Source organism: Ischnura elegans, chromosome X (genome assembly GCF_921293095.1).
Source record: "Ischnura elegans chromosome X, ioIscEleg1.1, whole genome shotgun sequence".
NCBI classification, from domain to species: domain Eukaryota; kingdom Metazoa; phylum Arthropoda; class Insecta; order Odonata; family Coenagrionidae; genus Ischnura; species Ischnura elegans.
The window spans coordinates 13,404,638-13,464,840 of NC_060259.1; the positions used below are offsets into that span (position 1 = coordinate 13,404,638).

At 39.1% G+C, this 60,203-nt stretch overlaps 1 protein-coding gene across 1 annotated transcript; it reads left to right on the forward strand.

Moving 5' to 3' along the window:
• The first annotated feature begins 6,666 nt into the window (after window positions 1-6,666).
• On the forward strand, window positions 6,667-54,203 carry LOC124171596 (pyrokinin-1 receptor-like). Its single transcript, XM_046550771.1, has 3 exons — window positions 6,667-7,882; window positions 45,583-45,803; window positions 53,673-54,203. Exons 1-3 carry the CDS (start codon window positions 6,991-6,993, stop codon window positions 53,877-53,879), a joined length of 1,320 nt encoding a protein of 439 aa, XP_046406727.1. The 5' UTR covers window positions 6,667-6,990; the 3' UTR covers window positions 53,880-54,203.
• Window positions 54,204-60,203: the final 6,000 nt, after the last annotated feature.

The window sequence follows — 60,203 nt, forward strand, 5'->3', positions numbered from 1 at the left end:
TTATAGTACTTGTCATTTTCGTTGTCCAACATTAACTCTTCATTTGTTTGACTCTGTACTGCCAGTGAAACTTCATTGTCTGTTTTGTCTGTCGCTGCTGCCGGTTCACTTGGCTGTACTACTTTCACTTCGGAAACTAACAAATCCACTTGAATATCACTCCCCGGGTCATCCTCCGCCACGGAATATTCTGAACATGTGATTTTTTTTAAGTTTTCGATAGTTCTCCCAGATTCTCCATCAGCATTGGAAGAATAACTTGGCTGTAAACCATGACCATAAAAAGTGGTTATCTTTGGCAAATTTTGAGCAACTTTTTCCCTCTGCCTATCGTATTTTTCTTTTCTGTATTCATTTCCTGATTTTCTTTTTTTCTTTGGCCTTTCTCCTTCCATTGTGCCCTAAAAAAGAAATGTATGTACGCGAAAATTTCCTCAATAATCGCTTTAAAGAAATATGTCTAGTTTTGTGGATCAGTCCACCATTAATTATTGACGGTGACATGAATGTGGGAGTGAAGGTCTAAGGCCAAATATCGGCAATACATAATTATTGAAGTTTCTTGTGTAGTCAGAAGTAATCTTACAACAAATTAATGGATATTATCAAAATAAAGTAAATCAAAATATAGAGATGGGTCGAAAAGCAGATTTCTCAAACTCGAATATCGAATTCGAATATTAAATCATTGCTCGAATACCTCGAATTTCGAATATCTCGAATACTAAACGAAGAATGCGAGAATTTTTGACTCAGTTGCCTATGCAGCAGGAAACCCTAGATTTTGGGGAGTAATTTTAATTTCCTTTTAAGGATTCGAACAGGAATTAAGCTGATTAATAGAATATTTTAATTTTATGGAAACAATTGGGCATACAGTTCATTCAACTAACATCTCTTTCAAATATTCTAAGGGGACACACCACCTCGCGAAAAAAGATTTCATGCCGTCTAGGCATTTACACTGCAACGATGGATTTCTGTCGGATGTAAACATTCTTATCTACCAAACGCCATTTCAGCGGTACGCCCATTTGATACTCGGCTTCATCCAACTCCTTATTTTCAACAGGTAGGTCGCTTTACTCCCTCTCCTGCTGTCAAGTGCTAGCGGACAATCTGAGGTGTTTTGCAAAATACACGCGTTTTTCCACCGGATTTTCTTAAATTATTTTCAGTCCATCTTTGGAAGTTCTAAGGAGATAAAAAGATGAATTCGAATTGCAATCAGGGAGAAACCAAATATCCTGAGAAAATATCCCTTTGTATGTGACTGTAACAATAGAATTTATAGCACAACTCATAAATTTTAACTTGAAATATGTTTTCGGAATAAAATACCGCATCAACTTCCGAGAAGCTCTGCTGCTCATATCGACTCTCGCCAGAATGCTAAGTCTCCGTAGTATTTTGACATTTATTTCCTCGCGTAAAATGCTTAACCCCTCAACGCCGCCATGCGTACCCAGTACGCACCCTTTAAATTTCGTATGCCGCCGTCATGGGACCCAGTACGCTTCCTGACCTACTGTAGGTATGTAATATTTTTTCTCCGCCAGATATTTTATTTTTAATTAAAACTAATTACTCTATCTTTTGAAGAAATGTTTTTCCTCTTCAATAATATACATAGCGACTTTATGCCTTCAGGATTTTTTTAAATGTTTGGATGAAATTTCGTTTTAAACTAGCGCGTTGACGAATTCGATCCAAAAACTCAACGCCTTCCTTCAACTGTACTATCTTGAAAACTGCCGCCTATTCTGCTTGCGAGGCGTCAAGAAGGGTCAGCTAATTTAGATTGATATACGGTATCTTCTAAGCTCACTGCCTTCTCTCCGTCTTCTCATTGTGTGTCGTCTCCTCGAGCCCCAAGTGTGTTTGGTCCGCATCGTTAGTGCTAAACGTCCTAAGCGAAGGGGCCATGTGCTTCGCTCGGAATTTATTTTTTTTTCTGGACAGTAATCAACAAAGATAAGATTCCTTCTAAACAGTCAGCATATTCCAGGACCCCTTCGAGATATTTTCTCGTCTCTTGATGGAGCTTCGAAACCACACGTGACACGTGCTTCAGTCCACTAGAGTCATTCATGCTGTGTGGTTTTCTTTCAGGCAGTGTGTTGAAATTCTCATAGAGTGTACTTCCTGTGGGTGGTATTGTTATTTATAATTGGGGATCCTTCGAAATGGGAATAGTATTGAAAGGCAAAAAAGAGACTCGGAAGTCTGTTTGTGCGTTAGCTTAAAATAAATTCATTGGTGGGGTGAATTTCAAGGACCTGTTATTGCATTCTTACCTAATGGAAAGAAAAGGCCATTAAAAGTGGTGTATGAAGTTATTTAGGAAATTATTGAATGCCGCAGTCCTAAATTCATACGTTGTTCACAGGAAAAACACGTATAAAAAATTGGCACTTATCATTTCGCGTGCAATTGGTCGAGGTAATATTTTTGAAATATCCAACTTCATAAGGACTGTTTGGATAGGCCCGTCATTCTTACACAATTTAGTACCAAGACTCACAGAAATGCATTTCTTAAGGAAAATTCCTACAGCTGGGAATAAATCAAAGTCCCAAAGGAGGTGTGCAGTTTGTGCCTAATATGGGAAATGAAGAGACAGCGTGTACTGGTGTGAAAAAATGCAGTGGGCTTATGTTTGGATTGCTTCAAATCATGTCGCAGAAAGCAGATTTTCTAAGATGATATCATTTGAATATTCACATATTGACGTTTGAAACATTAGCACGTGATTACCTATATGAAATGATACGGTAATAAGAGAATAAAGTCAGATAAATGGGCGAAGTGATAAATTTTCAAGTAGGCGAAACGGGTAAACCTATCACAAGTATCCAAACTGTTATGAAATTTTCAACCCCAAATAACTAAAATAAATCATGTAATTGTGTTTTGAAAATGAATGGAATGTTAGAAGTCTCACGGCTTATTCGAAACCAAATTTAAATCTTTCAAAACAGAATATTTATCCAATAGTTCAAAGAAGGAGATACATAGAATAATAAATATTTATTCAAGTCGCTCGAAAAATTGATATATATATATATAGTAGCGCATTATACGACGCAAGATCACAAACATTTTCAACGATACTGGTCGTATATCATAAAAGATATAAATTATTGAATGATAATATGCGAAAAAGGCGGTCATTTAAATATCATCCGGTGGCTGGAATGGGATTTAATTAAATTTCTAGTATTTGAGATATTCGAGTATTCGCGGATACTATTCGCACATCTCTATCAAAATATCTTATTTGACTCACCAACTTGGCTGCGGCGGCACGTCCGCACTTCAGCCTTCGGCGCTCGGCGTGGACTATTCACAATGGAGAACTGATCGTGGCAGTGGTCGGAGTAGTACTGGTCCTCTGTCGCCCGGGAGGCCGAGCTAGGGTGTTGCCTATTTTTTTTTTTTCTCGGATTTTTTATTCCTACCTCTTAAAATATGCTCTGGGGTGCAGAATGGATATCCTAAAAATATCAGCTCAATTGTTTAACATTTAGAGGTCGCTCAAAGAGCATAAATGCAATAACATTAAATTTTCCCGATTTTTTTAAATAACATCATTTTCAGGGGTAACGCACGATTTTGCAGATCTTTAGAAAACACTCTTAGTGCTAACTTAGTATCTTTTGAAGCGGATATCCTGGTCGCCTCTTTATTTTCAAAGAGCACTTTATCCACATCATTTTGAATAACTTCCAGAGCACTTACCGCGGCAATATCAAACAACCGATCCAATTTTTCATTCAATTCCATGTCATTCGTTAGCTGTTGCATAGGTCGCCGCCAAAAATAATTATTGAATTATTACAGCTCACTGCACAGTGCCTCTATTTTACATATTCCACGTATTTCTTGAATAATTTGAATTCTCGACATAATACTCCTGAATGGAACCACGAACCTCATCGTCATCGTATTTTGCACACACTCCCTGTTTCAGGGTTAGAAGTTAGAAGTGGTGGTGATAGAACACCTGCAGCACTTCGCAAATCAAAGGCAACTTATTTTTCGCGAAACAAGCGGCTATAGCTGCTTAGACACCGATTAGGAACATTTCAATATATTTGCGCGCGATAAACGACACTGTTTTTATCAACAGCGTCTCGACTCCGAAAATTAACTCAACGCCATTCAAAATCCAAGTGCGATTAGGCTAAAGGGGGCGTGAAACACGCAAACTCGGGTAAGAAAACATACACATAGTTGTCTCTAAACATCATTCTCCATGGTTCCATCTATTCTGCCTACTCTCAACGAAAGTCTCATGAATTTATTACAATGTAAAACAATACAGGCAACTCCTCCCTTCTTCCACCGACTCTCGTTAGGGAAGGCGCGAGGGGGGAGTATGTGAGGCAGTGAGGGAGGGGAGGCAGTGAGGACTTATCAGTTGACCGTGATGCGGCCTGCGAGCGACCAGCTCGCCGTCAGGGGTGTGACGCGCTGCTGTAGCTCGCGGAAAAGTATTGTATCCCTGGAAAACTGTTGAGCGGACGTTAAAATGGAGCGAATTTTGTTCCTAAATATCTGCAAAATCGTGCGTTACCCCTGAAAATGATGTTACTTCAAAAAATCGGGAAAATTTAACGTTATTGCATTTATGCTCTTTGAGCGACCTCTAAATGTTAAACAATGGAGCTGAAATTTTTAGGATATCCATTCTGCACCCCAGAGCATATTTTAAGAGGTAGAAATTAAAAATCAGAGAAAATATAAAAAAATAGGCAACACCCTACCGAGCAATCCCTAATAGCCGCTGGAAAAACTCGAAGAACAATCGCCTCTCGTTTGGCGCCATGTCGTCTGCATCATAGATCTGCATTCAGCGCCGCCACAGCTGTCAACGTTGTCTCGTAACGCGCAAACCTTAGCAATGGCGCAGCGTGTCATTGCAATCATAGCATGTCGCTGTCGTCTTAGTTACTGTATTATGAGTATAAGTTGTTTTTGTATACAAGTGTTGGGTTTTTAATTGACTGGAGCACCTTTTAGAAAAGATGTACTTGCGCCTTGCGGGCGCAGGAACGCATTTTTCTAAGGGCGCACCCTTAGACCACGTTGGTCAAAGGGCGCACCGGCCCACGGGCCGATGGGCCGGCGGGCCAGTCCGGGCCTGGTTAACTACGTGCGCGAGTGAATGTCACGTACTCAGGGCGTGTGGGGGAGTCCATTTGCCTTGGCCATCGTCTTCCGCGAGAATTCTATGGTAGCCAAAGACATCATGCGGATTTGAACACGTGACCCTTCGTGCCCAATGGTCTACTTACTATGCATATTTCTCCCAGTAAAATACATGTTATGTATAGGTAATGAATTCGATTATTTTGTCCAAGATATTTATAAGTAACGTATTAAAACTTAAAGGCAAACAAGTGTTACTATAGCTTATATAAATATATATATTTTATCGTAAAGTCATCTTCAATGGCTGGTACACATAAAATAATCGATTTCTCGGCTTTATTCAATGGTAAGTTCAACTGTAACAGGCGAGGCATGGTGGAAAAGATGATGCATTGAAGTAAATACAAATTTCTTTTACTATCCAATTTTCAATGGCGACAATTTTTTCGTTACAAGGCGTTTCGACGCATGGCATCATTATCAGGTCAATTAAATAGAAATTATTTACAGCTTACAAATTATCGCCATTTGGATGTGGATGGCACGAAGAAGTTTTACTTTCGTCAATGAATGCGATGGTTCGTCGAAGAGTGAATGTGGCGCATAGGCGAGGGAAATGAGGAGTGGAGGGGGTGAGTCAGCTCGAGTGCAGACATCTTGCGATGAAAGGCCAGTCCAGTTGACGGAAGGACTCTTAGTTCAAATCTCGGTTCACACCCTTGGAAGCTCCCCATCGAAATGGTGCTGGAAAATGGATGCCCACCCTGAACGTAACAACTTTGCTCGCCTTTGCCTTAGTTGTGGGTGAGCCCTTCCTTCCACCATATACCCGAACCAACCTAAGTGAAAGTCATACGTATCGCTCAGGTGAAAGCATGAATAAAGAAACTTGGTATGCCTCACCAACGTTTGTGGAATTTAGCTCCTCGTCTTAACCATTAATGCCAAAATCGTAGATTGAGTTGCTGCTGTGTGTAAATAAATAGTGTATGGCCCAATTTTTGCGGTAAAATAAATACTGGCCAGTCTTATAACAATTTGCCGCTAGGAGTGACCCTGAAAAATATTTGTGCACTCACAGGTAACACAGGAAACAATGATTATATTTACATCTACTTAAAAATACACGTTTTATAATTTATGTGCGCTTAAATATTTGTTTGCAGCTCTGAATATGGAAATTTTTAATTCCAAAGATTATTGATGTGTAAATTAATTCTTAATGTATTTAACTGTAGTTAGTCGCCGCCACCTGTCTATACCAACCTCCAGGTTTGATGACTTCAGTGAGTGAGTGTATTCCATACTCGATACTTTATTACCCTTGCACATGAAAATAAGAGGTCTATGCAGTTGACATCGAATCACATAAACAACACAGTCGCCTCGGCCTCCTAATTCTCCATCGCGTCACCAGCGAGCGCCTCGGCGGTCGAGCGGAGACGGTTGCAATTACTTCCCCCGCCCACTAGGCCGCCTCGCTGGTGGCAGTGTTCACAAGCGGCCGTCGGGAGAATGGCGGGGATTCCCGCGCCTTTTGGAGCCGACCGTGAGTGTCTTTCGACTGTTTAGTTCGCCTCCGTCCGCGCACCTCGCCATTTCAACACATCGGCCGGGAGCGGAGCGGCGAAAAATTCGTTTTTCCACCGACGCGGTCTGTGAGACTATATTTCGAGGAACATTGGCAGCAGCGAGGACTAACAATGGAAATGCCGGCTCCGTGAGCATTACGAGCTATCAACAGTGAAGATTTTCCGTCGTCAGCACACCTGCGCCAAATTTCCTTCGCGTGTCCGTGTGACGCGGGAGGCTGGGAGACGGGACAGCCGACTTATGAGCCTCGCTCCATTCGAGCAGTGTTGTTGTCCTCTTATTCTCCTTACCTTCCTGCCGCAGCCGGTGAATCGGAGGCGCGGGTACGCTCTTAGTCGTGGTCCAGCAGGTGCGCTTCCTGAAGACGGCGTCCGTGGCTCCCGGTGGCGTAGTCGGGTGAGCCCCATGGCGGCCCTCGCGGAGGCCGCGCCGCGCCGAAACCCGCTCACCGTCGTCGTGCCCATCTCGGCCATCTACCTCGCCATCTTCGTCACGGGCGTGCTCGGCAACGTGATCACGTGCCTCGTGATACGGAGGAACAAGTCCATGCACACGGCCACCAACTACTACCTCTTCAGCCTCTCCATCTCCGACCTGCTTCTCCTCGTCACGGGCCTGCCCCCGGAGATGTACTACATCTGGTCGAGGAACCGCTACGCGCTGGGCGAGGCGTTCTGCATCATCCGGGGCCTGGCCGCCGAAACTTCGGCCAACGCCACCGTGCTCACCATCACGGCGTTCACGGTGGAGCGCTACATGGCCATTTGCCACCCACTGTACGCGCAAACGCTCTCCAAGCTGTCCCGCGCCGCGCGCCTCGTGATGCTCATCTGGCTGCTCGCGCTCGTGTTCGCCGTTCCCACGGCCGCGCAGGTCGGCGTGCTCGTCGAACGGGACTCTTCCACGTGCACCATCAAGCACTCTTTGTACGCGCACTACTTCTGCCTGCTCTCCGTCGTCTTCTTCCTCATCCCCATGTGCGTGATCGCGGTGCTGTACGCACTCATCGGCTTGAAGCTGCGCCGCGCGGGCGGCATGGAGCTGGTGGCCGCCGGTCAGCCTTCGGTGCAGCGAGGACGCCGCGGACGGGCCTCCAGCCAGAGGTCCACCAAGAGAGTCGTGAAGATGCTGGGTGAGCCGCGAATATATGTTTAATATAGTCGCAAATATAGTTTTATCTTTGGGGGCAAGACAATGTAGTATTCGGTGAAGTGCTTAAAAAAAGGACACGCCATGACATTGTGTCCGTTAAATCGGCGGAAAACTAGAGCGGGGGTCAAAAATCCGGACCGTCTACATTCTGTACTTTCAGCCGGAAAAAATACGTTAAATTATGCACCTATGTAGTTATGTTAAATGATAATAAAACGCTACTAATATTAAAATTGCAAAAAAATAAATGAAAATAAAAAATCGCCACGTGAGAAATAAACAAAAATGTATGGTTTTATTCACGTACTCTAATTTTTGGCAAGATTACTAATACCAGTTACTGTTTTTACGGACTTAAGAATTTACGTTTTTAATGCAACAAAACTTTAACGGCAATTTTTGGTTCTGTTCGAACACCTGGAGTATCCGTTCTGGGTCTGGTAACAATTGATCCGGATAGTCGATGCTTTGTGGTTAAAATTGAGGAGGTAAGGGTGGGCTGGTAGATGGATGGGAAGCATCACTGCATACCGCATGCATAACCTCGCTTATGATTCATCAGAATAATTCAGATAATGGTGATTAATTTATGCTTAAATTTATACTGGATTTTCCTCGATTGGGGGCCCCCTCCTTATATTTACTCCAGGCTCAGTCTGAGGCTGGAAGATTATATTGCCAATTGACGGTGACTACTACTTGGGGAATAAGGAAATAGTTATTATTTGACAACGTAGTAACATCGTCAGAAACACCTGGCGATGCTACTGCGCAATCAGCCCGGGTCATAAGCATTGAATTTTGCCACCCAAATGGCATTTTTTCCTTAAAATGTTTATTACCCCTGTGTAATTATTTGGTTCTCTGTCAGAATCGTGAATAAGACCTGCGTTCGTGCTGTTTTCTGGCAAGCACATACCGAGTTGACACCGAAGCGGCACACTGTTGATGATAGAAATTGAATATTCGGAGTCGTACCGAACCAGTGTTAATGAAATTTTAATGGCTCATATGTATTCTTTACTCATGATCAACATACGCCGTATGACCTTCAAGTGGATGCATTTTGAGGCGCAAGATACCTTTCCAGGAGTTGTTAAATAACCCTTTTTCATTCAAGTAATTCGGACGTCATTTGTGCCCACATGGGCCACCACCCACAGTCTAGGGCAGCCCAGCATGACCTTCACCACTGCTTTTACCGCCGCCGCCGCGGATACCACTGGTTATTGCCAGCATGTGACCCGTTGGTCCTCTCCATCTTTCCTTTCCCTCTGCACCAACTGGAAGAAAATCCTACGAACGCTCCGACTCCCCACCAATACGATCCCTGCGCTGATCCAATCTCACCTGGATATTGGGAGAGACACTAACACCTACTTAAGTGATAACGAATCAAAATAGAAATTAATTAAAATTCATAGAAATAAACTGCAAGGAAAGAAGGAATACAAGCTTATAAAAGTATTTACACGTTTAAATGCTCACAAAGTCTCCTCCATACCGAAAATGCTATAAGTCCTTGACGTACGGTGTAAAAGCGGAACGCCCTGCAAATTCCGTGCCTTTAAATTAATAAAAAGGGATATTAGTTGGCTTATTTTTAGACATGCTGAATTTCGCAAAGCGCCAAGCTAGCTATTGAACCACTCCTGGTGCCACCCAATATTTTATTCACCCGATGCTCCGACCCCAAGATCAGTTTAGAGCTCGTCCCGGACTAAGTCATGCGAATTCCACACAATCAGGATAGGGCGGCCTTTTTTCCTCAACATCACGATACTCTCTGCTTTAAGGGTGTCAACAAGCTTCACCCTGATTTGAACCCAGCTCGCTTTCAATGTTGATGAAGGTACTATTGGACTGCATCGCATGCAAAAATGAGTGCTCAAGGTTGCTGAACGGTAAAAAGAGCTATAAAACTTCAGTTTTACAAGGAAAATGATAAAAAAATAGCAAATAAAATATTATTACATAGATTTCATAAAATCCTTAAGCCGTTATTCATAAACGCTAAATTCAATAGAAATGTCGGGTGGACCATCTTTCATGATACCACTTGTTGATATAATGGCAGCGCGAACGGTATCCTCCGAGCGCTTTCAAGTTGAAGCCTTGGACTCACGGCAGCCTTCGCAAAAATACTTCATAGAAATGAAAATTGCACGCGAGGCAAACGGAACGCGAGCAAATCGGAATCAGCAAAGAACACCCATCAGACGTATCGGGTGATCTGGAAGCACATCAGCCTCGTTGGCATCTGATTGTCGCTCTTTTTGTTATAAGCATGAGCTTTCAACATGAATTATAACATTCGCACCAGATGAGCTGCCAGTGTCTCCGGAGTAATGCAAGACTGAAAAGTATGCTCACCAAGGCACGAATGAAGACTGCACACTGCACCGGCTCCCTTCAAGTGTTTTATTGGGACAAAAATATTTGATGCGGAAGTAGGAAACTACTTTACAAAGAATTACAATGAGAGATGTAATTCATTGAAAAATTGCCAAAACTTGTGCCCAGGAAAACGCAAGCATTTCATGGCTTCACTATCATGTAAATGCACGAGTAGAAAAATCAATTGGGTCCCGCTAAGCCTTTGTAATTATCTTGTCAGCCGGTCAGCATCGTCATATTATTCAAATAGCATTTTTTTCTCATTATTTTAAAATAAAACGTGCTAGAAAACTTATTTCAGTGTAAGAAACATTTGAAATGCTGCAATACTGAAAATTACAGCATAATTTACAGGCTGCCTCAGCAAAATAATATTCCAATTCATAATGGATTGAAGCATTAAAACGACTATTTTCAGGATTTAAACATTCTAAAATATTGTCTTTTTTTACTATATTTTTGGAATGAAGCGAAGGTGGAATCGCATCATCAATGAACATGTCCGCTCTTCACGCGAAGGAAAACAGAATGTGTGTCTCTTTTTACGCTAATAGCGACTTTAAAGCACAATGACCAACGCTTGAATAAATTACTATGTGGCTCAATGCGTGGTGCATATTATAATATTTTTTTAAAGATGGTAGGTACTCGGAGTAAATTGAGAGAACATTTCGTAAGTGATGATGACTTAAAGTGGGGACTTCTCACACTCTCGTGAAATATTTGAAAATTCTTTACATTTATGTGCCACAAAAACCACAAAATTCGTCTTCTATATTCAGGGATGTTATAATTACCAATAAATTAAAAGTAAAGTGCACGCCTCATTGGAGTCACTGGCAGTGAGGCGTGCTTTTTGAGGACTTCGTTGCAGTTCGCCCTTTAAATTCGCTTGAGGAAGACGTATTTAGCTTCTCAAGGCTCTTTGAAGGCAGAGTACGAAATTGAGGGATGAGCACGAAAATATCACAAAATATCAATCAGGTCATGGTCTTAAATCTATATATACAACACGTTGACCATCATTCTAAGATTCTGTGAATCATAAATATTTTGCATCGATAAAAAGTCTGCACCTTTATTTCCCACAGATATTTCTTAATGCCATGTTTCTATAGTTATACCGTTCGTCTGTGTAATTGCATTGTATCTAAAGTTACCGGAAACATTTTTGTAATTTAAAAAATTCAGGCGTTTCTACGACTTCATCTAAACTGCCTTTGCTGGCGGGCTATAAAATTCAAAACAATTATATTTTTATCTATATTAACCATGTAAGGCAATGCTAATCAGTGATTAATTGTTACATCATGTGATACTTTTACATCATGGCAATGGTTGCAGAGATGGCAATGGATCATTGCAAAAATGATCATTGAAAGATTAAAAAAAGGGAGGCGAAATATGGGCATAATTAATTTCCTTTATTAATTGGGTTAATGATCACCCTCTCTTCGGAAGTACTCGGTGAAAGTAAAAAAGCAATATGTCTTTTGGAGTTATACAGAGAGGGAAACGTTTAAAGAGTGAGAAGATTGTACAAGGTCATCAGTTCTTCTGTCGACACTCCGAGAGTGACTCGGTCAAAAGCAGAGAATTTACGGCCGACCGACGCATCGTACGTATCTCAACAGATGAGCACAGCAACAAACAGATTGCCATGCTGATTTTACCACCATGCGTTCAGTCGTCCAAACCGAAGGTCGATTGGGATAGACGAGGATAGAGCTCACCACCGTCTAAGCCGTTGGCGTATGATTTGCTCGCATCCAGGGTGGAGGGGAAGTTTATTTCCGTGGGTCACTTTTTTGATATTTTTGGGGGAGTCTGTAGGCTTCACCCGGGATTGGAGACCTAGGACCCGCCGCACAGAAGCCAAGTGCTCTACCCACTTCTCTACCACGCTTCCCAATACTGTTTCACTGACTATTGAATTGTTCCCAACGACACAGCTCCGATGCTTTGAGCAAAGAGTGCATTATCTTTTCCTATGGGTTTAGCATTTACCGTGGTACAGTCCAGAAATTTTGGTACTAATAAAAACATTCTAACACCGCAGTTAATTATCCTGTACTTTATTTTGTGTTGTTTCATTTTTTACTACTATGTTTAGTAGAATTTACCAGGATCCTGGATTTTCTAACTAGAGTTATTTTTCGTGTACTTGACAGCTTTCTTAGGTTGGTAACATTTTCCATCTTCTATTCAATTTGCTCTCGATGAGCCAATGAATCAAAGCTGTCGCTCTATTGTAGCGCCGAATATTGGACGTATTTATCGTTGAATAGCCTACAGTTTCCACGGTGGAACTCAAATAATTCAAACCCACTCGACTAAGGAATTCAAATTTTCTTAAACTACGCTACATCGTGGCACTTAGAATCCAAACTAGTCAAACACCATAATCTATGTTGACAATCAACTTTTTGTGGAGTTGATCTGTCGATCAGTCCTAGCCCTAGAAAATATATCCTCATGATTTTAATCGTACATATTTTCGTCTTTTTTTCGAGGTCACTAATCAAATAATCTCTATTATAGAGTGTATTCTTCCACATGGAATATTATGTAGATTTTTGCGCAATTTTTATTGATTGAAATTAATTGTATGGCAGGTGAAATAGGACGAGATTGTGGAAAAAATGACTTGTTTTGATTCTAAGATGACTTGAATGGATTCTAAGATAGTTGATAAACATAGTAAAGCTGAGCAGAACAGGGGGCAGCACAGGGCTTGACGCTAAGAGCGGATCAATCGAAATAATGGCGAATCGTCTAATATAAAAACGGGAGTAAGACGAGAAGATGGTCTCTTCCAATTCTACTCAATGCGAAAGTGGACGAAGCATTAGAATAAGTAGCGGAGATGGATCTTTGGCATCGAAATAGGAGCCACAATAAATGTTTTAGCTTTTGATACAGCGAAACTATACTCGCAGAGGGATGTAGGAGATTTAGTAACCTTGACAAATGCGTGGGTGACGGAAACAGTAAAGATAAATGACACCAAATTAAACTACACAAAATTCTCTGGACGATAAAATGGAAACAAATTTCCCCTGCAGACAGGTGGATACGATTTTTTAAAAATTGGACCATTTGAAATACCCAATAGTGTTTAAGCGGATGACGTCACGTAAGAACTAGAAAACAAAACCGTTTAAAACCACCCTAACAAATATCCATATCCTCGCAACAGAATACTTCATTCTGTATTCTTGTCGAGATACGACTAAATAAGTTTCAATTTTTCCAATTTTTCCGCAAATTTCAATTGATTTCCAGATGCTGCCACTCGCGTCGCTGACGGCATAGCGATTCAAATTTCACGGGGATTATTATGTGAATACGTGAAAATATAATATATGAAATTCATTACTTTTCAATGCCATATCATGCAATTGCAAACACTGTAATGCACCAAGTTCTGAGACGAAATGGATTGGTCCACACTCATCACCGCACTGCGGACTTAAATTATTCGTAAAGTTTAACGTAAACGATTTAAATACGTCCTAAGAGACAATATAAAGCCTAGAGCTTGTACGGGGCGAATTGGGGCCTTTTCAATTCAATTCAATTGATGTATTATCGTGGGCCATTTGGCCCATGAGATAATTTACAGGTTTACAACAATTCAGTAAAATTCATTTAACAAATGTTAAAAAAAAGCACTACATCAAGACTCAGTAAATGCAAAAAATAGAGAAAAAATAAAACTAAAAACAAAAACAAAATATAAACCTATACATGCATATACATACAATTGCATCCCGAATGAGGATACCCGGGTATCTAGCCACACAGCATTTTCAGACATTTTAAATACATTTGGAACAGTATCACAATTTATTCAAAGAAAAATATTCAGGTGCAACAGAAAATCGTATGACAAATAGAAAATTATATCATGAATACATAATATATTCTCCCCTCATCATATCAGTACTCAATCACGTCGGCAAAGCTAGTTATACTGGGAATTGCCATGAACTATCATTAAATAACTTATATACTTTATTCTTAAATACATGTATTGATTGCAAATTTCTTATTTCTACCGGCAGTGAGTTCCATATTCTAGCCGCTGTAACCATGAATGATTTATTGAGGTGAGATGTTCTATGATGGGGGATATGAATGTCAAAGCTGTGATTTCTAGTGGGTATGAAATGAATATTTCTTTTCCAAATAAATCTTTTGTACAGATAATGCGGGTTACCAGAAGAAAGTATTATGTATGTGAGGGAGGTGAGATGATAAAGGCGACGTTGTTTGAATTTCATCCAGTTTAGGCGGGCATGCGAGCTACTGATCCGATCCCACTTTCTGAGGTCAAAAATAAACCGTATTGTCGAGTTGATTGTCACTTGTTATTTGTTGCTGTTTTCTTCGTCTATATTTGTAAGCAGGGAAGAGCAGTATTCCAGGTGTGGAAGGATTAGTGTTTGTATGTGCAAGGATGGTGCGTATTTTTGGGGGTATAATCTTTTTTGATCTATACAGCTGGTGCAATATACCTAGGGTTTTCTGTTTAGTACTTTGTACTTGTTGCTTCCAATCAAGATGTTTATCAAATGTTACACCAAGGTTTTTTATTGCTTCTTAATATGGTACGGTGTAGTTTCCGATTTGAATGTTAGGCAGAGATAAAATGTCTATTTGAGCATGCAAGAATCTTTGCCCAGTTATTATGGACTTTGTTTTACACTCATTTAATCGTAGGTGGTTTTTCAATGTCCAGGATGCGTCTTCAATGTCTTCAATGTCTTTCAACGTCTTCATTGATCAGAGCAATTGTAGATGCTAAGTCTGGAATTGACGAGTGGCAATATATCTGGAAATCATCAGCGTAGAGATGGTATTTACAGTGTTTTATGACTTCGGGGAGATCATTTATGAATAGCGAGAAAAGAAGAGGGCTAAGGACTGATCCCTGAACTACGCCTCTGGAATTACATATCCAGTTAGTATGTGTATTGTTCGGTCCAACCACTGATTGGCTTCGGTTACTGAGGTAGGATCGAAACCAATTTACTGAACTACTTGAGAAGTTATATTTCGTCAGTTTATGAAGAAGCAGTTCATGATCTACCATATCAAATGCCTTTGAGAAGTCGAATAGTACCAGGACTGTGACTTCTCGAGTTTCCATTTCTTATATCTTCCGTAATGTTCAATAGTGCAGTTTGAGTACTGTGCCCTGTTCGGAAGCCGGATTGTAAAGAATCTAATATGTGGTTATCAATGACAAACCTATTGATTTGTTCAAATACCACACGTTCTAGAATCTTAGCAAAAGCGCAAATGATTCCTATTGGTCTATAGTCTGTCGCATTGGTAGGTTCAGAAAATTTTGGGATTGGACGTATAATGGAATGTTTCCATAAAGTTGGATATTGCGCTGTTTGCAGAGAGGCATCGAAAATATTTAGAAGCGCAGGAAGTATCACCGGAAGAGCCATCTTTATTGCGGAAATATTTATTCCGCCATGACCTTTTGCACTTGTCGTGATGTTTTTGCATGCTCTCGTGACAGATAAGGAAGAAATGTAGGAGAAATAGAGTTTAGTTGAGTTTCCTCCTGGAAAAGACAGGTGCGAAAGAAAGAAATGCTGATACACGACTCAGTTGGAGTTTTGTTGATATGGTAAAATACTTACTAATAGTATTATCAACCCAGGTTGACATCATAACATAATAGTGTAGAATACATTGTATAGCATATCTTTAATCTTGGAAATAGAGAAAGCGTAAAATCAAGGAGGTAATTTATCCGAACTTGCTTAATAGGAGATGTTGCGCATGATGTGAAAAGAAAGAGGAGTTTGAATGATGAAGAATGCGATCGATGAGAACCCATCAGCTGACAATGGCAACAACTATCTTTTTCATCCAACTCTCTATCTCTATCAATGACTCTATCACTATCCAACTTGTCTAACAATATCCAGCGGCAGATGGGCCTCTAAGTAAGTGAACTTCCAACATGAGGAATTCTCTCCGTAGAGGGTATTTTGAGAGCACTTATGTCCCTAACCACTTCCTGCCACCCCTTACACCATGCCCCTCATTTTTCAATCTCCCATACGCAGCCGGGAATCGAACGGGGTGCCTGACAGTTGGAATTCATTGCTATATCTACTCCGCCACCTCCTCTCGCTTTTAATATCTTTATTTTCTAATCTCCTCTACACGGCCGGGAATCGAGCATAGGACCTCTCGGTGAGATTCCGACGATTCACCCACTAACTTACCCGACCCTCCACTACCAACCCTCAATTCAATTCCCTTGGCGTTGTAGCCTTATTTCCACGGCCGGGAATCGAACCCGGGAAGGCGATTAGTTGATTGAGGATGGCTGATGTTAATAACATTATTTCGGCGTGATCCTATAAATGTGGGGACTTTATACTCCACTTCTATAAGGAAAGAATATTTTTAGCGCGCCAGTATGTAAGTATTCACTCTACAGTATACTTCCAACGACTATTTCAATATACATAGAATAGTTTACATCGCAGAATTTCTGCGATGGTCTTCTGCTGTATCTCATTAGAGGTTTACTTCCGGTTCTTACCCAAATTTGGACACCTGAAATTTATTAACATCCTTATTGGCATGCTTCTTGCAATACACGTGTGAAATGCAGGAAGATGTATTCCGCGGCGCATATTGAATAGTAAAATTTCATAGGTGAATGAACAAAAACAATACGAGCATAAGCAAATGAATAATAAATAGTAAATAAATGATGTAATATCGTCAGTCGCATCATTATGATTTTATTCTTAAATTGAATATGATCGAGGTCGAGTTTATGATTCATTACAAAATTATAATATTGGTTCTCAAGATCAAATCAATCTGCTTTCACCTTATTATCTTTCATTCTGGACATACATTTAAACTATCATTAAAGAGTAATGCAGTTTTTCTACGAAAAAACTGTATCACATATGTTGCCATTTCTCGACATCACTGCTAAGTGTCGCATTACATTCTCCCTCGCCGGACACTAATATGTAAATTCCCTTCACATTGGTTTGTCTCTGCGCAGGCAGTACAAAACGGCACAACAAATTAGACTAAGGTGTTAAAGAAGCGAAACATTACTAGTTAATATTTCGTCAAGAATCGAAACAGGCGAAACCATTTCTTTGAGGCATGGCAGACCTAGGGCCTACCTACCGTGGTAGTTCATCCAAGTACTTCGTCATCTTCTGCTTCAAATGGACGTTTGCGAGGCGCTAAGCCAAATGCATTTGAATGCCAGCACTTATGTATACAGGCATTCAATGAATACCTGGATTGGAAAACGATCACTTAAACGAATTCACGAATACCAATATGTGTTTGAATACCTAGGTGAATGCACGAATTCCCGAAAGGGTGGTGAGTTGAGGTGGACAGATCCGGAGGCGAATGACTCGCTCGAGTACCTCGATGAATGCATGTCGAGTCCCTGGCAACGAGGAAATGCGACATAAGACAGCACTAGGCCGAAAAAACGAATAGGCAAAGCCCAGCTCACCGAGATTGGCGTGGTTAAATTTAATTTCTGGAATTTTGAGTATTCGCTCTGGATTTGGAATTCCCGAGACAGCGAACAACCGATTCCGTTTAATGAGGACTTACGTAGTTCAATAAGAGCAAGCATATTCTCGCAGCCGCCCTTGTAGTTGTCGAGAAAATCGAGTGCTCTTAGGGTCACTCCTGAAGAACTGCTTGTCTCAGGCTGAGCATATTCGTTCCCCCTTCTCTCCGGCCGTGTTTCTATCCGTGAACTACCCGGGAACTTTTCTGGAAATGCGAGTAGCATGTGGATACTCTAATACCCCTATTCAAATGCATTCGCCACATCCTTGTACTGCACTCACGGAGTACTCAATTCACGGAGTTTCACGCTGGATCAAGGTTTCTATATCTATCCAAATATAACGTCACGAAGCTTTCTGTGAGTAACTGAGGATGAATATTATGACCTCAGTACTTTCTCCATGACGTTTTTGCGGTTACAACAGTCATCCCGGCTCTTATATGATTTTCTGTGCTCTGCACTTCCATTTGGCGTTAGACCTCTTCTATCAAAAACGATTCGCTGCCCCTCACTCGCCACTCGCCACACCGTGCTCGTCATTTATTTTCAATCGGGTCGGCTGACGGTGACGTAGGAATCAAACTTAGCCAATGATCTCTTTCCAGTCGGATGCAAAATTGAAAGCAATCCAACTGGTTTTCTTTTTCTTTTCCATCCTGACCTTTGGCGCACGCGCAGAACTCGTCACAGGACATGAATGGAAAAAGGAACGTAAATAACGACCGCAGCTCTTTGGTGGCGTCCAGTCCATACCACCGCTGAGTGACCGACCGCGTCACGGACTCGCAGGGTTTCCCAAATGTTTAGAACTCCAGGACCCCTAGAGGTGAGTGAGAGCCACTTGGCACCGAAAATTGACGTCGAAACAACAATAAAAACTAATTAGTGTAAAAGGCCATGCAACCAAAATGAATTTCACACGCATAATTTAAGTCAAATAATTACCAAATGTGCTAGGGTTTATTTTACCTTGCATACCAAGGATTATAACTGCAGTTATCAGAGTCTGCACGCCATGACTGAGTAGTTCCTACTCTAGTCCAATCAAATACATAAAGGATCAACATATTATTATTTCATTTCATTACCAAGGGAGGAAGAAGAGCAAGTAATCTAATGTTCAATTTTTTGAGGCAAGATTTGGCAGAAAATGCTGATTCACCGGCCTCGGTTAGGCGGGATTAAGTCCTCGCCTGCCAAACCGAAGGTCGCGGGTTCGAGTCCCGCCTGGGTAGGTTGCCCCCACCCTGGGAATGGCTGTGTGTGTTAGTCGTTGTTTCATGTTATTTCCTCCGATGTAAAAGGCCTTAAAAGAGCTGTTTTCGGGGCAATGAAAATAAATAAATAACTAGTGAAAGAAAACGTCTCAATAAGGTCCACATTATTTATTCTTGTACTTCGACTCGTACATACCTACTGTGACATCATCAGGTGCTGCGCATCATCGCTGCAGAGTGGTGACGCACTGATGTCGACACGAGTCGTAAAAAAGTGGAAAACACCAAGTTGCTGCCATTAAATGCTATGGGATAATATTGTCGTATTCCTTGCTGCGCCAGTCAGAGGCTAATTTTTTTCATGGAGTCTTGTGAGAGTCAAGCGAAAAAATGCCTTTAGATTCCACGGTGATTGGCGGTTTCTAGCGAATAATTGTACACCAATCCCTTATTTACCAAATTCCCAAGAGAGAAGATAGAAAATGTCTGAGAATAGCTATTAAAAATAATAAATTGATTATATTTCTTGAAGCTAAAAAAGCAATCTTGTTCATTCATTTGATCGTTAATCGGGATAAGAGATGTTAAAGAGGAAAAAGTCCTACATTTACATAAATTCTTGTAATTTGATTCGAACATGTTACTCGCTTTTTTTACTAAATTATGATTACTATAAATGATTATCAATTCAAATCGCTATTAAATATTATTTTCGCTAGACCTATGTCACAAGTTATTTCGATTATTGCGTGAATAACTTTTTTAGAGAAATAAAAACAAACGGGGCAGTCGTGGGACTGGCCGACAGAAGTGAAAACTGAAATAATTATTATCCATTTATTTTTTATATAGATTTAATATTATTTAAGAACTAAGTTTTCCAGTAATACTCTTTTTTCAACAAAAATTTAAATTATTTTTTTCAGCAAACTGTTTATTATTAAATATATATTAAAAATACGATGTGTATGAATAGAAAGTAACATCATTTATATATTAAAAAATAATATGATTTTATTTCTTTTATTTAATATGCGTTAAACCTATAATTGTTCACTATGCACATAAAAGAAACTGCCTTAAATTGTACTGATCTGTGTTTTTATAGCGTGTACACTCTTCTGCACGTTCATGCACGAGCTCTTTGTATTTAATGAACTTATACAATATACACTATAGATTTTTATTTTCAATTTTAATATTTTTAAAACAAAAAGACTTTAACAGTATATATATTAACATTATATTAACAAAGTTTATTTACTACACCTAGTCAGCCTGCGTAGTTGAAATATCCATTGTAAAATTTTTTAAATTGTATGAGATTGAGAAAATAATTCCCCTGGCGGGGAATCGAACCCCGATCTCCCGCGTAACAGGCGGGGATACTGACTACTACTACCGAGGATGAGATACCAAGAGACGAAAATTAAGACGGAAATGTAGATCTCGCTGTAGCGATCGCGGGTCGGTCACTCTTACGCGAATTCTATGCTTTTTCCCCATCCCGCAAAAGTGCTTAACGCCGCTAAAGAAGTTTTCACTTCAAAAAATATTCCAGGGGTGAAAACCGTCTTCTTTCGCACATCATGCAATCGATTTCGGAAATGGAGGTTTTGGGAAGAGTGGACGAGGGAAAAAATGTCACATGATCCTTAGTTGTTCCCAATATATACTGAAATATACAAGGTCACACTTGCGGTTGCCACCGTGGTCTCATCTCACAAGGGATATTCACACGAGCTCGTCGTCGATTTGGGCCCAAGCGTGGGACAGGAAAGAGAGAGAAGAGGCCCCATCAGCGCCCCAGAACATGCCGGCCGCTTCATGATATTCGTGAGCGTTGTGGGGGCCCCCTAAGCCCTCTGAATGGCAGTTCTCTACACAACTCCCTCATACCGTTATGAATGTTATGCACTATGTAGTGCATTATCGACAATCAAGAGGACCTTGGGGGCCTCCTGAGCTCGGGGCCCCCGGCGATCGCCGACCAGCCGACCTGGCGAGACCGCCCCTGCTTAAAACGAAAAATTTCTAAAAAGACAATGTACACACAAATTTAATACAGATAAATCCACAGAAGGCTTAAGAAAATAAACGTAAAAATAATGTTAACCCCTCCCCCCCAAAGGCAGCGGGAATTTAATTAAACCCTATCCAAATGGCCGGATGAGATTTAGATGACTTCGTATTTTTGGCATGCTATCATTCAATAGTTTATAATTTTTATGACACATGATCAGTATCATTGAAAATTTTTGTAAACATGCGTAATATAATGCGCTTATTAATAAAGTATTCTACTGATTAAGGTAGGTTTTCACGGAGTACTTAAAAAGAATTTTGGGATCCTCCCTCCCCATCAACCACTTCCCTCTTTAATTCACAATAAGGCCTACTCCCTTTCATTCTATCTAAAAATCCTATTTTTTCCTTCCTATCCCTCGTTTATCGAACATTCTACCCTCTAATACTGTTTTCAACATCCTTTCCCCGCTAAGAACTCGCCCCATCCATACCTCCTGTCTCCTCCGTATCTCATCCACAATCTGCCTCTCCGCACCCACCATGTCCAGCACTTCATCGTTCCTCCTCCTCTCCGTCCACTTTACCTTCTCCGTTCTTTGCCACACCCACATCTCGAATGCCTCCAGTCTTTTCTCTTCCTTCTTCCTAAGTGTCCATAATATATATAATGCGCTATTCTACGATAATTTTTCAAGCAATTTTAATAAATATTTATTGTTTAATTTATCTCGTTCTCTAAACTAATTAATAAATTTTCAGTTTTCAAAGATTCAAATTTAGTTTAGATTTAGCTGCGAGATCTCTAAAATTCCATGCATTTTTTTACATTGTGTATTTTAGTGATTTGGGGTTGAAAATTTCATAACCAATTGGATTTATTTAAGTATTCCGGGACTAGCCACGGTGATAACTTTTACGGAGTCACCCGCAGTGCACAAACCGTGCGAAAAATCCAGAGAGGAAAAACCATTTGCTTTCCTTCATTTTAATTATTTTTCCTCTGTGGATTTTTCGAACCAATTAGATATTTTCGATAGGATTACCCGTTTCGCCTACTTGAAAATTCATAACTTCGCCCATTTCTTTGACTTTGTTCTATTATTACCATATATTTCATAGAGGCACTTACATTCTGTTGTTTCAAACGTCAATATGGAAATTTTCAAATGACTTCACTTAAGTAATTCTGCTTAGTAATACATGATTGGAAGCAATTCATGCATAAGCTGACTGCATATTGTTCACACCAGAGCACGCTGTCTCTTATTTTTCCCATGATTGGCACAAACTGCACACCTCATTTGGGGGTTTTCCTCACAGCAGCAGGAATTCTCCTTACAAAATGTCTTTCGGTGAGTCTTGGTACTAAATTGTCAAAGGAGTGGCGGCCATATCCAAACAGTTCATATGGAGTTGGATGTTTCAAAAATATTACCTCGATCAGCTGCATGCGAAATGATAAGCCAACTTTATATTTGTGTTTTTCCTTTGAATAAAATATGAATTTAGCACTGCGGAATTCAAAAGTCTCCTAAATAACTTCATACACCACTTATTATGGCGTTTTCTTTCTATCAGGTACGAATGCAATAACAGGTCCTTGAGATCCACCCTACCAATGAATTTATTATAACCTGACACACAAACAGACTTCCGAGCCTCTTTTTTGCCTTTCAATACTAATCCCATTTCGTAGGATCCCCAATCATAAATAAAAATAACCACACACAGGAAATACACCCGACGAGAATTTCAACACACTGCCTGGAAGAACACCACAAAGCATAAACGGTTCAAGTGGACTGAAGGGCGTGGTTTCGAAGCTCCATCAAGAGACAAAAAATATCTCGAAGGGGTCCTGGTATACGCTGACTGTTAAGAAGGAATCTTATCTTCGCTGATTACTGTCCACAAAAAAAGAAAAACATTAATGTAGACCGAACACATGGTCTCTTCGGTTAGAGCTAACCAGGTGGATCAAACACACTTGGGGCTCGAGGTGATGGCACACAAGAAGAAGACGGAGAGAAGGCTGTGAGCTTATAAGGATGATATGGTATCTCAAGCTAAAGTAGCTGACCCTTCTTAACGTCTCACAAGCAGAATAGGCAGCAGTTTTTAAGATAGTACAGTTGAAGAATGAAGTTGATTATTAGGACTAAATTCGTCAACTCGCTGGTTTAAAACGGAATATTATCGAAACATTTTAAAAAAACGGGGCAGTCGTGGGACTGGCCGATAGAAGTGAAAACTGAAATCATTATTATCCATTTATTTTTTATAAAGATTTAATATTATTAAAGAACTAAGTTTTCCAGTAATACTCTTTTTTCAACAAAAATTTAAATTATTTTTTTCAGCAAACTTTTTATTTTTAAATAAATATAAAAAATACGATGCATATGAATAGAAAGTAACATCATTTATATTTGAAAATATAATGTGCTTTTATTTCTTTACCGTACAAAATTTTTACATCTATAATTTATGTTACAATGTAATATGCTTTTATTGCACCATTTTACAATATTTTAAAAACTAGTTTACATTACACATTTTATGAAAAATTTACTTTCATGTACAGTTTTGAACAACAATTTCACCATCTTGACGACCAGCACCATCATCATCAATTAGTAAAACTGATACAATAGGTTTATGGTAGCTAAAATAAGAAATGAACAATTTTGATTCAAATCTTTTTAAATGTCTTGTAAAGACCGCATCTACTGTAGTTTTATATTTCGTTGTACTGAGATTGCGATCATTTAACATTTCTAAACCAAATTCATTATTTAAAAATTCAATTAATGTTTAAAAATTTAAATTTCCAAAATAAAATATATCTAAATTAGATCAAATTTATACAAAAATGTGTATTGCCATATCTTCAACAAAAGTTAAATTAAATTTTAAATTTAGGGCTCAGCGTTTGTGAATTTATAAACAGAAAAAAGGCGCGTATGCTCTGCGTATGCATGCTTTTTCCCCGTCCCACAAAAGTGCTCAACGCCGCTAAAGAAGTTTTCTTTTCAAAAATTCTTTGGAATTATTGTTGAGAATAACTTGGGATGTGATAATATCTTATACAATTATAAATACAACTTTTTTCTTTCAAGTTCTGATATGGGTCGGAATATGTAGTTACAAATAGTAATGTACTTTTACTTATTAAATAGTAATATTTGACGCAATTATATTTGCAATATACCTTCTTGTAAGGTCTGATATGGTCCGGAAAATGTACTTATCATGCTAAAAATAAAAAAAAAACTTTTACTACACCTAGTCAGCCTGCGTAGTTGAAATATCCATTGTAAAATTTTTCAAATGGTATGAGATTGAGAAAAAAATCCTACCCAGCGAGAAATCGAACCCCGGTCTCCCGCGTGACGGGCGGGGACACTCACCACTGTACTACCCAGGATATGATACTGAGAGCCCAATTTTAAGAGTGAAATGTATATCTCGCTGTAGCGGTCGCGGTGTCGGGTCGGTAACGCTCACGCGAATCCTTTGCTTTTTCCCCATCTCACAAAAGTGCTTAACGCCGCTAAAGAAGTTTTCACTTTAAAAAATCTGAAGACAAAGAATCATTATAAATATTTTATTGGAAATAAATAAATATGTCTTCCAAAAGCAGAGTAATTAGTAACTTGGCCGCAAATCAAGGTATCTGGGTTCAAATCCCGGGTAGAGCAAATAATTTTTCCTCCCAGAAATTTCGCACAAATCTGCAAATAGATTTTTTCTAGAGGTTTCTGGCCCCTGTTAGAATCGACTGCATGAATAAATGCCGATCAGACGATCCAGTATGGACTTTTTGATTGAATGGACTTAAGGCTAGCAATATAAGTGAAAGAAAAGCCAGTTGTAGTTATCCTTTTCAATAGTAACATCCTCAACACAATTTAGCGACATTATGATAAATATCCTCACAAACCTCGGAAGATATATCATACAGGAAGAGGTACATAGTTATTTCGACTATCATCCGTCTTTCTGCCGAGGTAATGTGCTCTGCGCAATTCGAAATGGGCCATCATTTTCCCTTAGCAAGCAAACTATAAGAAGGATTCCAAGTGCCGCTGAGCGATACTTTACACACAAGCGAGTATTATCCAAGATATATTTGTGGTCGGAGTAAGCACTGAAAGTTTCTATTTTAGAAAATAATTCAATTTTAGCAGGATAAATTTTCCAAGATTATTATCGCAGGAAACAAGGAAAAGTAGTCAGCCATTAACACTCCTTAACATGGCTCAGAAGTCACGCTCATGCATTAAGAAATTGATCTTTCAACAAAAATTCTTTTTATAGTTAGATAATTTATCGAAAAGTTATTATTGAATTATATTTTAAATTTAATGCATAATGAAAACGGTAACGTTACTTCGTCTTAACAGAAGGACATAGTTTTAGGGATAAAGCTATACCAAATATGTACAAATTAAGGACATATATCTGCATTTCGAGAATTTCGAGAGTCTCGTGGAAGTGGTATCGTCTCGTCTTGAATTCTACCCAACGGTTTCGTCTCGAAAACGAGACGAGACGAGAAAGTCTCGAGTCTCGCGGTAACACTAGACCCAATCACTCGGACAACGAGCCGCATCCAAAACCGATGGAGTGCAGAGAACGGCGTGCAAAACAGCTTCCGCTCTCGCCCGCAATCGGTCGGCTACTGGAGCGCAGCACAGCTTTTGAGTGAATGGGAGAATAAATCAATATGTGCGGGGACAAAATAGAATTGATGGAGTGCGCTGGGTGCTTTTTGACGTTGAATATTTATTCTGGTCCAGATAGAGCACGCATCACTCTCGGCCACCTTTTGTTCATTATATAAATACATTATTGACCTCTGCTCCCGAATTAGCATTAAAATACGTTTATTTGCTGACGACGCTATCATCTATCGTGAAATTATTGATCACTCCGACTATGAAATTCTATCATCCGATTTAAACAACGTTTATTTTTGGAGCCAAGAGTGGGGACTCGAACTTAATCCGAGCAAATGCATGTCGGTGCATTTTTTGCAGAATTCGCCCAAATTTAACCACGTTTATGTTGTGTATGGTATTAACATAAAAGAAACAGACGAAGTGAAGTACATACCTGGGAGTTACGATAACCTCGAACCTCTTGTGGGGAACACATATAAAGTATATTTTCGCCATATCGCTGAATAAATTGGGATTCGTCAAGCGTATTGTGGGATGATTTTTGGATGAGAAAGTGAAAGAAAGGTGTTATTTCACTCTCGTCCGACCGCCCCTTCAATATGCAGCGGGCGTATGGGGTCCGGTGCAGAAAACCTTAATCCGCCAACTGAATAAAATAAAAGGAAGGCTGCGCGGTTCGTCAAAAACTGCTACGAGCGTTCAGACAGCGTTACCCAAATGTTAAACGAATTAGGCTGGGAGCCGCTGGAGACTCGGAGGCTGCGCGCTAGGCTTAGATTGCTTGAATTGCTAGAGAATAGATATCTTTAAGAGCGACACAGAGAACATAATATTAGAGCCTCACTATATTTCCAGGTCCGATAGAAGCGATAAATTAAGAGAGATATTTTACCGAACGGATAGATTTGGGAATTCCTTTTCCCGTCGAACCATAAAAGACTAATAAATGCCAGTCGTAATTTCGTTAGACCATTTCCTTTTATGTGCAAATGGTTGGTGTCCTAGCACCCCCTGCCACACGCCTTTTAGGCAGCTTGCGAAGTAGTATGTAGATGTAGATCACTTCCGAACGTTGTCTGTCTTGTTCCCTGACGAATTATTTATCTGAAGCTATCACATAAAAAAGTCGTTTGAGATGTGTCTTTGTTGAAGTTACTGATATTCATAGTGAAAAATGCTTTACACTTAATGAAATATCAGCCCATCCAGGTCTCGACAGCTCATATAGCTGCCGAAACACATGTCGATTGATATAAAATTTTGAAGTAATGATACTGTGTCCCATTAAAATCAAGATATAATCTTAAAAATTTCAGGGTACATGTCATATAAAAAAATTACGTATGAAGAAAAGAAAATTTCTCGAATTTGGAATGGAAAATTGACGCAGGCAAGTGTTAAACACGAGTCCTATGCATGCCCTCCAAGATCCAGGATAATAGCTGATATTTGAAAAAAATAATTACCATGAAGAAAGACGGATGGAGAGGAGCGTCTCCTTAATGGCTGTGGAATAAGTGGAATTCCTTACCCATGTCGTCTCTCTCATTGACGCTGAATGCATGGCTGTCATGGAAAATGAATATCCATCACGGGTAGAAGGCGCACTGACTCCTGGGAACAGGGGCGCAGCTAGGAATTAAGGCTGGGGGGGGAGGGGGGGGGAGTTTAGGTGCAACTAATACCGGTGTGTGTGGGGGTATGGAATACCCACCAGGATAAGCGGTAGTTGCGAGATTAATAAATTGCGGAATTTTTAGATAAACGATTCAAAATTGTGAGTTTTACGGGTTTCTGAGGGGTATTTTATTAATCCTTACACTATTCTATTAGTAATATCAATCCGTTAAAGTAAAATGAATTAAACTTAAAAATTTCTCTGAGCTCTGGGGGGGTTTAACCCCCAAAACCCCCCTCGCTGCGCCACTGCCTGGGAATATCCGAAAGCGACTCGCCATCCTGAGGTGGACGGACTCGTGTGGGGAATCCGATTACAAAACAAGTGAAGTTGGCGGCAGCGCACACGAGGGAGCGCCGAGCGACTCTCAGCGGCGTGTCCTTGGGCTACCTGTTGCGAGAGCCCTCTCCTCTTCCGCCTCCCCCCCCCACCCGTCCAGATACATGTTTTCTGAATATTGACCCCGAACGAATCAGTTACTCGTGATGAGAGGGGAAAATCCGAGTGGACAGCAGCATGGCTGGCCGCAGCGTGATTCCCGCACTGGGGAAAGACGCCGGCAACAGAGTGGCGATGGCAAGGCGGTCGGCTGAATTCCCCAACAGATCTCGATTTATTAGCTGAAAAGAGCATTTGATCGCCTTCCATTACGAAGGGCGTGAAGAGTGCATTTTCACGTGGGAAATTCCCATGTGTCAAGCACGTCGTGGGAATGTTGGCGGAAGAAAAATTGATTCAGAGGTACTACTTCGCACTCTTCACGTCACACATTGAATACGCGGCGAAGAAATGGCATCCGGTGCTGAATAACGACCTCCGTCGTCTGAATGAAATACTGAGTAAAGATGGTCGATTGGCCAAAAACTGCCGCGAGCAAACAGAGCTTTACACAGCTTTTACGCGAATGAGGCTGGGAGCCGCGCTGACACTTGGAAGCTACGCGCGCGCGGCTTAAATTGATTAATATATTTTGAACGGATATCTTTCAGAGCAACTCGGAGAACTTCATTTCAGAGCATCACGTTATTTCTGGATCTGAAAGACTCGATAAAACAAGAAAGACATTTTGCCAGATGATATTGATATCAATTCGTTTCCCTTGAATCATTAAACGCTATAATAATTTACAGGACCAGTATATTCACATTTCTTGGGAAGGAATAAGAAACAAGAATTGGTAGCGTATTTGTAATCTATATTGCTTAAAATGTCTGAAAATGTGGCAAAAATTATTTTTTATGGTATCTGTTTGAACAATCCATTGTTTTTTATCAAGTATACCTGGACCAGTCCTGGTGAGTCCGTAAAAGTTGTCACCGTGGCTATTCCGGGTATACTTAAATACGTTTAGAGCGAACACCTCTTAGTGTTTAAAGTTCGGGCTTTGCTCTCCGGCTGTGGCGTCGTGCGGACTGCTTGTCGCATCATATGCTCAGCAGTCCATACCTTCTTGTCCGCTAGAATCCACAAATTTCCTCAGGGAGGAATGTTGTTTCAGTGGATTAACAAGCACTGAAGCACTCGACCAAAAATTGGGGAATCCGGGTTGGAATCTCGGTCAAGGTGAATAATATTTTCTCTGTGGAATTTTCGCGAAATCCATTGTTATTAAAATAGTTAAATTATTGACATTTTTTTAATTTTTATTTACCTGCCATATCTAGTGCTACTTATAAGCATTTTTTTAAATTTGGAAGTGTGTTAATTTAATTAGAGAGAAAACAAAAGCTCTCCATGCAATCCTAATGTGGAGTCCCTTGACGTAGGTCCATATGTATTTGGTGTCGCGCGCTGGTTGGCGGGTGAGATTTCAAATATGTGTTGAGGGAGTGAGAGAAAGATGGTGACCAATGAGGAAGGGTGACGGGTGGATGGGCAGCGATCTCTTTCCGCTCACCCGAGAAAAGTCGGAGAGCCATAATTTAAACTACCAATGCCGCAATTGCTGAACTAGCGAACGAAAAATCCTAGCACGATTCAGGGGCCGTATTCTGTATTTCGTCGGTGCCGCACCGGTCGGTTTCCCTTTCAAGCCCACCGACTGGACATCAAACCGTACCGACAACGGATTCCGCACCGACGACGACACTTTCAGCGATTCTGTAAGGTCGTCGGTTTCAAACCAGTCGGTACGGTTCCTCTTCCTTCCCAAACAGGGAAAATCCGAATATATCCGAAGTTTCACGTGTCTCCACCAATGAAAGAAGGGTAAAAACAAGAGAAGACTCAATGGCACAGTTTGTTGTCGTCATTCTCAATCTTTTTATTTGCGGAAATTACGACTTATTGCTAGATTAAGAATAAACGATATTGGATAAGTTGTTAACAATGCTTATATAATGTGTGGTAGTAATGCTGTACCTACAGAATCGAAGGAAACAATATTACAACATCACAATAAAGTTTGTATGTGATGGAGATTGTTGTTGCTGGAATGAATTATTGAAACTATCCTTGAGATCGTAGTTTCTTTTTTTAAATATTGGTTCCGTATAATGCTATTTATTCATGATTTGGTAATATAGTTGTCATTAAGTAAGTTCCGTATAAATGTTATCAACGGAAGGTTATGCCATTGGCACCGTAGCAGACGAAAATAGCATACCATGGAACGTGAACGTAGGATTCAAATGCAAATGTAATATTAGAGGAACAAGTTAGGAAATTGTTATAAAAATATGGAGCTGGGTGCAATTAAAAGAAGTGTAATGACGAGGAAGTAAATAAATTGTGATTGGGTGAAATACATATGTATAAGTTGCGCATTCCAAGTGAGAGAAAATGAATAATATTGCGGTAAACCTCATACTTATTAACAAATATCTTCTTTTATCGTCAAGGGAATCAATGGCTGACGATGAAATGAAATATAGTTGCCCGTTACAAATGAAAGAAACTGATACCGTTGTGGCAAACTTCATACTTAAATAAAAAGATCTTATTTCTATGCCGAGAGAAACGCCAAATTGATGATTGAGTGAAATAACAGTCGCCTATTCAGAGTGATATAAAGTGATAACATTGCGGCAAAACTCATATTTAATCAAAAATATCTTTTTTATGTCAAAGGAGCAAAAAAATGATGATAGAGAGAAATAAAGCCTATTACAAGCGAGTGAAAGTGCGGTAGCATAAATGAGAGAAAGTCATTATATGTTAGCAAACCTCATTTTTATTAACCATTATCTTATATTTCTGTCAAGGTAATTAATATAGATGATGACACAGTGAATTATAGAGGCGTATTCGAAGGGGCAGAAAAAGATAACATTGGAGAAAACCTCATTATTTACTCGGTGATGAGGTAAAAACAAAATAAAACGTACAATCCGCACCGGGGAATTCATGAAACCCACTAGTCGGTGGCCGTACCGACACCTCTTTGCTGTCGGTACGGCTACCGACGATCTCCCGTCCTCTCGTCGGTGCCGCACCGACCGGGTTCGTACAGAATCGCACGACTTCTTACCGGGAGTCGGTGTGACGTCGCACCCGACGAATCGGTGCCGCACCGATGGGTTTGGAGTTACAGAATACGGCCCCAGGTCGTTGTCTTTAGTTCGATATAGCGCTCTCTCTCTCCACATTTATTATATAGAAGCTGGAGAGTTCTGACTCAAAGAAGTGATCTCCACGATTTGTATGCCAAAGCTTAAGGAAATATTTTTAAGAGCGGTGTAAAATTTCGCAAATGGCTCAAATTTTGATAAATGAACAGTGAATGGAATTGCTGTATTTACAGGATTTACAGATGCCTTCAAGTACGTGGCTGCGCAATTGCTCGGCTACGTGCATGAAATTAGAACAAGGGCTGTTTTCTGGATATGCATTCGTGCATATATAAGCAATTTTGTTTTTTTTTCACGAAGCGGTGGTGATGGTGGATGTGTTGACGCATGTAACTGCGAGGGGAATTGAAGAGTGAAAACACGCCTTTATACAGTCAATCGTTTGAAATCATCCGTTAATGAAGGCCACGAAATTTAAGGGCACGTAATTAAACTTTCAATAGATCTGAATAACCAAAATAATAACATCATAATTCATATCGACAAAAGAACCCTTAAATTTAACAATTATATTAGCATACACAATAAATATATCAATTTACAATAAAATTAAAAACAAATCATCCTTTCCCATCTCCAACTGATTTACCATTTTTTGTGCCTCTCGACATTGAAGGGTGCACATACGTGTGGCGACATTTGGTTAAAAAATGTTATGGTGCCTCAGGGATGAATTGACGGTGCCTCTAATTTGTGTTGCCAATGATCGAGCGAAACACCGATGCTCAAAGTGTTTTTCATAGGACATGGGCTCCATTTCTGCCTAAAGAGAGACTTCGCGTCGCCTCAATGGTCGGCGTCGCGTCGCCAGATTCTCCCTTCTTCGAACCTTCTGAAGCGATCTTCATTCGAAGTGCTCGTCACGACGTTCCCCAAAATCCAGCCCTTTTTGAGGAAAGCAGTCATGTCTTAGAAACCAGCCTCTGAATTGTAACACCGCAAGGTCGGAATGCTTAGAATCTGTTGTCACAAAGAGCATTTCCTAAACTTGTTATAGTCCACGCATCAACTCTGATGTTCTCCCAAAGCAAAGTTTGAAATGTGTGTGTGAGGAGGCTCTAAAATAATGCTCATTAGGACAGAAAGTGAGGAGACGGCTTTCTGAAAGGAGTTTTGATTACACCTTCTATGTTGACCTTTCACTCCATTCCATCGATGATTTTCGATATGTTGAACGGAATCGATGTTCGATCAAGGGAAATAGTTAAAATCTAAGAAAATAACTGGTATTATAATGGACACATATTTACAATTTGTTAATATGATGAATGAATCATTTTTTGCTGAAGTGGAAATAAAATCAGTTCAATGTTTCACAATACCAGCAAATCAGGACATCGCGTTGTCTGAATGAATGCTTTATTATTAACCACTTCGTAAGAAAAAAGGACTTCATTCATGAGTGAGTATATAGTTTCTAGAAATAACAATTCATTATTATTGCGTTATTATTGCCAATCACATGGAGAAAAAAACTGTTTCTAAGTAATGACAAGCGTAGCATTTTTTTTAAAGTAGATGAAAGAGACAGACACAAAATATAGCCGCGGGGGATAAAATTTCCTTTCGTCATAAGTACGTTTTCAACTTCATGCTTATTCAGCATCCATTAATGAGCATAATTTTTTCATAATAACGACTGTTGATGGATTTTTTTGCCAATTACGGATAAATGAAGTGAAGTAAATGCAACTATTTTCTCGGGGAAAAATAGAGCCTTGAAAAAACAAAAGAATGAATGAAGAGCAATATATGAGTGACGACCGTACTTAATGACGCACTCAGATTCAGACATGATGAAGATGATTAAATGCGAGGGCGGTAGTGATACGAAGATAAAAAAATGCTGAATGGAGTGGGGCAACGAGCAGTCCCTCATGTGACACACGATCGAGGAGGATCGACACACAACGGATCGAGGATTTGTTTCTCGAAAGTGAAAGCGGAGTGAATCTCGACACAAAAGAGGACCCGATGTGGTCCCACTGGAAAGGCAGATAGGTGTGATAGACACGATTCACCAAGTATGCTTCACTGCTAGTGCTATGGCTGCCCACTGCTCAAATGCGGATTGGCCATCAGCGTGGTGTGTGGGCTGTTGGCAAGAAGCAAATGCTGTAGCATTGACTTTCGGCAACATGCAATGCGCTCTCACCCAAGTAAACAATATATATAGCAAATATTGTTCACTCGTATTCATCTTTGGTCTGCAAAATTTCCATGGTGACCTCATGGAATGATTCCCGTGGTCATATTAATGGATGAAGTAATTATGAAATTAACTGCTATGTCATTCATTTTTAAAATGAAATAAGTGTATATGAACGTAACAGGAGTGTTTTTCACGTACCTACACACTAGTCATCTACTCATATAGCTCACAGTCAGCAGCAGAAGCTCGTTATATAGATGGTATACGTATTCAATGGGTATACAGTGAAGGTTTGTAGAGGAGTTTAGACTGTAGACCTTTCGTATATATTTAAAAAGCATCAAAACTAGCTCTACAGTGCATCTACCAAAGATGCAAATGTCCTCTACACAGTATCTACTGTCGATGTATGGAAAATCGATTCGGTATGAATGCATACCTATGGCATAAAATATGGTTTACGTAATGTAGGCAGTTTGAAGATATCACAATGGAGTAATTTCCTAATTTTTAGGCTCTTCTAAATCCCCCAGTCTAGTACTTCTTTTGGTATTCGCCTATTAAATTAAGAGCTTTTGAAAACACTTCATTTAGAGAAATTTCGGTTAATAACCAGAAAATTTAACATGTTATATAAATAATTCCTGATATAATGCAGGTCAGGAAATCAAATGGCAAAAGGAAATAATGAAAGAAGCTAATTAAAACTAAACAGTAAACTGTCGTGATGTGGTCAAAAGCTATGATATTGGTAGCAAAGCCATCGACTGAAAAAGCTCATCAAAGATATTAGTCAAATAATACTGCCCATTTAAGGACTTAAAAATTAAGATAAGGCCGGAAATCAACCAAGAGTAATGAGGAAACATATTTAATTGACCTAAGGAGATGTAGAGAAATGAAATGCTTGGACATTTTAACAATTACAGGGGTTATCCCTACACGACTTTGAATTGAACTATACAGACAGAAAATTCTTTAAATATCAATTTATTGAAATTATCTTTGACATATAACGGTAAACCGTTCATAAATAAAAAAATAAAGGCAAGCATATGGGAAAACTACAGTCATTATTCTTTTTTTTGACTACCGACTGATTTGAGCATACTTTGACTAAATTGAGCATACTGAAAATTCGTAGCTGAGGGGGCCGGTGTTTCTCCACTCCCTGAGCAGGCCGTCCTTTCGTCTGCCTAGTCTTCTCCATCCGTTTCTCCTTTCCCACATCAGTGCCGGTCTTAGCCAGCCGGAACCACTCACTCAGTGAATACTTAAGGCTCCCGGATACCTTGACCAAAAACTACGCTGCAGACGTCTGGGCAGATTCGTCTGAGGCCTCTGTTATTCTATGCACATAACATTTGAATGCTTACTTACGAAGAAGAAACATCGATATTTGAAAAGATCGTCGTAATTTTTCATTTCTCGTTTTTCACACTGCAATATTGACCACGGAAAAACGCTAAATTCGGAAAAATTAGCTGCCTGCTACGGCGTGTATGATGACGGAACCCAAATTTTTTTACGTTCTTTTTAAACGATAATCCCCTATCTTCATATTAATCCATGCCATTTTAATATACTCCTCATAATAGAGACACTAAGTCAATCTATGCGAACCTCTGCACGCTATTTTTGCGTTCTCATCGGCAGCAAAATTCTCCCGTTCACATCGCCCTCAGCCACTGAGCGAGTCTCAGTGTGCGGGAGAAGGGGAAACAGATGGGGACAACGCTTGCACGGAGTGTGTTGCCTTCAGTTCGCCGGCAGCCGCCCAGCCGCCGAGAAGAATGTTATGGTATTGCTCTTGCTGCGTGAGGGTTGCTTTTGTATGTGTGATACGCGCTTCGGAGCCGAATTTTAATCTAGTTCAACAACACGCTCAGGGACAGGAATTGATTCACGGTAGACGCGCAGAACGCCACATACTATTTAACAATGCATGATCTTATTGCCAAAATACTGCCATACCATGATGATTTTTTCCGTGAATCTTTTGTTCCGATGTAATTACAAAAAGACATATGTATACAACCAAGATGCATTTCCCACATTACATGCGTGGAGATGTACTTCGTACATTTACTATCGGTAATGCCGGTTTATACACGGCGGGGAGGATTGCTACAAATGACCCTGGTCAGTTTATATCCGCTTCAGTACTACATTGTACCCTGATACGTCAGTTCATTTCGAGAGTAAAATTTTCCTCTCATCGGTGCAATCTTCCTTGCTATAATTTTATACGAAAAATAAGATAAATTATATTAATTATGCTTAAAATGAAAGATTAGCTTTAGATTTATGAGTCTCGAATGTTTATTTTTAAGAAATTCATTAGTTTAAATGCCTAAAACTATGTAACTAATATAATTCTTGATAGTTCGTGTCACGTCATAGATTACGCATGGTGTACGAGCGTGCATATTTATATCCGTGTGTTCTATTACCGAAATTTTCAATTTTCTGTAATTGAAGTTTTTTCTAACGTGCAAGTCAAGAACTCATGGACAACTTGTACTATGCATGATGCATTGCAAAGGTTTGCTTAACTCATAAAAAAAACTTATGCTAATTCTACGGTGCATGTACTTGTCAATTGCCAGGAAAATATTTAGGGAATCGGTCTCTTTCAACCCACACTTGCACTCTACGGTCCCTAAAATGGATTTTTTCTACATCTGACGTCTTTTTTGGCTATTTGAACAATTGAGACGGAAACTTAGATAAGTAAGTTAAAATGCAAATGATATGGCAGCATTATCGAATTTGTGATTCCTACATACAAGGTAATGGTCTAATTTTTCAGTGGAATGAGTGTCGTTTTTTGGATACTTAAAGATAGATAAAATATTTTAGGACTAGTTTAGTGTCTCTCATTATTTTAAACTTAAACAGAATATCATATCGCACACTATAGCATTGATTCAGGGATCCATAATTTTTGAAAGAGACAACAGGATGCACGAATGAGGAAAGGATTCCGCACTCGCGTCATCTCAATCTACGCAACACCGCATATTTTGATATTTTGCTGTATAAAAATGCGATAATTTGATTCTCATCTACCCACTGTCCCATTCGTCTCTCGTCAATCCTTAGACCCTTGGTTTTTACTGCAATTTCGCTCGCAGTTCCATCATTATCAACTAAGCCTTATAAACCGAAAAAATGGGCATTTGTTTCAAATGATGTTACATTTTCACGGGTATCGAGTGAAGGACTTCTGGTTAAATTGGAATGAAATTGCTATGACAAATGCTTATTTCTTTTATGGCAATAATCTTATATTTCCCTTGCATTGTACCTGCCCGAAGAATATTTTAATCTGGGATAGAAGTCATTGGAATATATGCTTGAACTGGACGCTTCCTCAGAGACGATACAAGTTCAAATCACGCAAGTGCTAAAACAGGGTAGCTAATATGAGCGTATCTTGAACCGCTCGTTCACATCTTAGAGTATAATAACTCTATGATTCACATCACAGGGCCTTAGGTCGTAGGCGACGGAAGACTGACTTGATGTTCGTGTGTCCATTGATGTTGCCACTTGGTCTTCCACCTCTGGCAGCCCTTCCTTACTCTAGAATTTTATTTATACGCTCTTATTATTAATAAAACATGTGCATCTTCTCGTACACAATTTCGTCGATTTACCTGCGAAGCCAATATTTGCAGTAAATACGCCGCAAACAGCATCTTTTTTAACGCTACATTTTTTTTACTCACGTCTCGAACTGAAAGCTTTGGTAGAATAAGTAATCGTCTCCAGAAGAGCAAAGGAACATATTCACCTATAAAAATAGCTTTTTAACAATTTTAACAACTAACTTTTTATGCGCACATAGATTATGTGAACATTCACACCCATTCTAACATTGGCAACAACGTCCACCAATAATCTGCTATTAACTCCATTAGATCGTTGATATTCAAGGAAGGTGGCGATGGTAAATTCTAGTTCCAGGCGAGATGTGGACGAATATGCTGATAACAAGTTAAAGAAAACTCTACTTAGAATGCCCAATTGTTTTTTACAATAGCATCATCAGTAGTGACCTTATTGAATCATTTACCGTGGCAGATTTTGCATGATTCAGACTTGTAATTGGTTTATCAGAAGTACCAGACAATAAGGCTGCCACCTTGAAGGTAGTTATACAATATTTTTTGGTTAATACTATATCTCGCCTTCATTTGGTGAAATAAATATTAAGTTTATGCTACAAAATAATTACCTAATTACCTTTACTAATGCATACATTACCACCTTATTAGCAATCCTTCCATTGAAATTTAATGAGTTTTTGTGGATGATATCTGTCAGGATATTATAATTGCAAGCAGTGCTTCGTTTCCATCACAATTTTCTCCCACACTTGCCGAACTGGAGCACCGCGGCGCGCCGTGACTCTAATTACCTTACGGCGAGTACAGGGTGCTCCTATGAGTAGGTACATGTGTTTTTTTATCATTTATTTTTGCCGCACCTACTTTTGCTGACATAAAGAACCAAGACGCCTGATCCATCCCGAGTTCTTTATTCCAGTTTTTCGTTGATTCTTTGCTATGTCGCTATGGAAATTCTTTTCCCTGGTCACTTCGCACTTCGCGGATTTTTGGTTCGATTGTCCTAAGTCTTGAAGAGTACCCACTGGGCCAACATTCCCTCCTAGAGTGATGACTACAATAAATTATGTATTGGTAATTGGTAAAAAAAATAATTCCATTATTATCATTTTCTTAAATTTCCACGACAAGTTTCAACTACAATCAATAGCATGTCGATATCCTACTTTGAGGGACTTAATCCCACTGATCCCATCTTAATTCTGGAGGCAGCTTCAACGAATAATGTTTCCGCAAGGCTTTTTTGTTGAATGTCCTTCGATATCACGCTCTCCGCCACTCGCCGCGCCAAACCGGAAGCGCGCGGATCGGCGAGCGTTGGCACGTGGCCCGGAGCAGCCTGCGTCGACGGCCGGATGCGGCCAGTCCGCGGCACGGAATATTTTCCGCCAATTTGGGCGATGCAAAACCGCTCCCCACAGTCCACGGCTCCTCAAATCCATTCTGAAGGCGATCGGAAACAGCCATTGCGCTCAACAGCGGGCCTACAGGTCAAATGAATTCCACCGGTATAGTCAAACAACAGCCTCTGGCGTTCCCGTGAGGAAACACTTAAACAAAAGAAGGAATAAAGTGGACCCATGCCTCCCTCTTGATCGGTCGTATTTTGTCCCACTTCGTCACTAACATACAGCGAGGTGCTGTAGCAAACGAACAATAAATACAGAGGACCAAGGAACCTGGACGTCTTTTCCTGAATCACACAGCCCTTATTTAAAGCACCACAACGGCCAGTTGACACTGCAAGACGGATTTATCGCGGGGAGGTTCCACGCTTAATCCACTGGAGTAGACCCTTGACGTCTCAGATATAGTTGGAAATGGCCTACACATATTAAGTTTACTCTCTGAGACATTTTCCTTCGAATAAATTTCTTAACAACCATTCTTTTTAAATTGATAATTTTCGATGTCGTATACCATAGTAAGTAATTAACGTTAAAAGATCTTTGATAGCTTAGTTTTAGTTGAAATTCTTTGACAAATCCGTAAGAATCACAGAAATGTCGAATTGATTATTTTGCAATATCTTGTGGGTAATGCTTGAAAACTCAAATTTAAATTTTTTGTTTTAATCACTTTTTATGTTTCTCATACTTCTGTAAATCCAACCTAGCTGAATATCTTAGTCTTCCGCACATTATAATAAATATTTTAGAGAGCTGTCCTCCAAATAAGCGGAAATCAAAAGTTGAGGCCCAAATCTATGTTCCCTTCCAATGTCCTCTCGAGAAACACTGCTTAAGCCTTGTTTTTAGAGCTTGGGTTTTGAATTCATGTAGCTATAAAACACTTCGACTGCCGAAATACTTATTTGAAAAAATATTTATTCAAATTATGACCCCTAAAAGGTAAGCTGTAGGAATATTTAATGCAATTAAATTGAAGAATATTTTCCGGTATAAGATAACTTGATACTTTGCGCATCACTTGGTTTCTGACATCCTCCTAGGCTGCTTCAGGCAGGGTTCAGTTACGATACTTTATTAATCGTGCTGAATAAAATTTTCTTTAGGGATTTCATATTTACTAGCGTTAAGCTGTATACTCCAAACGGTGATGAATACTTCATTCATATTTCCTCTTATATTTTCATTATTCATTATTTGGAGAGTTTCCATGTCGAGCAAAAAACAGGAAATAGCCGCCGGTGTGTCTTGCAGCGGGTAGGAAGCAGATGAGAGGAGTTAGACAACAGATAGATGGCATTGGATTGGGGTTTCCCGACTTCGCTTTCCCGGCGTTTATGAGCCTCTGCTGATCGGCGGGTGATGAGAAGAAATATGTCAAGGGTAACGAGATACACACATAGCAAACGTATGACAAAAAATGTCGGAAATCCATGCTTCACTAAACAATGCGTAGCAAGGGCCAGCTACTTTTTACGATTTTCATAGTTTCAAACATACGCCAACTGTCACCATTCTTGTCGTTGGCGGTGAGGCAGGCTCGTCAATGGCACATGGGGGCTGTTGGCCGGTGCACAGGGAGCTTTCTATGCAATGGTTTAGGGAACAGGTTTATTTCAGTCAGCCTTCGTGAGAATGAGAGTTCATTTCCCTCAGCTCTTCAATGCTGGTGCGGTAACATCAGATTTGAAAAGGATGACAAGCTATCTCCTCTTCACGAGTACCCTATGACTCACATGCTCCAAACAAATAATTTTTGCATATTTTCTTAAAATACGATCTCGTTTTCATAGATAATTATATTTTTTGCCTGACAACAAAATTAAAAGTATAAATACCTTGCAAAATGTTTTCTCCGATTACGGCACAGTTTGTAAGTAACTCAAAAATTAGTTTAGTGAAGTATATCGTCCATAGAGCCATTATTTCTTCCGTGTAGCACAAAAGGTTACAATGTGTGATAATATAATAATAGGGAACTTGCATATATTTCAGATATAATCAATAGCCCCAAAATTATATAAAACGCACATATTTTATTTTTATCCCGATTCTTATCATCGCATTATGTGGCGCGCCGCACGCGCGTTACTGCTGTTCCGGTAAACCAAGTTTACCCTAACCAGACAGTTGACAATACATTTTATTTTGTGCGCATTTGTTTGTGATGAGGGTGTAGTGTTGTGTTTGTGTGAGCAGAAACTTAAAGCTAATAATTGTGTTGAACATTATGAGAAATAAAAACATTGCTAATTTTGAAGACGAGTTTTTAACTTTCTTTTTTTCTTTTTTTTTATGTTGGCTTCAGTTTTTTTTGACGAACTTTATCTCAGTTTTGTCTCCAAGAAATGTATTTTCTAATTGCAACCAATCTACTCACCTTGCTCTTCTCTCAGAGCAGCATTGCTAAAAGAGCCAACGTTATAAGTTTGATTTTAAAATGCAATGCCTAGAGAATATAGCATAGCATAGCCCAATTTTTCTTACCTCAATTCGGTGTTACACATTTTCTTTTTTTTTCACTGGAGCTTTTCTAAATAAGGAGGCTGCATTTCAAGAGTATAAATTTCAAAGTCATCACTAGAAAAATGGAATTTACGAACTCTTTCCATCAAATAGCAGAAGCATGACATGTTTACTGAAATGAACGGCATACCAATCATTTATGACATACGCACTGATTCCATGTAATAGTGATCATCTGTCTGTATTGATTAGATTATCAAGGGGTTAGACATTTCTTTGTTGGAATTCAATCATTCTTAGAATATCGTCCATAGAGCCATTATTTCTTCCGTGTAGCACAAAAGGTTACAATGTGTGATAATATAATAATAGGGAACTTGCATATATTTCAGATATAATCAATAGCCCCAAAATTATAAAAAAATATATGTTTGCATACCACGGTGAAAGTTTTTTTAAATTATTTTATGACGTGGTTGGCGATATTTAATGCATCAAATTTCACGAGAATTTTCAAATACAAGTGAGAATCGAGAACGCCCAATGATTGGATGGTAGAAAAGTGACGTCATTATTCAGTACGAGGAGGCACGGTGGCTATTTTGCGAGGCTTTGTCCACAGCGAAAGGACCAATTCAAGTTCAAACGTATTTTGTCCAGTTAATCTACAGATTGGAACTGTCGGACAATATAACAGGTGTCGAGGATGACTGAATTTTGTATTTTTCTTAACATGCCTTTCAGGTTTAGTTTTTTAAATTGATGAAGCACTTCACGTGGTGCGATCCCAGTTGCTGTTATGACAATTGGGCATATATCCACCGATTGCATTTTCCTCATGGCTCGAATCTCAGCAGCAAGTTCGGCATATTTATTTATTTCGGAGGAGTGTGCTTTCTGTATATTTTCGCTTAATGGGATTGTTACGTCTATGAGTGTAGTGTGTCGCTTTATTTTGTCTACTATATCCGGTGTATTGCTTGTAATTGTTCGGTCAGTACTGATTTCAGAATTTCAGTATAGGTATCTTGCATTTATCATTTTCCATAATATCAGGTGGATGGTATTTTTAATATGGTGCATCGGTGACTAGAATTCCATTTTACAACGTTTTTCTTAACTTACTTTCGCGTCTGACTGTCTGTTTGTTACGGTGGAATTTTGTAACTCAATTTTACACTTACATTTAACGACTAGCTAGAGCATTGATCCTTAATATCTAACTCAGATCTGGATGACAATGCATATTCATATGCTTTCTGTCATGATTCTGGCTAGATTTGAAAAATATTTGCAAAATTAATTTTGTATGGAAAATTAATTCCACATTTTGCCACCGGTGGCGCAGCAATCACATTTCAGCGAATTTGTTGTGTGACATGTTGAATGTTTTGCAATATATAAGCGCATTTTTCAGAAATATTTTATAAAAAATTAAAATGTTATAGAACTTAAATTTTAAAAATGTCTGAAAATTGTATTCATAATGTAAAATAAAATTGCGTATATTGATTCAAATAAAACTATTTCATTGTATTATTGATAGATTTAAATAATTTAAAACTAAAAAGAAGAAAATAAATTTCTCTGTCCATATCTGAGTCTCGATATGATCTGTTACTCAAATGGTGACATACTTTATGGACAATCATTACTACCAAAACGAAAAACGTTGGGCGCATGTAACATTACATTAAGTATTTGCAGTTGGAGAAATTACTCTTAAAAATTCTTGCTAAACTGCGATTTGATTTACCAACCATATTCTTATCTAAAATCAACACATTCGCATAGTTGAAGACTTTACTGATCTTTGAGAACTAAAACAGAATCAAAAACGCTCAGAAATTAAATCTTCAAAAATTGCGTGTCAAGTGATAACACATTCATGCATAATTACTGAATACTCAAACATTAACTGATGACTTCTTGAATATTAACATTAATCAATCAACTCATTAGGTGCTAATTTCTAATACGCTCAGATGTTAAGCATTACCTTCCCATTCAATATAAGCTGAATTTTAAATAACCTTAATAATAATGAATAGTATCAATTAGTAGCAGATACTATCAATTTACATGACGATGGAAAACCCAACTGTAATTGATAATAATCTAAATTCATATTTATTGCAAACATTAATGTAACCTTACTTGCGCTCAACGTTTTTCGCTTTGGTCGCGATGATTGTCGTGAAGTATGTCTCCATTTGAGTAACAATTCATATCGAGACTCAGATGTGGACAGAGAAATTTATTTTCTCCTTTTTAGTTGGCGAGAAAAACGTTGTTTTTAAATGCTTAAATTTATAGTATTATTTTTTTGCCAGTTCCTGAATTCCATTTTTCTGCCATTTTTTCTTACCAAAGATGTATGATTTTGGCCACATTGTCGTGTATACTCGTGTACTCCTTTGTAGCAACTTCCCATAGCATACTCGATTATCTCAGCTTGCTTTTTAAATTTTCTACATTGATCACCGGGTATTTTTTCTATTAATATAAACCCTCTGTAGTTCTTCGTCAGTAGTGTACGATTTTGAATGGCCCTCATAAAGCGAAGGTTACCAAATATATTTCCTCGTTTCAACCACAAATTTAAAAACGGTTTATCTATGCATGGCAGGCTTAATCATGATGAGGGTGGTGCCCATGTAGTTCTTCACTCCTCCATTGGTTGATTAGTTCTTCTTTTGGTTGAATTTCGATGACTACCTCCTGGTTGCTTAGCTGCAGTGGTGTGTAGTGAGAGTCTGCTTTACATATTATTTCAAAAAGTTTGCATTTGACTCCTTTGCTGTAAGAGTATTGCCTAAGGTCGACAATTTGCTTCCTGTGAAGCTGCCTAACATCAAGAATGCCAAGTCCTCCTTCACGTGTGGGGAGTGTTACTCTTTCATAGAGCTCTTTGGCTGGTGCCATCGCTTTTTCGTGAGGAGGCTTCTCACAGCTCTACTTAATTCATTGACATCGGTGGAGATCCATTTTATAATCCCCATGGTATTCAGAAGGACTGATATAGGAAAATTGTTGATGGCTTTTAATTTATTTCGCCCATTCTGCTACTGAGTTGCTTCTTTAAGGTGTTTTCATTGTAGTTATTTCTGATCATATTTATACGATTTATGGTAGTAGTAGTTGATGTAAACAAGGTTTTCACTCTTTCAGTGCCTTTAAACAAAACTGGAGAATTCATTTTCAGAACAATATATTTTTTCTCTGTGAAAAAATTTCTTCTTGTTGAGACGAAAAATTTTAAATTAGCTCCCCATTTTCGCATGAATTTTACATTTTACACCATGATCATTACTACAACCGTTCCCTATGTAGTACAAATGAGTAAAAACATTTCACACATCAGATTACTTTGAAAAATTACACTGTCACTGTCCTTGGAAGCAAATGCTTTCAGTGCATTTCTTAATAGTGCAGATTTTGATGAATTCTTTACTTTTGCTATCTCTCTCACACTTTTGCCTTCATCACACTCCATCTTCACAGCTTCCAGAATGGTACAATTTGGCACTGACACCAGATCTGGATTTTTTCACTGGTACCATTCTGGACCACTAATAAGACATAATTACCTAATTCTAAAAATTAAAATGCCTTAAGGGAGGTCTGGGACATATCTGATGTCCCAGACCTCCCTTAAGGGCCATTCTGTATTTCGCATGTATTATTCGGCATGAAGAAGCAACTAGATGTTGTTATAATTATCAGTTATACACCCGAAGGACATGCAGTTTCATCGATGCTTCCAGCGAGAGGCAGTCATAATTAAAATAATAGAAATTTAAAGTTTAAGAATCTCACGAAAGTTAACAAAATTGGTGTGAAAACCAATATCCTTTTCTTTATTCACATTCAGAGAATTGAGCAAGGAGCCATTTTAGAAGGAAAAGCATTTGTCATGCATGTGAGAAGAGCAAGAGCTAAAAAAACGTAAATGAAGAGAGGGAAATTTTAACTGTCCCATTCCTCCCTTGTTTCCCACATACATATTGCGGCACATTATAGAAGCAGTGGAAGTTCTTCTATGCTATCACATTGAGATGGTTGATTTGGTAATATTTTATCATTGACATACTCCAATATGTGAAGTGCTTTCTTAGATGCTCTGATTTTTGGGATGTACGGTCTTAGGGCGGTGTCAGTTCCAAAGCATGTTTCCTTTGCTTCATAGAAATTACATAAGATAACATTTCCCTCTTCTTTGTCAATGACCTTATTCTGTAGTATATTCGGGTTCCTATCATGGGTTATTAATCCTTCGTGGCCTATCGAGATATTATTACTTTCTAAAGTCCTATAGGACATATTCTCCTGATCCGCGTTATCCTTTTTAATTTGTTCCTTTATTCGATGGAGTTCAAGGTTTGAGAGAAGGTTGCGGATAACTATTGCCCTTCTCCTATCTGCGAGGTTCATAATATAAGGGAACAGACGCGCCAGGATTTTGATTTCCGTAGTGGCGCGCGGGTGGTGCTTTATCTCCCACCTACCCTGCATATCTGCCGAGCATTCCCCGATCCGCCACCTGGAGACGCGGCGGACCGATGGCGGACGGAAAACCCCACGAGGGTGATTTTTATTATTTATGATAGGTAATTAAAAAAAATTATAATCATAGAAACAACGTATTTTGTCAATCTACCATCACCTCTGTGATTTCCGTTCATTATGATTTGACTTCAATGGAGCGAATATCATCACCCTCATCGAGTGTAAATAATTACTGCTAATATTTTATTCTGCGTCCGGTGGTGAATAATAGACTTTCTCCGTATTTAATCCTACACAAGAATTGCTAACTGAGATAATTACCCTTCTCATTGCAGTGGCTGTTGTGATTGCCTTCTTCCTGTGCTGGGCGCCATTTCACACTCAACGACTGGTGGCGATCTATGGCGCAAATAGTGACAACACTCCAAAGTACTCACATATGCTAAAGTTGTATGAGATAATCACATATATATCTGGCATACTATATTACCTCTCTACCACTATCAATCCGATTCTTTACAACATCATGTCTCACAGGTTCAGGGAGGCATTTAAGGTGAGTAAAAAAAGTTTATCTTTCAGGGTTGTGAATGATTAACCAGTGCCTTCAGGTGTCCCATACAGCACAAAATGAATAATATGTACATAATATTAAAATATTATGCGAATATTATGCCGCCACAATGGCATAAAATGTGCATAGTGTGTGCATAAAAAGTTCGTTTAAATGGTGTAATGTCCTCATAAAATGCGATACATGCGCATAATATGCGGAATATATGCACTGAATGGAATGGCATAACGTTTGCATATATACGGAATATAAGAGGGCATTATACCATACATGTACCTTTTATGTCCAGTCACTTTCAAAAGTTGTAGGACACAGTCTGTGGCGCCGCTTCTGCTTCTCGAGAAATTTTAGTTTCCCTTACTCTTTTTGTTTTCCTTGGTTACTCACCGAAAAGAATTCGTTTGCTGGTGAAGATATATGCACTCAGAGGGAGATGTTACTTGCAAATTGATCATTCTGTTTCGATTTATGTCGCATTTTATGATTATTTCGTGTGCATTAACTGTGTACGTACCCCCGTTTTCTTAGTTGGTTCGCATTGTACGCATTATGAATCTTCATTTTCAGTCATTTGTGGTTGTCTAGTGGCGTAAATGTGCAACTGTGATGGTGGGTATTGGGAGTTCGGGTCCCCGTCGCGTTAAATCTGCTGACATGTTTTTTTTTCATTCGTTCACTTGTTTTGTATTTCTTTATAGATTTTAAATTATATTAAATTCACTGCAACAACATCACATACTCTTTTGCAACTGTAATGAGCCACACAAAAGTGGTCTTTTCCTTTTAAGAATGGCTGCATTTTAAAGACATGGGATTCGGAAAAAAGGGTTACCGTCAATCGGTGGTGAAGGGCGGATAAAAACCCTGCGTCGATGTTCACCTACGATGGTAATTGCCTACGACTGGCTGCAAAGGACGACGCATAGCAGTTGACTCTTGCAAATGTTTCAATTGATTTCGATTGCTGTTGGATTTAACTGATTGACTGTTGTTTTTAAGATTTTCTGTAATGATCACATGATTGCTAGATTACACACAGAAGGCTAGCCGGTGTTACAGATGAGATTACTTAACTTGGCCTGGGCATTAAAGTACTCGTGAAAGACCGGTGGGAAAGAGTCACTCTTTACCTTTCATTATTAAGCACATTATATTCTGGGTAACTTAAAAATAAAGCTTACACTATTTTTTTATTTATACTGTGTCTTGTAAATGAAGTTAAACAAGTAATAATTTGACAGAAAATGTAGTAACCTAATTATATAGTCTGAAATATAAAATATTTTTCAGTTTCCCAATGCATTCGTTAACCTGCTCTCATTTAGAGATATATCCAATACACTCTAATATATACTTATGAATCACCTTGTATCATAATAGACAAAACAATGGACAAGTTTCTTTGCCATTATTGACTTGAAAGAATTTGTTTCATACCGTGTATTCCTCATCCTCTATAATTCTTTTCTTCCTTGTCATATGCTGCGAAAAATTTCTCGTCAGCGAAAATGGTTGTCTCAAAAAGTATATTCGCTAAATGAATTTTTCCCGCTGAATAAAAGCCTCGAATGTTTTTGTCAGCCTGTTAAGTATGGCTTTATTTGTGGAGTTGAACACTATGCTCCATCACCCGCCTTCCAACAGTTTCGTAGCTGCATTCAAATTGCGCCTCCCTGGAAAAGGCAACTTCGCTACCGACAGGGAATTATCCTCGATCGCATGGAGAGTCCTGATGTCCTCCAAATTGCGGGTGGCTTGAGGTCTGCCGCTCCTTCGCCCGTCTATCAGCGACTCGTCGCTTTCCTTGAAACGCCTTACCCAGTAAGAAACAGTTTTCCGGGAAAAATTCAGCAGCCCAGCTATTTAGGCCATAGAGGTTCCTCTCTCTCTCCAACCTCTATGATTTAGACAACTGTTTTGCCGCCCTCTACCATGCCTGCTATCTTTCCGCGTAAGGCTGGACTCAACCGCGTGCTCCTTTGCTCTTCCATAGCTTAGAGGTTCAAGACTGGTTATGAATTATCGATGAAGCTTTTTGTGAACCACGTGCTTTCCTTTAGTTTGATATTCCATTGTTCATGGTTCCCAGGTCCTGTTTCCATGATAACCAATTCGTGGAGAAGTGGTAAGAGCGTTCCATTGGTATGAAAATCTATGACTTCTATGTATTTATCGTCATCATTATGATTCAGTACTTACTCAAAGTTTATTAAGAGTTTTTGTGTTTTTATTCTAATATATGACTATAAGCTAGAAGAAGACCGGTGAAAATGAATATTTTAACGTGCCTTTTCGTACGCTTTTTTTGCTCGCATTGCCGTGGTTTACGGTTCCACGGTTCACTTTTCCATGATTATCACTCCAAAACTAATGATTAATCATGCACTAGCGTTCATTTGAATTAACGTGGTGTCATGGTATGACCGTTGATTTATTACCTGGACCCGGGTTGTAATCCGTGGGTGCGCATATTTTTTCAGGTAACATTTTCTCAACCGCGGACAAGTTTAGTATACCAAGGAGATAATAACAATTGTGCTTGTTAATTTCCTTATTAAAAGGAGAATTTAGATTATTTAAAAAAAAATGTATTATAGCAACTACAAGTGGATACAATATAGGACTCGTGTGGGACTGAAATACTAAAAAATGCGCTTGACCTATCGCAATGACGATATAAAGGTGTGTCACTGCATTAAGTGGTGAGATCTTCAGGCCTTCTATGTTTTGCATTCACAATAGGGTATAACAACAAGTTTTCTTTTTCAGCCCACCGATTAATTGGACGAATCCGTTCTTAGAGATTGGTTTGATCGTTGCATTAATTGAGAACCAGAGAACACATTCAACTTGAAACCATAGTGAAATACAATGTAATCATCATGAAGGCTACTTACGCTACGTAACTCAGCTAAGACATCATATAATGACGCACAAAAAGGTGAATTGACCAATATCGATGATCACAAAATGCACACACTCTACAAAGGTGAATATAATTTTTAAATCTGACAGCACAACCGAGAAAACCGAGGAGTCTGCGAGGTAAATGACTTCTAGTAAGTAATTATGATCAATATTAATCTAAAAAGAATAATTACTTTCCTGTAATAAAACGAAATGTGTGACTCCTTGCACCAGTCTTTGTACTCTTCAAGAACGCTGACACCCGGTTATATCCGCCCTTTACCACCGGGTTATGGTTACCCTTATTTCCGAATCCCTTGCCTTTTAAATGCAGCCATTCTTAAAAAGGAAAAGACCACACTTGCCCTACTCACTTTTATGTGGCTCATTACAGTTGCAAAAGAGTATGTGATGTTGTTGCAGTGAATTTAAAATGATTTAGAATCTATAGAGAAATACAAAACAAGTGAACGAATGAAAAAAAAACATGTCAGCAGATTTAACGCGACGGGGACCCGAACTCACAAGACCGACCATCACAGTCGCACATTTACTCCACTAGACAACCACAAATGATTGAAAATGAAGGTTCATAATGCGTGAAATATGAACCAACTAAGAAAACGGGGGTACGTACACAGTTAATGCACACGAAATAATCATCAAATGTGACATGAATCGAAACAGAATGATCAATTTGCAAGTAACATCTCCCTCTGAGTGCATATATCTTCACCAGCAAACGAATTCTTTTCGGTGAGTAACCAAGGAAAACAAAAAGAGTAAGGGAAACTAAAATTTCTCGAGAAGCAGAATTGGCGTCACAAACTTTGTCGTAAAAATTTTGAAAGTGATTGTACATATTACACACAATTTATACCATTTATAAGGCTTAATAAACATTTGCATATTTTGCATATATAATATACTATCATTTATGCATACGCTTGTATCTAGACCAGGGGTTCCCAAACTTTTTTGTACCACGCCCCCCCCCCTACACATATCAGCTTTCCATTGTGCAATACCCTATTTCCACGGTGCCGTACATACCAACTCCTACTTGTACAAGTACTTGTACTCGTACAAGTATGTGCCTACTTGATACGGTGAGTAGGTAGATTTTTTTGTTCACTGTTGAATGCGGTAACGCAGAATGGAAAGATTCAATAATTGTACGTATCTGAGAAAATTCTTTTTGTAATTTTTTTTATTTCATTTGGGTGTCACGCCCCCCCAGGGGGGCGCGCCCCCAGTTTGGGAACCCCTGATCTAGACCCATGTGCGGACAAATAGCATTGATGTGGAATGGTGTATAAGTGCATATTATGCCCATCTTTACTATTTATAAGCACATTTTATGTACTTACAATGTACATAGTAAATATTGTGCACAATTTATACCTTTGATGTGGGCTAATATATATTGGCGCAATATTTGAAAACTATATAAATAAACAGAATGATTGCCGGAAACGAGGAGAAATATAATGAATCATTCATCTTGAAATTGCATACATTGCACTAGAACAGGGCATAATCCTCATACCTTCAGCGATATATTAAAAATTTACGTATACACAAATTTACAAATATTCAGATTCATATCATCGCAAAGTTGGTTGAAATAACATACAAATGATATCTAAAGGCAAACATTCATACTTCCATAATCGTTACTAAAGAAATTGATATTAGAAAGCACAAAGTGTGTCATACGAATTCCCAATCACAGCACTCGCGATGATTCCTTCCATGATATCCGCGTGGGTGGACATATATAGGGTTTTCTCTCGACGAATGTATTTTAAATGGTCCAGAATGTGATTCCAAGCCACAAAAAGGTTTTCTTATTGCATTATTACCTCTCTGGAAGTCGTAGATTTGTGGAGAAGTAAGTGATATCTGTGGTATCTTCAGGAATAAAGTGCAGCCCACATTCTCGATCGGTTATTGCCAAAATCTTTTCCTTCCTTGGGATAGCCTTCCTCCATTTTTTCAAGCTGGGACTCTGGCTGAAAAAGTATCGTCATAATATATACATTTTCGGTATATAAAGAATTAATTAAAAATTAACTAGGAATTAACGCACAAAAGGATCATAATGACAATAGGTTTGCTTGCAACCTCAATGGCAGACGACAATGACTCACGTGTAACACGTGATTATTCACAAATTATGTATGTTCTTCACACCCTGAATTTAATATCACATAAAGTTTCGTAACGTTCGCAGTTTACTCTGCAAATGAATATTTTCCTTATTTCCAAATGGGAATATTGTGGTCTGACTAGGCAGGCAGCTTCGTAGCCATTTTGCCGTTAGTTGTTATGGTGGTGAATTGAACTTCTCTTGAAAAGTGTAAGATTATTCAGGAAAAAATGGGTTTACGGAACTCTTTTGTGTCAGGGTTCTGGAAACGCATGTACGAAGAGGAATGATTAAAATATAATTTTTCACAATTTTTCATACACATGATGTATAGACATCGATTGTTACGGATAAATTTTGTTTTACATACGGATTGTTATAAATATCCAATTGATATTTTGTGCTGTGTGGGATACATCCATAAGAAAATATGTAGATACATATTATGTAAATATTATTTACAGTTTTCGATGGCATAATATTTGCATACAATGCATATTATTCACATATTATGTACAGAATCGACGGAATATTATTTGCAGTTTATTCGAATCCATTTATGCAATTTTTATACGGTATAAATTTTGAGTGTAATCTGTGGGTATCTATGGAGGCCCCGAATAATTTTTTGTTAAACAGTTTATTTGTGACGTAAACTAATATAAATATTACCTAAAAATAAATATACTTAAAATATCTGGTAGGGGAGACCGGGGCACGTTGGCCATAGGGGCAGGATGGCCCAGTCGAGCTAATTCATACAATAGACACTGAATCGTGCTAGGAATCTATCAGAATGTTGGTAGCACACTTCTCCTTTCTCCACAAAACTATTATGACTGGCGGAGCAGTTTTAGACAAGTTGTAGTGATTAATTGTATTTGCGCGTGTTTCAGTAAAATTCTACTCCCAGGTTAAATGTGTGTTATTTAAGTTATGTTCAATTTGGGCGCAATACTTGAGTACTATAATTAAAGGTCATAGTTTAAGGATAATTTCTGCGTGGCATACAATCTAAATTGCTTCAGTGAATTTTGTAACAAATAGAATTTATAGTAAAAATGGCGATGGGGCAGGTTGGCCCAGCGACGACGGGGCACGTTGGCCACCCGGCGCAACTGCCCCATCCTATGCATTCCTTCGTCAAAAATGGCCTAATTTTGAAAAGACGGTCACTTCCATCATTAATTGAGCTGTCATTCAGGTATAAATGACTTAATATTGTTTCAAATCGGTTACAATGCATGCTTGCCGACAAGAGTGTGGGCATGTACATTTGGTTAAGTATTGTTACCTTTTTGGACCAACGCATACGTTTAGTAGGGTATTTATCGTAGCATGACATTAGCATTACATGTCATATTGCCTGACATTAGCATGTCATGCGTTCCTCATTCTCCAAAGCTATATTTACATTTTTCTGGTTAGCATATATGTCACTGTTTATGCAAATGTGCGTAAGCAGTTCTTCCGAGAAAAATGAAAAAAAAAGCCTAGTGGACTTACGCATTTTTTTGCCTCTTCAGTAGGAAGAATTGGATTACAATTTCAATTGAGCTCGAAAGCTGGATTACCCCTTCCCAACTTACATGGTTAATTTTCTGTTACATTTGAGGGTAAGCTTGCATCAATCAAAGCTTGTCAACTCCAGAGGTGTCGCTGGGTCTGCAATTCGTCGTCTTTGGGAGCGTTGGGTTGCGTCTGAACGTATAGACACAAAGTCTCAAATTAAATTCAAAGAGGCTACTAAAATATAAGCACATCGGTGAAGACAGACATCTATTTGAACGTAACATAGTATTACGAGGTAGGGCCTGTCAACTGGAGCTAAAAAAATAAATTACGCGCGTCCGATACAGGAAAATGAAGATTCAGTGTGCCTAAAGTGTGCCTTTTTCGACGGTCAGCCTAGAGCACAATGTATTCAGTGCTTAAACTGCAAGCTTTGGGCTCATAAGGCATGTGTGAACAATGAAATCCGCGTTATATTTTACAAGTGCAATAACTGTGCTGATCCTTTGTATCTGGACAGTAACAAAAGTTAACTGGTTTGCATTAACACGCTATAAATCCTAATAATTTAAAGCTTTCCCGTTGTTTTACTAAAATGGTTGCATATATTGAAATATATTTTTGATAGCTATTAGTTTTATTCTGATATCCTAAAATCATACTAGTTTAGCTTATCAAAATATACATGGGCCAACGTGCCCCAGCCGCTGGGCCAACTTACCCCGATGTAGGGGCAGATTGGCCCACCTGTCATATGCCCAGTATTTATTTATTTTTTAAAATTTATAACTCATATATTCAAGTTTAATCATTGCCATCCAGATTCAGAAAGACTGTTCCACAATTTAGCAATAATTTCATAAATTTAAATATGTATAAATAAATAATATTTAAAAATGAAAAAAAAATCGGGCCAACGTGCCCCGGTCTCCCCTACAACTAACCGACTGATGGGTATTTTTTAAACGGATCCGAATGCAAAACAAAATTAATCGCTCGCAAGAGCCTGCCACCAAGATATCTTGTGGCAGGAGTCTCTTGTTAGCCTCTGCAACTAGATGCCAATTATAAGGATAACATAGTCGAAATTATAGCTGAGGATATGGATTTACTACGGAAGTTAGACATCATAAGATGCGATTGGTGATAGCATAAGCAGAAAGGCTTCATATTTTTGGAATTCTGGCATATTACAGGAATTTCACGAAATGGGGATGAATAATCAGGTATCTATTTTTCTTTGTTCTCTGATTTAAATTTCTTGAAAATTATTTTTTCAGGAAACGGTTTGGGCCTGGTGCAGTAGATGCCGTAAAGAAAACCGCCGGCCTTACAACAACTTGCCACAGAGGCTTCAGAGGCCTTATAAAGCTGGCGAGACGGAAAGTCCACCAGGCAACAGTGGATCTTCTAGCCGCGGGTGCGCGGATGCTCGTCGGGAGCACGTGGCGTCCGGCCCCTTCACCGTGGACGCGCCGCCGCGATAAAATGGCGGCCGCCGCACACGTGGCTCTCCCTTCGCCCGAAGCACCCTGGCTCCTGATTTGCTGCTTAGTTCGTCGGGGCTTCGGATTGCCGGCCGCAGCCGAATGAGCCCTAAGCCGGCCGCCATCTCGTGCATTGTGCGAGAAGAGAGGACTGCTCGGCCATCGACTCTCGGGTCATGACATTGGCCTCATGTGCCACTCTATTGCAAACTCCTGGCGGAAGGCAAATCCTCTAGCCCGGCCTTCAGCCAAAATGTTTACAGTCGTTACGTTCGAAGAAAATGCATACCTAAGTCATCCCTTTAGTTCCGATCCCCACCCTCCCTGTCGATTTCTGTAGCAATAAAGTCTGTTCATTGTCTGTCAGTTGGCTGTTCGTTCCCTGTTCCCTGACCAAGAGAGAACAGGCAGGCGACTGTTCGTAGAATGTAAATTGGAACGCCTTGTCTGTTCCTTGTCTGTGAGAAAAGGGTTACTTGTCTGTTCCCTCCCTGTTAAGAAAGCGGCATTCTCTGTTCCTTACCTGTTGGACCACAGACAATGAACAGGCAGGGGACTGTGCGCTGTCAGTTCATTGCCTGTTTTCTTAGGTTGTTTGTTCCCTGTTCCTTGACCAAGAGAGAACAGGCAGGCGACTGTTCGTAGAATGTAAAATGGAACGCCTTGTCTGTTCCTTGTCTGTGACAATGTGGGAAGATGGTTATTTGTCTGTTCTCTCCCTATGCGCATACTTTGTTCCTTAACTGTTCGCTGTTGCTAAGTTGGACATAATAGACAAGAGATAATTTATGTTAAAATAGAATTAAAAGTTGAAATTCATTTGAATGATTGTAAGAAAAAAATTTATTGTGCTTTTCCACATATTCCATTAGTTATAAAAATCTTGAATAGTTGCAGAAAAGCAAGCTTTGTCGACATCATTAACAGAACAACCACTACATCAACAAATATTTCACATGCCTTCATCAAAGAAATATGTACTTCCTTAAATTAATACAACTCGGATTCTGCACTATGTCAATATAATACGTGTGATTTTAAAAGAGAAACACGCATTTAAAGAATATTTATGAACACGATGATTTCACTTCTCACAAACAAACCTACAAGAAAGACAGTCCTCTGACAATGTTTGTTGGTTCTTATTGGCAACGTAACGCACATACGCATAATACAAATACAATACAAATCTCAGTACTTGCTCAAAAAATTAAGAGACACAATAAATTATTAAATAAACACACTCAAGAACAAATATCACTTCACGACTTTCACTATCACTGAATGGATGCACGAATTACTTAATTCGTCACTGCGGGCATTTAGCACAGGTTAAATAATAATCAAATAAATAACTATTTTCTCCGCAACCAACAACTTCACCACAACACAGTCGACCATGTGCTCGTAAACTGTCCGGATAACGGTATCGGTTATTGGCGTCCTTTGCGTTTGCTATCTTCTATAGGTAGGTAGCAGCACCACGCTATCTTTCCGTCCTTGTTGAGAACCTGTTCACTAGCTGTTCACTGTTTTCTGTTCGTACCCTGTACCGTGAAACGGACTATGAACCGACCCTTGCCTGTTGACTGTCCGTTCACTATTGTCTGTTCGTTCACTGTTGTCTGTTCGTTCCCAGTCCGCTGAAACCACAGAGTACATACTCTTTGGCTGAAACATACGGCCCCTGCCTGTAATTGGCGAAGTAAAGTATTTAACGTGCGTAAGCCGAGCAGATAGCTAATATAATTTGCGTGCTCACTTCAATAACCGTCATCCGTGGTTGATGGTAATCGTGATAATGAATTCAACCGTATATAATTACTGCTTAAGTAGATGATATTTTCTTTGGATTCAATCAAACTTCCTTGTACTCAATTAAATTTGGATTAATCCAAATTGTTGTCCAAATTCCGAAACTTAAAACAATTGTTCGTACGTTGTTCATAATCTGTTCTCAAAATCTCCAAAAGGTTCCAAACTGACAGCGAACAGGCATCATTTTTACGTAAATCGTTAGGGTGTTTAGTGTTTGTTCACTGTTGTCTGTTCATTCCCTGTTCGGTGAAACATACTACCAACCGGCCCCTGCCTGTTAAAAGCTTGTTCACTATTGTTCCCGAAATGCTTGTTGCCTGCCTGTTAAGGAACAAGCTGCAAACAGAGTACAAACTGTTGGTAGGCTGTTCGTAAGTTGTTCCTACTTGTGAGTGACCCGAGATTGTTCGTTGGCTGTTTATACTCTGTTCACTAATCTCCAACAGGCTATCAACAGACTTCAAACGGACAGCGAACAGGCATTGTTGTTTCAGAAATCGACAGGGAGCTCCATCATGTAGGATTTACACTGAATTATAAATGTAACTCTGCCCATGAGTGTATACAAGCGCCATAGTGTCTCGATCACTGTTTTCAGCCACCACAATATTTTGTCCTTAGATTGTTTAAAATTTCATCTTATCAAAATACTTGTAAGATATGTCCTCAATCAATCATAATCTACACCGACATCGATGCCAAACAACGATCGCTCATTCCTTCAAAACCCTACAAGACATTTTTACTGATTGAGAGGTTTTAGCTTTTGAACATTCAATAATTTACCAACTCTTATAATCTTATGACTCAAAGAATGCGATGTTCATTCACAGGCTGTAACATTCATCATTCATGAAACGTGAAATGAAAAATTTCATTTCATGCAATTACACTGTGAATGTTCGACAAATAATCCCACAACAAGTGATCTCAATACGTTTCTAACAAGGAACTTCATTGAATTAATCGACTTAAAGCTTATATTCCCTGTGTTTCGATCAGTCTGTTTCCATATAAACGCTCTTTCACTATTTAGTGAGATATTGTTTATTATGAAACGAGTATAAGTATGAATGTTATCGCAGGGTATACGTAAGAACGCGCCAGGAGCTTCTCAGTTGGTAACAAGACGCCATAGAGTTTGCTGAGGCTGATACTCAACTAGAGAGTTGAAGGTCGTCCACAAGAACATTGCGATTCAGTGTACCACCCGAGAAGCTCTTGGAAAACACATCGTTAAATAATAATGCGGGAAAGAATTAGAGTCCTATTTTATGCATCAGGAGTTTTTACTAGGCTTCGAGAGAGGAAGGAAAAAACTCGAGCCATCATTGGTTGCTTAAAGCCGTTAGTAGATAGAATGGAAACATGAAAAATATATCTTGGCATGTATAATTTACATATATGTATATATTTCGTTATATGAATCTCACATAAGCAAATGGTCGCTTATGGTTGAAAATAAACATTTTTATCGAACTGCATCACCTCATTTGATAAATTCAGCGATTCTACTCCACATTTGTAAATACGGCTTTACCCTTCAATTTCAGCACTCAGTTACTAATCATGGACGTACCCAGCGAGGGGCAGGAGGGGCAGATGCCCCCTCTATAAGCAAAAATCGCAAATGTCTTTAAGGAAAATAATATTTTTTCAAGCAAATAATTTTAAAAACTAATAAAGAGCTGTTACAGTTTCCTTAAAATGTTGATTTCATTCACCTTTTCATGCTTAAATATTACCTACAACTTGAACAACCATGGCTTGCCTCCCCACTAGTTTTGATCCTGGGTACGCCCTTGTTAATAATAACTAAAATGTAATACGGTGAAGAGGGAAAAATTTACTTTTATCATAGCCCTTATGGTATATGATGGTATATAGAACTACACGTCAGTTTTTCGTCACCCTATGCTCTACCCTACCCTAGCTGCCCTATCCTAGCAACCCTACCTATACGCTCTACCCTAGCAGCACAAGATATGTTGCGCATATGCCCATATTATTCCAGGGAAATATGTTTTGATCATGAGCATGAGCTGAAAATATGTTTAGCAGATGTTTAAAACCACATTTAGTCAATATTTGCTCGATATATTTCCAGTATATGTTTCGACGATATGTTGAGCATATTTCGACGGAACTGGTGTTGAGAGCATATTTTCATCGAAATATGCTCAACTTGTGTCTAGAGAAATATTTTGAGCATATTTTCGTAGCAATACGCTCAACATGTGTTCAGAAAAATATATTTAGTCAAAATATCAAGGGGATATGTTCCGGCTACAAGGCTACGTACAAGCACACACGTTTCATGTTCAATATAGATAGCGATCAGAGTTCGAATACCGTATGCTAGCTGTATAATTAATGTAAAGAAATATATCTAGTTCTAGTTTATTCTAACTTAAGTTTAAGCGTCAATTCATAATTTTAAGACTTGAAATAATTGAAGAGCGATCAGCCATGGATTTCGTCGACGTTGTTGTGATTTCATGATTTCATTACACAAATCGCACATTGTTTTACATTGGGAAACCATAACTTTATACAAGAGGAGAGAGCCCAGATACCTCGGAATCAACTTGAGACATAAAATGTAAGTATATTGGCATGGGCGTACCCAGCGGCAGGCAGGAGGGGGGATTTGCTCCCCCTGGAAGCAAATACCGTATTTGCACGAATCTAAGACGGATTCTTAGACGACCTCCCCTTTTTTGGAACTTTACGAGGGGAAAAAATGTTTTCCTAATAACGATACGAATAAACGATGAATGCGGGAAAACGATCAATGCTGTGATGTTTGGTGATGCTAGGTTGCCTATGTCCCAGGAAACTCGGGGTTTTGGCGAGTAATTATGATATTAATTAAAGGATTCAAACAAGATTTTAACGAATTACAGGAATACTAGTACTTTATCGAGACACTTAGGTCATATTGCTGATTCGACTAATATCTCTTTCAAATATCCCAAAAAAACACGCAACTTCGCTAAAAAATGTTTCTCCACTCGGCATTTACGCTATTATGGACTTCTGTCTAATATAAAAATTCTTATCCATCAAACGCCATTTCCAGTACACGTATATCACGAGAGCAATGTGCATTTTGTGCCTAAAACTACCGCTTTCGCCGGCGCAGTGATTGGTTGTGAGATGGATTAAAAAGGCCAAAAATAGTCTATTATATGAATTGTTCCTGTCTAATAAATATATTTTTAATATCATTGAGGTAGTGTGGAAAACGTGAACAATGTTGCGTTAATAGTCAGCGGCACGTCCACCTGGATCCTCGGCTTCATCTCTCTTCTTGTTTTCACCAGGTAGCTCGCTCTACCCCACCCCTACCGTCATGTGCTAGCGGACAACCCAAGGTCTGCAATATTCACGCGCTTCTAGCCCGGATTCTTTTCTTCATGTTCAATTATTTTCAGTCCATCTCTTAAAGTTCTCAATAGTTTCTTCGGAGGGGCCATGGTCCGAAGACGATTAAAATTAAACTAGTGAAAATGAAACCTGACTTTATTAAACTCACGCGGAAAACACTCGGTGGTTTGAAGTCAAGCCACTCTGGAAAGTAGGGAACCACTCGTACGAGGTGAAGTTCGGAACTGATGCTATTGCGTATGGCGTATGCAGAGCATACTGCAGAGGGTGAAGCATGCGCCATGAAATATTTTGTCGTAAAGATACCAATTCCTTTCTAATTAGCGTAGCGCCAGAAGGGCAAATGAATTCGAATTGCTAGCAGGGAGAAACCAAATATCCTGATAAAATATCCCTTCGACTGTGGCAATAGAGATTTATAGCATAACTCATAAATTGTAACTTGATATATGTTTTCGGAAATAAATACCGCATCAACTTCCGAGAAGCGCAGCTGCGAGGATATCGAGTTTCGCCAGAATGCTCAGTCTCCGTCGTATTTTGACATTTATTTCCTTGCGTAAAATACTTAAATGAAGTCAGAAATACGTCGCGTTTGGTCTTATTCTTTTTGAAATTACGCGCACATTACTAATATTTCAATCCAATCAAGGTGTAATATCAATTGCCGAAAGTCATTGTTAGACACCTTTTGGGATGATAGATGACTCATGCAGCAGTTGACCTCCAGAAATGGAGAACTTCGTAGCAGGTAAGCAGAAAAAGGTCAGTGGGGGAGAAAGAGAGAAGGGTGAAACACGATTCTATTATTCTCTCGTAACTTCATATTTTCTTTCAAAGCTAAAGTCTTTGTAATACAATCCCTGCAAGAGCTGGGACCTTTTGTTTGATTTTTGGAGAAGAGGAAAGCTTCAGAGGGGGGAGGAGAGTGCTGAATGGAGGGGGATAACGGATCTTGGGAAATGCGCTAATGTTGCTTTCCCACGGCACTGAGCTTCTCCCTATGGTAGTTCTATCTCCTGGGGAAGATTCAAACTGTGAGCCTGTTATTATTAGCCATAAATGACACGTAGTAATTTCGTCTCATTTTCGTCAAATGATGGATGCGGGAATAAT

Bases quoted from the DNA above. Each gene is read 5' to 3' on its own strand.
- LOC124171596 (XM_046550771.1), top strand. From the start codon at position 6,991: ATGAGCCTCGCTCCATTCGAGCAGTGTTGTTGTCCTCTTATTCTCCTT. The intron at 7,883-45,582 runs GTGAGCCGCGAA...TTCTCATTGCAG, and splicing joins GAGAGTCGTGAAGATGCTGG to TGGCTGTTGTGATTGCCTTC. The intron at 45,804-53,672 runs GTGAGTAAAAAA...TTATTTTTTCAG, and splicing joins GGTTCAGGGAGGCATTTAAG to GAAACGGTTTGGGCCTGGTG.